At 43.2% G+C, this 72,089-nt stretch overlaps 2 protein-coding genes and 1 long non-coding RNA gene across 4 annotated transcripts in view; all 3 read right to left on the reverse strand.

Annotated features, from left to right (window-relative positions):
- Positions 1-17,977: 17,977 nt before the first annotated feature.
- On the reverse strand, positions 17,978-33,817 carry LOC144142070 (uncharacterized). The gene is made up of 3 exons (XR_013316811.1): positions 33,668-33,817; positions 29,972-30,036; positions 17,978-18,067 (listed from the first exon to the last, which is right to left on the reverse strand). It is a non-coding gene; the product is annotated as an uncharacterized LOC144142070 (long non-coding RNA).
- Positions 33,818-45,809: 11,992 nt separating this feature from the next.
- Positions 45,810-72,089, reverse strand: part of LOC144141277 (uncharacterized) — a 36,315-nt gene continuing 10,035 nt past the window's right edge. The window contains exons 2-6 of one of the 2 annotated variants that reach the window (XM_077672855.1): positions 69,348-69,496; positions 63,781-63,845; positions 61,239-61,328; positions 54,356-54,501; positions 45,810-46,951 (exon numbers count right to left, since the gene is read on the reverse strand). In XM_077672855.1, the coding sequence (XP_077528981.1) occupies positions 54,359-54,501; positions 61,239-61,328; positions 63,781-63,845; positions 69,348-69,496 (447 nt within the window). In that variant the 3' untranslated portion in view covers positions 45,810-46,951; positions 54,356-54,358. The remainder of the gene's footprint in view (positions 46,952-54,355; positions 54,502-61,238; positions 61,329-63,780; positions 63,846-69,347; positions 69,497-72,089) is intronic. The other variant, XM_077672856.1, reaches the window with a different exon arrangement.
- Positions 50,958-51,371, reverse strand: LOC144143377 (uncharacterized). Its single transcript, XM_077675142.1, has one exon. The coding sequence runs from the start codon at positions 51,369-51,371 to the stop codon at positions 50,958-50,960; it is 414 nt and encodes a 137-aa protein (XP_077531268.1).

Here is a 72,089-nt window from a genome sequence, read left to right on the forward strand (position 1 = left end):
AATTAACTCATTCCTACAGTGACCAGTTTCAGATTCCATGCCCTTACCATTGAAGATACTGGTAATCAGAAAAAACAATTCAACAAAACTAAAGGTACGCAATTACCCTGCGGTAATTATACGGGTAGCATACAGGCACAGTGAAGCCTAACACGACTCTTTCACGCCTTCGGTATGAGCCGAATTACATATGGGATTTTCTTCCTCCACTTAAAAGTGTACAAGAAAATGAAAATCAACGATTTAATATAAACGACGTTCAAACAAGCAGTTGAAGTTGCAGTCAGTACGGCAAACAATATTTTTCAAGTGCTGGGCATTGAAAACAACAGCAAATAATTGTTGGATTAACAAACACCGCACATTGCAAAAGACGAAGAGCCAGACCGAAACACATGTACTTCATTGGCTGGGAATGGCGTAGAATACACATAAGACTCCAAAACGTGACAAGTTACCGACTGGAAAGGCAACCTCTACGTTCTCCGAGTTTCAACACAGATGGATCCAGTGCGAAGATTCGAGCACAGACGGAAACAAGCGCGCGCACAAGAAAAACTATATGCACGACTATACTGCGTGGTCTCAGTTGACGCATGGGAATTTTGTGCACGTGCCATTATGAAGATACCGATACTCAATCGCCAGGCACAGTTGCTCACGGCCGCATCTCTGGCTGCGATGTGACCTCTACAAAGTGAGGAGGTGACTTCTGCTAAGGCCATATCTTACCCCAGCACAAACTAATCGCTACTGTCTCAAAATTGGCACTCAGAAATTTTACAAAACGCAGGTTGTGGCTTCGGCCCCTGCGAATACTTTCTAGTACTGAGTATATTCAATTTACGTTGATACTACAACACTTGGGTGTGACAGGGAACGAGAAGTTTGAACACACCGGCCCAGGTTTATTCGACCCCTCAGACGTAACCTCTACTTCCCCAAAAGTAGTCGGTTGGCCTAGAGATCGCATGGTGCCTTACAGATAAATCCTAGACCATTACAGATTCGCGAGATGAAAGTATACCGCACCTTTCAAAAAGAGACTTGATATCATGGAGGCAGTGACGGAAGAAAGGTTTCTAAACACGGTTGCACTCAGTCGCTGCTACACCAGCATATATTAAGATGAGTGTAAGATATGCAAAGGGTGAGCGGACCCCTACTTGAAGGGAGCGCAGACGACACAATCAATAAAGCGCAGAAAATGCATGAAGCAATTCGTTTACTCTAACAAATAGGGAGCAAAGGGAGACCGATTTGCTCAACCACGACTCCGGAGTGCTACTTGAGGTTCTTTGGATAGCAGAAGCCTCCTCCGAAATTCAAGGACTTCTTGCCAACGACAAAAGAGGTGGTGAGAAATATGAGTAGAAGACAACACCTTCTCATTTTTTCCTTTCTTTTTGGCCACACATAGAAACGATAGATAGATAACTGAAACTTTATTAGGAAGGGGCTGGCTGAGAGGCCTATTAGGATACTGGGGAGGGAACCGGAGGGGTCATATCGAGGGCGCAACAAAGGGTAATTCTACTCCATACAGGTGGTAACGACGCCAGAAGGGCGACACGTACAAAATGAAAACGTTATTATTATTCGGTGCCGGCAGCTGAACTTCCTCTTCCCAAATATGTACAAACGATCCAGGACCACGCAATATATTGAAGCCCAACTCAGAGTGAAAGCAAGGTGTCTGCACGTACGCACTTACAGGTAACAGGCCCGTCACGTGCCCAAAAATAACGAGCCATTACATGTAGCTAATGCGATTAGAAGCACCGACTTCATAGCAGAGCTCAACGACGCCACAACACGAACGAGGCACGTGGTTTGCGAACCTCGGATCAAGCACTGGCGTGACCACAGGACCACTGACATAAATTAGCTGTGGCCACTTACACGAGCATCATGCCGATATAACTGCATCAATAAAATCAGCACTGCCTAATACAATAGCGACAAGGCAACCAATGCGAGGCTAATGCCGTTTTCTGGGAGGGGTCTCAAGAACACCAAAAGAGAGTCTCAAACGAACCACCAAAGCATGATGGACTAACAAGAAGTGTCCATGGCCACGCTCGCTTCCCAGGGTTTATTTTGCAAGCCCAGAATGCACAGAGAGCATTCGTCTGAATTAAAACAGTCCTGAATCCAGCAGACAACATATGTACCCGCTAACGATGTTGGGAAACTGCAGAAAAAGTACAAAAGGGATAAAGAAAATAAATAAGGGTAAATATGAAAATCATTTGGAACTGGCGGGATGATTATCGCGTGTACGGCAGAGAAAAATCTTAAACATATAAGAAACACCAAGCTCACCATTCGCATTTACAAACCGCCCACGAGCCTTATCGATCTAAGCTAGAGCCGTGGCCTCAGCTATCATAGTGGCCGAGATAAAAACATCTGGAGTTGCTACCCAGCATAACATTTTCAGTCAGCTATGACTGCTGTAATTACAAAGGCCTGACAAAGATTTCAGAATTATCTATTCATTCATATACCCTAAAGGCCCCTACGGGCGTTACATAGGGGTCGCATTGAAAAAGAAAACACATTGTAACATGAAAAACAGACACCCATAAATGCGAATATAAATACATTCATGTCGAAATGCATAGTTGCAAAAAAGGGTACACAAAAAGGCGCACAAAAGTTATCCAATTTTTAAAATGCGAGGGTAAAAAACGACCCAGGCTCAAAATGACACAAATATCAAATATTGAACCAATCTAAGAGGTTCAAATGTCACCGACACTGAAAAATGATTTATACATTGAGAAATAACTGTAACTCTTTGATAAATGAGTCGTGGTTAATGAGGGTGACGATGGTACCTGGGAGCTGATTCCAGTGACGAATAGTATCTAAGGGTGGTGAGAAGAAAAATAGGTTGGTACGCGCAAATATTGGTTGAACTTTTCATGAATCAAACGGGAAAAAACGCGACCAACTGGTAATATGTGCGAGGCAGCGAAAAAAGACCGGTTGTAGTATAGCCTATAAAAACCGATGAAAGACTATGAAGCCGGCGTTGTTTTTTAGGTGGTAAGCTCAGGGATTGCTTTATTTCTGTTATAGTTGATGTTCGTACTCATACTCCTATCTCTGTACATAAGTTTTGGTTAGAAGGCAGTGTAAAAATGCCTATGCACTGTCAAGCAGCCAAGGAATGTTACAGATAAATCACGTGAGAACACTGCCAAAGGGATCCGCCAAATCATTCAACCTTTTGGCAAATCTTTCGTTCTTGAAGGTTAGTTAAGGGGATATTTCAAACAAGGCATTTTTATACGAATGAACGCTGGAGTATTATTTATTTTAAAATAATTATTCACCAAGTTTACACGATGTTTGGTTCTCCTCCGTATAAAAACTGCTGCTCTGCCTATGAAAACTGTATGATTAACGAAGACATCCTGTCGCAGTGTATAGCTCGGAAAAACATCTCTTTCTCAAGAGAGCAATGAAGATTTGATTCATTGATTGATCTCTTCACCTGGGGAATCAGCAGGTAAGTAAAACGTGAAGATTGCCAGATACGATCTAGACATCATTCAAGTAAAGTTGAAACGCGGATCAAAGGGCTTTGCTAATGTTCTTCCTGTTGCGATTCTTGTAAACTACACAGAAGGAGCAGTTTTGCTATCTTCACCTAATATATTACACTGGTGTATCATGACAGCCGTTGCAGAATCAACGTGTAGGATACAAAATGAGTAAGTAAGGAACTAAGTGCCAAATGTAAGAACACGAAATTGTCAAGTACGGCAGATCAGACTGAAAGAGCCTAGCTGTCGGAGCAGAATAACACAAGTAAAACTACCGATATTTGTGTATATAGCATGGCAATCATCGAGGAAACGGTGCAAATTTTGGAAGATTGAAAGCAACTGAGCAAGATCGCCATCAGCAAAGACAGGAGGTATGCACTCAGAGTCAAGCAGGATATCCCTACGAAAAACATTAACGGAATAGTAAAGGTAGCCGTACGATTAACACCAGGCTGCATGCCAGCGACTTTATACCAGGGGATGCTACTAAGAGTACGTGCTTAACTTGCAATGTCACCATCAATAAAGAGGGGATAGGAAAGGCTCTCAAAGTTATAGCAAGTGGAAAAGCTCCAGGTGACAATGGCATAAGTGCATCTTTTGAAGGGGGAGGAGACCGTGTACTGCGAAAGTTCCTGTAACATTTCCGGAATTCTTGAAGACTCAACAAATGCCCATAACCCAGAAAAACCCAAAAAGTACTGTGATTGTAAAAAATGGAGATGCCAAGGAACTTCAAAAAAACTGATCTAAGAGCCTACTCTCAGTTGTGTACACGTGGTTTGCCAACATTATAATTGGTCACATAGGCGACAACCTGAATTCCCAGTCACCCGGAGAGAAGCCTGGGTTTAGAAAAAGGTACTCAGGCATGGATCACATTCATGCTGCCAATCAACGGTTAAAAACCCCGCAGAATACACTAAACCCCTTTGCATGACATTTATCAACAATAAGAACGCGTTTGATCCTGTACTCTACACCTCCGTGCTAGAAGCCCTAAAAGACCAGAAAATAGAGACACCTCCACAAGACTTCTAGAACACATACGTAAGGATGCACGGGCAGAAAAACCCTAGACGGTAAGATACCGTCTCACCCAAAAATAGTCACCGCTTCTCTGGAAGTGGTGTTTAAAACGCTTGACTGTATAAACATAGGGGTAAGGATAAACGGGGAATAATTGCGCCATTTGAGGATGGCGGACTGCATACTCGTGCTGAGGGAGACTGCTGAATATATTCCAACAATACCTGAGTAACTACATTCGAAATTCATGTCCGTGGGTCTGAAAAAAAGAATATCAATAATTCTAAACTAATGAGGAATACCCATGCCAAAAATGCCCTCTTCAGCTTATGAAACCTAGAAGTAAAAGGATATAACTACTTCTAACAGAACGTTAGGCGGACCCGCACAACAAGAGACAATGCGGTGCTGTATACCTATGGGTTAGGGAGCAGTTCAGAAGCACATCGAAATCTTGAAATATGCGCAACGGCTGCCATTAAAAACATCTTTCACCAGTGTTTACTGCCGGTTAGGACATACAGAGCTGAAATTTCCACTTTACTAAACAACTACGACTAAAAATTACGTCGGATCATCAGGCAATTGCACGAATAATTTTAGTATTAACACTCAGGGACAGGAAATGGTTGCCTGAATAGGAAAACAAACTGGAGTAGAAGGTATCATAGTTCAAATAAAGAAAATGAAGGGGCTAGGGCTGGCCATGCAGTCAGACAAACCGCCACCTGTCGACAATTATGATAACAGTGCATACCAACACAAGGGTCTGGGAGAAAGTTCATTACCCGCGTAGGGATGGTGTAATGAAATTCGAGGGTAAACTATGGACTCGAGCAGCGGCAGATAGGTGTTGTTGGAGGTCACTGAGATAGGCGTTCGTCCCACAGTGGAGCTAAGTAAGCTGGTGATGGTGATGATAATGGTTGTGGTGTTGGTGCTGGTGTTGGTGATGTTAGTCGTACTTAACACGGGATTGTGCAGTCAAGTGTGTTTTTCATTTGAAGGTGCATGCCCCCAGTCTAACTATACTAATCTTCACCCCAACAGATGGCGCATTTTTCCACGCAGAATAACGTCAGTTGTTCAGGAATTTCAAGGAATGCAATTTACAAGTTGGGAAGAGCACTCGAGCACAATAGGAGCATTAAGACTATCAAAAAAAGAGGAGGATTCTCTATGGTTTCCATCTCTTGATTAAGTTGGGGGTCATTTGCAAAAAAATGGTTACACACAATTGCAAGGTAGCATTTAATTGTTCTTCGGTATATCCCTTTACATTTATAGCGAACATTTCTTTATCTAGACGTTTTAGTGATGCCTTAAAATGAAATTTTAGTACCACTCACCTACTACAGTGCCCACACAAAACTTATTGTAGACTTCTATTTAAATATCCATATTAAACATTTTTCAAATGCTTCGCACTGATGTGGACACGAAAAAGAAAGTCCCATACGTGCACAACAGGAATATCACCGGTATAATAGGCCGACTTTACAACGGCAGACAAAACTTGTACTGCAAAAATTATAAGCATAATATTCATTTCTTTCACGCGTATATGACACTTCAGAACATACCGGGAAAGTGTTGACACAGCTCGCAAGAATAGATAAATCCCTTCAGCGATGTAAGCGACGATGACTGTTCACCATTGTTTTGCCTCTTTTGATTCAAATACCGCTGAGTATTCTAGCTATTGTGTAGGTGTTGTTGTTCCAACGTTTCAACACATGTTGACATATATAGGCAGTACACAGAACGTGTACTTATGCATATGCCTTCATAAAACAGTAACGGAGACGCCACTGCGAATGCTATCAAATCATTTGTATACCATTTTTCTGTGTGACGCGTGTGAAGATTTCATTTTGTCTTTTAATAGGAAACGATTACAGTCAGTTGCTTAAGGTGTTGTAAAATTGATATCGCGAAATTGGTAAATTCAGTCTGATGGCCACAAAGATTTTTTGAAACGTGTTTGATCTTCCTATTCTTCGAAAAATGGCGTATTGGGTTGTTTTAGAGCAGACTTTCTACTTTATGGTACTTTTGTCTACTAGAGAAACACCTGAATGATAACTTCTGCTCTTTATTACACGAAGACGAGTAGTTATTTTGCATTCAGGAAACCACAATATTAAGTGCCTCAATTATACTTTCCTCAATAACTCGTCAGGTTTCTGAGAAAACAAAAACTGTGGACTGTGCATAACTTCGACGCCATCAATAGAAGGTGGCGTACATTTGAACAAGTCCAAGAAAGCCTCTTCCAAAGTTCCCAACATGGCTACGATCGTTTGTGAAGATACCCTCGGACTGGTTTGATCTTCTCAGCCGGCAAACGCAACCTATACCGCCTGTACGAATCAGAAGATGTTTCACCGGCTGCCATCCCAGAAACAATTGATTGCTTTTACTCTTTGGCTTGTGTTAGACCATTTCTGTCCTGGCATCTCGTGCATTTACGGCATTGCTTCGCCTATTGTTTTCCAGTTTTTCCTGCCGCCATCGGTGCACGCGGGACTACGTAGCCCTTTTTTTGGTATGTGTTGGGCTGATGATCATTTAAAGCGGGACAAATATGCATTTTATAACAATGCAGTACAGCAAGTCGCCTTGTTCGCTATGCCGCCTCTGTGTGGCGCGTCCTTACCCTAAGAAATACGGAAGAAGGACAAAAGCGCATCCAAGAAGTTTTGGAACCATGTAAAATCACTAAGCTCAAAAAACGATAACCATCAAAAATTCCTGATTGATGAGGAGGGGGAACATTTAGAAGGAGAGCACGCGTTGGCGCATATTCATCGAGTGATTAGTGAGAAGTTTAGGACAATAGTGTTAGAGAAACCTGCACCGATAACATCAGCGCCACAAAAGACTGCGGAAAGGGAAATAAGTTTGAGCAACCTTGATTGGAAAAAAGCAGAACAAAAGGTTTCCCCCCAGACAGCAGTGGGCCCGGACGGAATACCAATGCAACTGATAAACCTACTTGGACCTAAAAGTAAGGAATCGTTTATGAGGGCAATAGATAAGGTGATAGAAACCAAACAAATACCAGAGGACTGGTTAGAAAGTAGGATGAATTTAATATATAAAGGTAGAGGAGACAAAGCCAGTATTGATTCATACAGACCACTCACAGTAACATCAGTGGTGTATAGATTCGTAATGCAGGCGATAAAATCAGAAATTCAAGCATGGATGGAAGAAAATGAAATACTTGGGGAACTGCAGAATGGATTTAGACAAGACAGGCGACTGGATGACAATCTGTTCGTGATAACGCAATGCATTGAAATTGCGAAAGCACAGAATAGACCACTATGGATTACGTTCTTGGACATAAAAGGGGCATATGACAACGTAAACAGAGAGCGGCTGTGGAGAATGCTGAAACTCCAGAGATTAGATGACGAGTTAGTACAGTTCCTTATAGCAATCTATAAAGACAATAGAGTGCACCTTACTTGGGAAGGACAGAAATGCGCCCAGCAGGTCAACATCCATCGGGGACTGAAACAAGGATGCCCTTTGAGCCCAATACTGTTCATGCTTTACATGGCAGGGTTAGAAAAAAAACTGGAAGAAAGTCAAGTAGGGTTTAGCCTAACCCATATGCTGCAAGGCGAAGTGGTACAACAGCATATTCCGGGAATGTTATACGCAGACGACATTGTTCTTTTAGCTGATAACCAAACCGATATGCAGCGGCTAATAAATATTTGCGGCCAGGAAGCCACTGACCTCGGGTTAAATTTCAGTGCAGAAAAATCAGGAATAATGGTTTTCAATGACGCTACCACCGACGTAGTGTCTATCCAGCAAGGCGAATTACCTAGAGTGAAGGAATATAAATATTTGGGAGTGTGGATAAACGAAGGGGATAACTACTTAAGTACTCACGAGGAGCAACTTAAGGTTAAGGGAAAGCGAAACGCAGCTATAATGAAGCATAGAGCTCTGTGGGGGTATAAAAAATATGAAGTAGTAAGAGGAATGTGGAAAGGAGTAATGGTTCCAGGCCTCACGTTTGCGAATGCTGTACTCTGCTTAAAATCAGACGTTCTATCAGGCCTTGAAGTAAACCAGAGAACGGTAGGACGTTTGGCCTTAGGCGCGCATGGAAAAACAACTAACGAAGCAGTTCAGGGAGATATGGGCTGGGCGTCGTTTGAAGTTAGAGAAGCTCAAAGTAAAATATGCTTTGAGATGAGGTTGAGGGCAATGGATCAACGAAGGTGGGCAGCTGAGGTTTTTAGGTACCTATACTTGAAAAGCGTGGACACGCAGTGGTTAAGGAAGACTAGACGGCTAACGATGAAATACGGAAAGAACAGTGGGGAATACAAAACAGCCAAGGTAACCAAAAAAGAGGCAAGGCAGATTGAAACGAATAAATGGAGGGAAAAAATGGAAGCTAAAACGTCGTTAGAGATGTACAGTGCTGAGAAGATGAACATCAGAAAGGAAAATTTCTACGATAATTCCCAGGGTAGTGCTTTGCTTTTTGAGGCTAGAGCAGGGTGCCTGCGAACTAAGAGTTTTGTGGGGAAGTATTCACAAAATGATGGGGTATGTGTGGTCTGCGGAAAAGAAACAGAAACTATGCGGCACATAGTGTTAGAATGTGAGGGTATCCATCCAAATCTACATGAGAATATTGGGCTTTCAGAAGCCCTAGGATTTAAGGGTATCAGTGAGGAAGTTAACTTCAAGGCTGTCGAGGGGACGAAAAGAAGATTAGAATGCTGGTGGATGAAAAGCAGAGAGGGGAATATTGCCTAGGACAGTTACCACCTGTAACAGGGAAAAGAAAGTATTTCGGGCCTAATAAGCCTTAGGGCCTGCCATAAGCAGCGCTAGTATTAAACCAAGAGTGTAAAACATGGTTATGTTAGTTCTTTTTGGTAAGATGACATGTCATCACCCCGCTTCAAAGGGGAAACCAATAGGAATCATCATCATCATCAGCTCGTATAGTGTCAGTCGCGGCTTGAATCCTTGTCTCTCTCCCCGCAGTGATTGATACATCCAACCCGATGTTCATTCCTACCGTTTAACGAGTACTCTTTCTCACCCTGACAACCCAGTCTTTTTATTAAGAGCTCAAGAGTACAGCAGCCTATTTAAACCGATCATGAAGCAAGCGACGCTCAGCCAATATAAACCGATCACGAAGCAAGCGACGCTCAGTCAACTTGCCGACTATCAATCGCCCGCTGGCTTTAAAAAAACAATCTACATTGCCTCCTTTTTAATGGAATATATTAGCGCTCCTAATATTACAGGTGCCTAGAGTGTCAGTTACACCGCCACTAATCGCCATCGTTTCCGCAATGTCATGGCGGGGCTATGAAAATGGCCGTTCGAGTCTACGACATCTGCAAAACTTTTTTGCTCAGATCCCACATATTGTGGGCGCAGCACTGGTCAAAAATGACCAATCAGCTGTTACTGTTACCGTTCGTGAACAATGCGTCATGATAATTTTGAGGGCGTTGATTTTTTCCTTGATCTTGTCACTCTTAAGTACTCCTGTACGGGTTTTTTATCTGTAGCTTGTTTTTTCTTCTGCTGTAGGAGACCTCCTGTAACACGTTTGTTCTGCGCAGTATGCTCTTGTGACAATGAATGTTGTAATCTAAGTTTCCGTACTAGCAGCATGCCTTGCGGGCGACGGTGTATACTACTGCTCGCCTAATGTATATACCTGTCTTTTTTTGTTTGCTTTGCTTAGACCGTAATACAAATGGCGCTGGCAAGGCTGTGACCTTTACAGGGACATAATTTACTGATACAATCGACACCGCACCTCTCTGTTTAGACCCTTATGATGTCTGCTTGATAAGACTACAAGTTAACAACAGCAACTGTTCCTGATATATAAATGCAGATGCGATGTTCGGAGCTATACACAATATGTTCCAATGACATGTGTATTCTATAAAGCAGCACCACAGAATCACCCGCAACACCATCGCTATCGCCTGTCCTGCCCTCGTACTGCGTCACTGGTCAGATATAAATCCGCGCAATGCGCATGTCTCCTATAACACAGTTCTGCACGAGGCATATCACAAGGCACACGAACTGTGTAATAGCATGTCCGCTATCACACAGCTCTGTGCTCAAGTTCTGCACAGTTCTGCACAGTTGTGCACGTCGCCAAGATCTTCACAAGGCCAAATAAAATCGGCGCCGCTAGTTCCTCAGTGGGCATAAAACAAGAAATACGGGAAATTCTCACATCTACTTTTCTTCGTTGTACTGTTAGTTACATTTTTAGGTTACCACACCGTTACTTCAAGACCGATGAAGGTTGCACTGTAGTGCTTCCATTTCCTGAAGCACTGACACAGCATTTGTGTTCAGTGTTTCAGATGTTGTATGGTGACTTGTAATATAACCCGGGTATCACCAATGACGCACTAGGTGAGCATGTGGGAACGGTCGAATACAATATTGCTGGAATAATTTGGATCGAATCCCAACAAAATTGCCTACGTCTAAGAAAATTGAAGCAAGAAAACTGCAGTAGAAAAATGACCGAAGCAATCAGAGAAGTGAAGAAAAAGTAAGAAAAAGTACAGGCCAGACTTCGGTTCTTTAGAAGTGGTGCCAGGGCTTACGAAAACTTTACGAAACAGAAGTGCTTTTGGAAAATAGACATACGTACTTTGCTCACATGTTGATGATGCTGAACATTGTTGTCATTGGCATATACTTTTTATTAATATTATTATTCGGGATTCGGCTTACAAATACACCTCAGAATCAGTAAGAAATCTTGGAAGCGTTTTGGGATACACTGGATCTAACCTTATCAAGGTAAAGCACACAACCGGCACGCAATATTGGACAGTTCGAAGAAAGCGAAACGCGCCCTGTCATAGTAGCATACGCTTCTGAAAACAAAATAACTTGCCTCTTCAAACGGAAAACTCGCAAAAGGTAGCTACATCGGCATGCCTGAAGACTTCTGTCGAGCAACTCACGCAGCATTAAAAACTAACTGAACCCGCCAAATCTTCGAAGGTTCCGTTTATACTCTGACGCAATGTTTTTATTATGAATAACAAATTCGTGTGCAATAGAATCAACGGCGCTATTTTTGAAATCGGCTTACAAACGGGTAACATATCTATTTCGTATCCCCGAGCCCTTTGTTACGGACGCGTGAAGCGCTCTATAGATACATACGAAAGTGCGAGGGGTGGCTGCCCTGCCTTGATGGAATCCACATTACTGTTGTTTTTACCAATATTCGCTGTACACGCCATAACAAGTTGCGTAATATGCAGTAAATATTTACTGTCAACCTGTTATCGTTGCACTACTGAAACATGGCTAAGCTATTAAAAATACCGAATCTATGGGAACGAAAGAAACGAAAAATTGAAGGAAGTGTCGCTATTCTGGTTGATAAATGCTCTGAGTGTTTTTGTTCACCAGCGGTATCTCAGCTTGAGTCTTTGTGGGGTTGCGTAATGGTGATCTTCAGGAAGTATATATTTTGTGTCTGTTATGCTCCCCCGCCAGCACCTAAATAATTTTGCAACAGCCTGCAAGACTCCTAAAGCACTATCCTCTAGATTTGCAGGTGTGCGGATTTTAATACTGGTAATTTAAATTTCGCTTATGTGTTTAGGTCTCACTACTTGTGAGACCAAAAATTTATTATATTTTGCAAAGACTTTTCGCAGCTTGTAGCAACGCGGACACAAATCACACAGCACCCTATATTTGTATTTGATCTTGTATTTGCGTCATCAACAGAGATAACCTTCCCGGTTGTGCACCTAGCCACCTGAGTTATCAGGAAGTATTGTATTTTACAATAAACAGCGTCACTTATCCCCAAAACGCTTCAAAGCCATTAAAGAATACCACCGCGCCCAGAATTCCGCAATCAACAAAGAACATGGTTCATTTCTAGATAATGTTTGCCTAGTGAAGCTTCAACGATCGGTTTAAACCACGTAAAATATACGCAAAAACAAGGTTCGGGAAGAAATGCATCTATTTATTGCGGTTGCAATAAATAGATTGCAAATTTATTGCAATAATATACCGCATTGCTGAAAGCTCTGAACCTGCTAGAGCCGACTTGCTTGTCCCTGGCGAACTTCACCGCGTTCTTTTTAAACAGTTTCTAAGAACATGGACGTGTAACTGTCTGTGGAACGTTATCTACATAACACGGCGCTCTTGTTCAAGAAACCATAAGCGTGCAATACTCTGGTATAACCCAGAGAGCGCGTACCCAATAGTGTAATAGAGGGATGGAAACATACTTATAGCTCTTGTAAGGGTGCAACCTTCGAAAATTTGCAACGCCATAATAAAAGAACAGCGAGGATAAACGAAAATTAGAAAATACCACACTGTCTTTTTGTCCCTCTTCCTCTTGCTCCCTTTTCATTATATCGTTGGACTGTTTCGCTGTGAAATGACAAAATCTTCAATTTAGAAGTTGTTAGTGCGATTGAAGCTTGCTAACATATCAAGGTTCTCAAGTTCTCACAAAACAATACCAAAGAGTATCTAGATTTGGAAAAAATCTAGTGCTGTACGTTTTCTCCACAGTGTGATTTACAAGTAAAATTGCCAGATGTCTGCTTCGCCTGATGTAACCACCAGTACACGTATAAAGGCTGCTATCTGAAAATGAGTCAGGCTGCTTCAAAGAGTACAGAAAATGTATTCGCATTGATAAAGAGACATCTCTGTAAACATATATTTTCTGAATGAAATATAATTTTTGTCTGCAATTTCTACTTTGTGCGTTTGGTTGGTAGAAATATTTTTTAAGCACTCCGAAGAAGTTCCAAAAAATATGGTTAGAAATATCCCTAGATATTTCTTAATTATCAATAAATTGGGCGAGTCCGAAAACCCATATTTTCCACTAAAAAATGATAGCCATTAAGAAGAGAACAGAAGTATCACAAATAGGTAACCATATTTTAGATCTAGCAAAAAATGAAAAAAGGTGCAACATGACCACCATCAGAAGCACACAAAATCCTAACCAAACAGTTCTCACTCTTAAGCGAAACTACACAGAGAGCCACTTGTCTTTGTATCAGTGTTTAGGCATCACCTATAGCTAATTTATACACAGTTGAAGTATGTAACACCCGCCGCTGTGGCTCAGTGGCACAAGTGTTCTGCTGCTGAGCACAGTGACTGACGTGCAATTCACAGCCGCGCTGGCGCTGTTCACATGGCCGCAAAAAGCAAGAACGCCCGTGTGTTCAAGATTTCGGGGCACCAAACATCCCTAGTAATCAAAATGAAAGGTTCGGCTTCGGCGCGCCTAGTCGCCTCTGTAGCGTCGGCGCGTTAAACACCATGATCGATCAAATCCATAAGGTGTTGCAAAGCACACTTTGAAGCACGTCTATTACGGAGTACCTTTATAATACCTTCTGCCGGAAGCACAGCAAAGCTCAGAGACTTTTTAAAATCAGTTTTGCATGTTGCCGCATCACAAGCATGCTATTGCAACCGAATAATAAAAAATACCGTTCCTTCTTAAAGGAAGTCAAGAGAAGCCAGTGCGCTAAAAGTGTGTCAAACATTCGCTGAAATATCGTCCAATCGATATCCAGTCATACATTGAGAACAACTATCAATTGAACAACAAACCTATCAGACGATTTTTCGTGCACTAAGTAAACACATCAGCGCATCAAGGGGAATACCTGCACCAGTTGCCCGCCAGCTATATGACTCTCAGGAAACCTTAAGTTCCTCTCGGTGATTGAAACACCGCGCTTGTTATGCAGACACGCACCCGTCGACAAACGTTGACGAGTAATTCAACTTTTACGGGAAGAGATCGAAATGTTCGTTTACTTGAAAAGCGTTCATTTGCTGGAATCCGTTCGAGGCCACCGATTTAGCTAGGGCATTGCCTTGATGCTTTATACTAATTCGCGAACAGCTCGTTCCAGACCGATTATTCAACCAGATTCATACATTTGGCTGCCCGGAGCTTGCTACAAATTGTGATCTGATTGGAAGAAAGACGACGCAGAAGCAATTAACCCATCAGTAACGGAACAGGCTGCGAGGCTCATGACATCTTCTTCCTCAACCAAATTACCCGAATAAAGCGGTGTCCCTTTAACTGCTTCCGTATCCGGATAAGGGCTATTAGTCAACTATTACTACTGCAGATTACTTCCACGAGCTCTTTTGTGGATGTGTTGCAAATACCAGCTTTCCCAGAACCTATGGAATCTTATAATGTAGTGATTTTACAATAGAAAGAGGCTCTTCGAAATTGGAGTATAAAAATATGTTCCTACAAAACACAGCCCTTTGCACATCAAGGTATGTAACAACATTTGATGGAGACATATGACTCAGCTATATCGTTCAACGCAGAAAGCCACTTTTAAAAAAATATAAACGCTCTTTCAAAGAGAACACCTGTGTGGCGATGTATTGTGATGTCCTCAGCAACAGGTCTGTAAACCTGGGGTCTGCGACAAGCGCATTCTTCAAGGAATCGCTTTAGGTTGTTCCTATTTACACAAGCCGCATTTTTTAGATTGAAATGTGCCCGGGTCCTATAATTCATTCCTCTGATTGGTTTTGTGGGAATTTTTGTGATTATAATAAAAGGAACACTTCAGGGACAATACACATTCTGGTGTAAATTCGTTTTCTAAAACTTAGTTTTAAAGAGGAAATAATTAAATTATAGTTTGGAGTAGATGAGCTGGACTAGCAGTAAATTAATAATTAAGATAATTTCCGACCTTACTGAACATTTGTTTGGGCCATCGTTTTCCGTTGGGGAGGCCATCTTAAAAAAACCCTACGCGGTCTTCGGTGAACAGCTATATTGAAGCGTAAAACAGCTCCATTTATATTCATGTTTACAGGTACTGTGATCATAAAACCTTCATTATTCGTTCGTTCGCACAAACACTTGTTATGATAATGTTTTTCTCCCGGTCTACTTTATATACACGCTTTTAAGTAAAAAGTTGGCGTCGCCAATTGCGTTATGCTGCAGGGGAAAATAACCATTAAGTGACCTGGTCAAAACGCTCCATCCTGGTATTGCCTCCTTGGGCCCTCCCTTTTCAGGAAAGGATTCCACATTCCCTTTTGGCTTAGTATTATTGAAAAAACAAAATGATGGCAATTGTTGTACCTGGGGAGTGTCAGAGTAATTAAGGCCATCAAAAGTCTTTTAAAGTACTTACAGGCTCCTAGGGCAAAATTTGGGACGGCTGCTTAGTACTTTAGGCCTTATAATTTAAACTAGGCAGCATTCATTCATAACTGACTACAGCATTTTTGTTGAATAACTGCACAAATAAAGTATTTTTCAAACCTATATACAGAACTATTTCACGCCAGGTACCAATGACATGCCCAGAAGAAAGGCACGCTAAACTGAACCTCAAAAACCTCGTTTTTCCTTTCACCTGATTTTGTGTATAACCAACGCGCTCAGAAAAACCGATTCCTGATAACCTTCGTACCTATTAGAAACAAAACAATTTTAAAAATACTTGTAAGTTAAGACCAATATATATCAACATATATTGCAAAACATGCACACTACTAGGCAACAAAACTTGAAGCAAAGATGTTATTTAGTTTGTAAATACGAATCGAACCTTAGAGATGGACTTTTGCAATTATGTACTGCTAACCATTTCTTTTATTTTGATTTGTTTACGAGCTCAAAAAATTTAAATTTGGGAGATTTATGCTGTTAAATTATGGTCGACTATATTTTATTCACACCAACGAGATCTCCAGGCGACCGATGATGTAGTGGTTTCTGCAAATTTACATCCAGTTTAACCCTAATCCAGAAGTACTTCGGGGTTTTGTAAACCTTTGGTGTGGATCTAAACTTTCTCCTTGAACTTCCAGGTGGAGGTTTTTATTTATTGCTTTGAAAATCCGAGGTTTTGAGCAAGCCTTCCTCGAAAAAAAAACGGCCACAAAACTTTACCAAGTCTTTCTAATTAAACCACAGTAAAAGACACAATAAGAAAGCACAGTTACCAAGTTCAACTAAGTCGGCAGACAGAAACCACTTACAAGTAAATAAAAGAATTTTGGACTTATTAGTGAGCAACCATACGGGTATTAGTTTGTAACGAAGTTTATTCATCAGAATTTCTCGCGCACACTGCCTTGCATTGAAACGGCCTTGAATGAAGAATCGCCTTTTTTTTGCAGAAACAACCTGTAACTGGTGTACTGTTTGTTGGTTGTTTGTTGGTGTACTGTTTGTTGTTAGCTGTGTGACCTCCAAATTTTCTAGAGAAACCAGCTTCACTGCCCTAAAGGAGTCATTCCACCCGCCATCTTTCGCAACACGCCGCATCATCTCACGCCTATGCCTCCTGCACAGTTTTTTTGCCCACAGTCAAGGCAAACAAGTTAAAGCCAGCGAACAGAACTTCTTCCCGAATTAATCATTCAAAGGTAATTGCAGGAATAAACGGCCGTATATCCGCCATCAAAGACTCATATTTCCCCCATGCAATTAAACTGTGAAATCGCCTCCCCAGAAACATCGCTGGTATACCTGACCGAACATTATTTCGCGAATATGTTGGAACCCAATTTGATTCCCTTAAATAACCAAACACTGTAAAGTTACAGGGCCTGCGCAATGTATGTATTTATTTTCCACATTTTATTCACGTTTTTAGTGTAATCTCCAGGGACATTTCTTTATATTGTTTTGTTGTTATTACGCTTGTTTACTGCTGCATATTGTGTATTGCTTGCCAAGTAAAATTGTAAGCTGTCACTGAGTATTTGCCCCCCCCCCCCCATTTTCGTAATGCCCTCAGGCCATTAAGCAGGCAAACAACAAAAATGAACCCTTGTATGAGCGCATAAAAAATTTGGCAATTGTAAAATGGAGGGTCTATTTGACTAAGGATTTACTGAGGAGTATTCTGAATTTAATTCTTCAGATAAAAAACTCGCAAAACAATCAAAATATTGGGATTTGGGTTACAGAAAATGCGGAGAAGTCGTAATGAACTAAATGCATAGTTCCTCTGGCTTTTAAAAAAATGAAAATAAATTTGCCACTGGTGTTTTGTTTAAACCAACATTGACCTACCTACAAAAGTGTGGTTCTGGAGAGTACGAATATGATCATTTGTTGTGAAGAACTACATCTGTTTCATTTTAAATACCGTTGCTACAAAGAAACATATCTACGTTATTGTACCAGTGGTTGTAATGCTGTATTTAAAGTTTTTTTTGAGACACCCTCAAATCTAGTAGGGCGGTAGGCAGAAATGTTATTGGAGAAGAACCTAGTTGCTGTTGGCTTCGAGTAATAAGTGAAACGAAGAATTGCGCTGCTTTGTACTTGCCTTTCAGAGACCAGACAGCAAACACACCGCACGTTTTTGGTCTGTTTGTATATATCAACTTCTCAATGCTGAGATCTTCTGGTAGACCAGCTGAAAGTGTAAATGTGTATACCAGACTCTATGAGAATGGAAGCTAAGCGTGAAAACTATTGCTAGTACCCGTCAATTGAGCATAATTCAAACTTCTCCCAAACCTATCAAACGTTACCTTCGTTATAATAAAACCACTAAGAAAAAAGATACCGTCCTTGTTTCATAGCACATGGATGTGCGCTGCAACATCGTGCCTGACTTCACAGCTTCGTTTGGTTTAACTGATCTATTTATGTAAGAGTTAACAGGGTACGCACGCTTTTTAAAATATTTAGCCATTTGCCTGAGTTGTAGTTCAAGCTCATAAATATTTTACCCAGACATATACTGGCGTGGTTTACTGCTGTTTGAATACAATGTTTTACGGAGGCGTAAATTGGATTTTGTTTTTACTCTAAATAGTCCTGAATGGCAATTTAGGCTAACTAAATGAACACGCGTAATGGTTAGGCTACGTGATCTACGTCATCCCAGCCAGGTGTTACTTTTCTATGGGAAGCGAGAAGCTCAACTATCGTCGCAATGTTTCTTGGCGGTTTCGTACCCCTTCTTGTGTGTTTGCGGGATTTCCCTGGTGGACGCATGTACGTGATCGACTCTCTCATCTGCGTTAAAAGCAGAAATTCTACTATTCGATTGATTTTATTATACTGCCTGCAAAGTGAATTGCGGTCGAATCAGTTTTAATAGTTCATGCCGCACATTTGCTTAATTAGAGCTTCTTATTACGTGCCTAACGCTATCGCGTTCCTCTATATTTATCTTTATTACTCGATAACCACGCTTCTCGCTCAAAGAAAGTTGGCTTCAGCGACACGACGATCACACGAATGCGAAGGTGAATGCAGGGTTGGCAGACCGGCTTGTAACACAACGCCGACGCCGACACGAACACGCCGCCGATGGAATGTCGACGTGGTGTGACTGGCTCGCTGAGTGAGCCAGTCACCTATTGGCTGAACAGTCGTCAGGAATCAAGCGAGAAGCGAAAACTTCGCCCCCACAACATTTCTGCCTTAATGACTGGGGATCTGTTCTATTAATTCCGAGAGAGCAAGGACTACAGTAAGGTCCACGATGCCCATACATGTCAACACTAGCGCTAATGCGATCCGTGTTTTGGCCCATGACGGTTTGGTCCTTCGCTGTGGCGACAATTCGTTTACCGCTGTTGCAAAGTGAAATTTTGTGCGCGCCTCACAACACCAACAGAAACTGTAAGGTCAGTCAAAAACCCCACAGGGGTTACAGAAGGTATATTATGTAATGTGAATTCAGTGTTACCAACATTACCAACAGTTACCGACAGTAGTGCTACCAAAATAAAGTACAGCAGCCGCTATTCAAGCAGGGTGAAATCGCAGTCGCAGCAGGGCACACATTGGCGATCGCGTAATGCCTAAAACCGTCCTGTTCCTGGCCATCAGTTATGGTGGGGTTTCTTGAACCTAATGCACACCTGTTATTCGAAAAATGTTCAATTAACCAGCCCCAAATTTATGAAATCAATTGAGAAAACATAGATATGACATAAAGGGTAGGAGTCATTGAAATGTAAAGGGTATTTCGAAACACTCTCCTGTTTTTGCTGTCGCAGTGAACCGAAGCTTCACGTTCACTTGATCAAAGTTGTGGGATCAATATATCTCCAGGGAATTCCTTTTTCTTTTTTGTGTGCTCGGTCGTTTAGGTGCATTTGTTCTGCTAAATATATAGGAAAATAAAAGCAAACCTTCTCGGCTGAACTTTCCAACTGCCATATAAAAAGTTTAAGCATGCTTTATGTCATTGGAAATATTTGTGCAGTTTTAAGCTCGTGCTGTGTATACATAAAACGGCAGTTGTAATTTCAGAGGCAGTAATCTTGATGTGTGTATTTTTCACCAGTGGTATGTCTTTATATACAGTTATCGTAGGTTTCGTCCATCCACTACACAAGATCAAGGTAGGCTTGGAGGCAGGAGGGGTGAATACAGGGCCGCGGCCTGCAACCAAACCACCCATATATTCCAGTTGGCTGCATTGACAAGTAATAAAATGAGGGAACATTATTTATTGAGAAAAAAGGGGCGCCAGGTTATCACGAGAAAACGCTAAGGTGTAATAACGGTTTCTGCTATCGCACTGACAACAAAGGCGCAGGAACGCACGGCCAAAAAACTCTGACTACTCTTCCGAGACCACTTGTAATATTGGTTAGGGTGTACATGCCTAGCAGTTGCTAAACGCATGGTCGTGTAGAATTTTGTCTGAAGGTTAGGGGGAGTTGGAGTGCACGCATCACCTAACGAAATTCCCTCTGGTGTACCGTGCAACCCTTCGGCTGCTTTGTTGTTATGGTTTTAAATGTTTTCAACCAGTGATAATAACGAAATAAAATACGAGTGCTGCCCTCGAACACGCGTGCGTAGCTACACCACGTGGGCGACACGGCATCCATTTCACCTCCTTACGGGGCCACTTGGTTCACCTGGAGTGCATGCCGACAGAGCTCGACATTGGCATGAACGAGCGGCCAATGAAGCGATAATATTATCACGGGACACCATCGTCTTTTGTCAGTGTCATTTGGTGAAATGTGCGAGCTTCATCCCCATGCTGACCTCAGCATCGCATCGTATCGGCGTGGACGCATCCTTCAAGGATAACGAACCCACTCCGGTCAGACCCCAGCCCAGCCGAAACCCAAACCTGAAAATGTTTGCATTCGGGTCTCAGCCAACGCCAAGTCCGAGAATGAGGACCAGCCGAGATGAGCCATGCCGAGACACCCCAAAAATGTGTCGCCCCCCGTCCGTCTGACGTGGCTCTAGGTCATTCGATGCTTCGTCCCTACTGAAGACATCGTTCTTCGGCAGCCAGGCATCAGGAACCACGTCATCATCATTTGGGGTAGAAAGCTATTCCTCACACAATATATATTCTTCACATTGCCCACAAGCATCACAGGTGCCCCCTAGCCCGGTCTTCGGCCGAGACAGTGGCCCTCCATTGGGATATACATCACAAGACACACTGGTGGGTAATGTACTATGCTGTTATGGATCAAGACACAAGGGGACGACGACGACAAGGAAGAGGTGGGTGTGTCCTGGTGCACGTTATTTTATGGCCGCCATATGCATTCCGATGTTGGTTCCGAATGCATGTTCATCCTCAATCTAAGTTTGAAACGATTGTTTAGTCATTCGCTCACGTATTCTAGACTTCCACATATACCAGAAACATCGTCGCCACAATGCGGTGTCAGGATCGTTTTCTTTCCGCGTCATCTATCGGGGTGGTGTGCAAACGTCAAATCCCTGTTCCATTCCTTCCGTCCACATTTCCAACCGCTAGTTGGATGCAGGATTAAAAGCAGAATGACAAAAACACAACAAACAGAAAGTAGATAGTCAGAAGGCCCCATCTGAAAGCAATGCTGGGCCCCACAATACCAAGTAGCAGGCGTGCCCAAACGAATGTTCTTCCGGACGTCACAGATAAACGAGGCATCAGGTCTAGTCTCGCTCAGTCGAAGCGGGGACATGGACAAAACGTGGGGAATCGCCGTGCGGGTGATATATTAATGTTTCTATTTGCAATATCTCCCCCAATACTAGTGGCTTTACAAATTTTTACATAAAAATGGGAGCAATAATGTGTCAGCAAATTTTCTTTCAGGGTTCTTTTAGTAGCGGTTACGCATCTGTGTTTTATTTTTAAAGATGAGCCATGCATTTATGACTCATCATCAAGTATTGTTTTGCTACTAGACAAGGACATTTTTATCATTTTTGAAGGCTAGGTTTATTCATTATATATTGTCGATATTTCGACCAAACACTACTTTATGCCCCGTGGCAAGCTACTGTTTACAAACTGAGCTACAGGTACAATATATACAATTCTAAACTACCTCGCCTGCAGCTCCTTCATCTGTAAAAAGGATAGGAAGTATGCTTCGAGCATTGTTGAACTCACATTTGAGCTAACGAGAAAATTTGATTTTTTGGAAATGTAAAAAGAGACTTGCAGTTTCAAAACCAAATAGCCTATAAAGTGGCTACTTGGGATTATTGGTTGAACATATCTAGAAGGCGACAGGTCAGCTGGAACACGGACAAAAGGGAACAGATATAGACTCAGGGGATTGCTGGATGTGTGTCTATATCTTTTTTTTTCTGTCCATGTTCCAGCTGTGCTGTTGCCCCCCAAAACATACTGCATAAGCTGACCTAAAACTTCCCAAAGGAAGGCTAGTAGTTTTCTAAAAAGGCCATCCCTGCAGAATCAGCGGCCTTACTCGATCGGGAACGATCTGATAAGCATTTCTTGTGGCAGTTCTACGAGTTTCTGCGTGTATAACACGCCTTATATACCGTTTATGAAGACAAAGCCAGAAAGTTTCTTCAATTTTTACAGTGTTAACCAGAATGTTGATTTAAGTGGGAACCATGAGCGTACAGAGACTGCACCAAGACTCGTCAGATTTTGTGCACTGCTTCACGGCGTCAAATCATGGCGAACACGTTATAGAATGGGGGTATTACTAAGGCCATAATCCTGGTAGCCGAAATTTCGTAACTCGACAAACCCCATAAAAGCCAGTCATGTCACCCAAAATTTCAGTCATTCGCTTCTGTATTTAAAACCCGTTTCTAACGTGGCTGATTTCTTAGTTTTCTGCGCATTGTGCATTGCCTAAAGTTTACCCTGACATCTCTGGGGTTTGTTTCCAAAGAAAAAAACAAATTTCAACCATGGAGTTGTTTCTGCGCACGTCTTAAGACAGTTTGTATCACTGGCGAAATATCTATTTCCTACTGTACTCCAATAAAATACAAAGAGTGCAACTCTTTGATGCAAAACGTCTGAACGAGTCAGTATTTCTCCGATATGTTTCCTTCGCATTATTTTTAAGTTTGCTATTTAGCAGAACAAAAACTACATCTGCATTTGGACACCAAGGTGAATGGTAGCGGCTCGTTAAGCAGGAGGCGAGATGCCCTAGGTGTAGTCTTCCAAGGAAAGGCTCGGCACCAAGTCTGCTGCGGGTGCGTGCTAAGAGGAGTGGGGCAGATGAGGCCCGTAGACTAGAATCGGGCACGGAACTAAGTCGAACAGTCCTCGTAACAGAAATTGTGAGGGTCACCCCCTGGCGAATTTATCAGAGCAAGATGTCATCTAAGCGGGACAACCCTCGAATAGGAACTCTGCTGTGCGGGGATGTCAGTGCGCGCGCGGGGAGCCGAAGACGTACTTTTTACTCGCGAACACGGAAGGGTTAACTGCACACTCTGCCCAAAAATATTCCAATCCCACTTAGTAAGACGTTAGAGTTTGAAAAGCTAGCGGAGAGCAGCCAATGAGTCAGTGTAGACATCAAACTGCGTGGGAGCCTGGGTGAGAACTATTGTTCTGTGCAGCACAGGAACCTGCATGGCGAGATGTTCTTCTAGGGTCGATGGACACATTTTTCATGATTTAGGTGCACGCAATTGTGTAGGGAGCCATGCTCTTGCATAGTGATTGGTTGTGGGGAGAGCATCTGACGCATTGGCGTCGACAACCATCACCGTAGAGAGAGCGGCAGCACTTTGGTCGTGTACACCGCTAGAACAGCGGCATTTAGGTTGAGAGAAGGATTTTGGTGGCGTTCTAGATAACTGTAGGGTTGTGAATTGGTCATGTACACTGCTAGAACAGCGGCATTGAGGTTGAGAGAACGATGGGGGGTGTGCCTGGCACCGCTGGTGAAATATTTAATGAAATGTGTGCAAGCATGCTTCCTTTTGGAGAAATAGGTTAAGGGGGAAGGGAACTGGTAGGGGAAGCTTTTACACCATAGCCGAATTGTTGATTGCTTTTACTTGCACCTAGTCAGATTTTGTTAGAAACTTTAACCTAACCTTATGCACTATGCAGTGAAGGGCTCGGACAATCACGCAGGTCACCTGGAATGCCGTAGCGTCAGCTTGCAAAAATTTCGACGGAATACGTGTACCGATTGTATGCTTTGTTCCTTGCAGCGTGAATACAAGGTGCAATCGGAGGCTGGTATATAGAATAGAAAATCTCGTAGAATTGACACTTCGTACAGGCGTGCGTCAACATGAGAAAGGCTGTAGGAAAAGTGCTTAGTTCTGGTGGCCCTGTGTGTTATCCACGGTAACTATTGCTGTATTGCCATAAAACAAGGTAAGGGCAAGGTATTTTTAAAATAAATTGTTGTCATAAAGCACCTGCTGTCATCAAACGACTGTCTCCCACATCCAGCCAGATGTTTTCCAATTTGCAGCGAGAGGCTTACTGCGGCCGACGCTCACCAGATTTCGAATGCCTGGCCTACACGCCTAAACAGATGGATCACATAACTGTACTTTAGCTGCTGGTAGGTTTGTAATCATGTATGGGTCTGATTCCACTACAGCGGTGCGCAGTTACCGGCTCGTTACCGAAACCTGCTTGTGTGACGTAGGAGCATTTGCCCTGAACAAACTTCTTGTTTTTTTTACTTATATTCTACCGTCTTCTCCAGTTCACTTCTAAACCAACAGCCTCTCTGTCCTAACCCCAACTGATAACCGGTCTCATAAACATACTTTACTTTACCTAGTAAAAGACACCATTCTTTCACTCAAAAACACTGTTCCTGTTCATCTCTACCAGGTACCGTGACACTCAGGGGTTTGGGGTAACGAGCTGGCAGTCATGGTAGCGGCAAGTGCGACTGTGAGAGGAAACGTTGCCCACAGTAAACTGTCCAAACGTATAGACGGTATTCGTTGAAAAGTTTAGCGGTCAATTTCTTCGCTTGGCAACACTGGAAACGGCCACAGACATGGCCGATGCGCCACGGACACGGCGCAGCCTGGGCCACTGCGGCCGCAGGCCGAATAAAAAAAAGACACCGGTGTGCGTCATCTGCTTCGTCCCTATCCGATTCTAAACTGTGGCGCCAACAGAGATGTTATTAATCGCACTCACAGTGAACTCGACGCAATTCTTTGTGTTCGGCAAAGAGTTTGTAACGTGAAACACTGTCATGTGTTTCACAGTCGTGCTTAGCTGGACAAGTGCCGCCATCCCACGGACCCCGGCGTAACGAGTGACGGCGCACGGTGGCCTCTGCGATCGGCTTCCCGCGGCGCGGAGGCCACGGGCGCTCTCACACGGTTGCACGGAGGAGAAGAGGGGTGCCTGATCTGCGGGCCGTGCGCACAACGTCGCCTAGCAACAGACGCTTGGCCACTGATATGGCGGCGCACACTTGGTTGCCTGCATACATTCCACGCAATTGAATTCCGAGGATAACCACAACAAAAATAACAGAAGAGGCAAGCTGCAATGGCCGCGATAGTGGACGACGGAAAAAAACGACACATATTGTACAGTTGGATACCTCACATATTGGATATTTCTTCCTTATCCATCGACTAAATATATAACTCATTTGACCACTGGACATGGACGGCTCCGACGTTATTTTTATCGGTTACAACTGACGGCAACTTGTCGATGCTCCTGTCGAACTCACCCACCTTCCGTTTCAAACTACTTTCAAGATTTTGCAAAAACAATTGTTTACATTGGACAAATCCCCAGCGTCATAAGCAAGCTCTCTAACTAACTTTTTTACGGACAGTGTTGGAATACAGTGGGGCAAAATTTTATTCTGCCAGTGCGGCAGAATAAAATTCTAACCGAACTGGTTAAGTTTATCTCGAAGGCACTGCCTGAACCCCTATGTACATTTTCAGTCAGATGTGCCTCATTTTTTGCTTCAAGTAAGCGTGCCAAATGCTGCTTTTTAGAATTAGCGGTTGCTGTTATACACAATGCGCCTAGCTGCAATACCACATATGTGGTGTTTTGTAGTATCGAGTTTGTAACGTGCGGGGTTGCAGAATTGTGTGGGTTATCGCAATTGTGGTAGCTACGATAACCTAATTTTTTCTGCGGAACTGGAGTTCTGTCGTGCAAGGTCAACTTTGCACTGACTGTTTTCATTCTTTTTCTTCTGAAATGTGACATGCAGTGGCATGCTGTTTCTCTCCGCTTTTCATACGCTGCGGTATCTGTTTCGCAACACTATTTACGTGTGCCATTTTGTTGAATGGTGTCGAATATATAGTCTTTGTATGCCACTTTTCAGCACTCGGCGGGGAGACATGTCCCGTGTGCTGGGGATGTTTTCTTTCTGCAGTGTGCGCGGCTGCTTTATTGTGACTGTTTTATTCATACTTATGCGGTTTTAGTTTTGGAACTCGTGCTTCTCATGTTCGCCATTAACCTGCTGCCCGAGATGTAGGCAGGTTTGGAGGGATTGGTTTTGTGCTTGATGTCACCGTTATTTCTCACCTACAAATTGTTTTTTTATGAAAAAAAATTTTTGCGCAATATCCCCTTTCAATTTATTCTTTTTAAATGGTAACCTGCCATGGCTTGGCAGGAGCGGATTTCTTTGCCGTCTTTCTTGATTTTTTAGGAGGAATAAGAAATAAATAAAGGAATAAAATATACAAAGTCTGCCCCTTCAAGTACACGGTCCGGTGAACGTGCCAGATGGTGATGGCGTCCGCATATATGATGATGTAGATGTGAGGACTAGTGCCGAGTCACCAGCCAGGATGAACCGAGGCCATGAAACAAAAAGGGGCCATGGCAAACACTGAGGCACATGACGGCTGGGCTGGAAAGAACCGGTGGAAGATTCATTTCAAGGGGTGTATTAGGTAACATCTTCTATCTAGAAGGTGATGAACACACATAGCAGGTGGGCAGCCTATATAGACGAAGTACCTCGTGGATGGCGATGCGGATGGCGTAAGCTTTGTGGAGTTGCCTGCTTAGTACAAAACGAACACATTGGGACCAGCAGACCAAGAACATCATATCGGACTACTCATCCTCGACTATTCGCCTCCATTTCCATTCTTTTCGCTATAAGCATTAGTTGAATAGAGTACCAACTTTTCCAAGCCCTGACGTTAATCAAGGATGTGCACTCGACTACCCAGCGTACCAAGGTGAGGACGAAATTTTTTGCAATGGGCGCCAAAGATGCTACTCGTGAAGCAGTAATCGAAGGCGTTTGGTGAACATTCTCTCCGACTACTTCCAAATGGTGGTCGGGATTGCGATGGGCCGAAATTTTCGGATGAGGGTAGTCGGTATACGGGGTTTCGGAGTAGTAATGACATCCGCTGGAAGCCAGGCCAGAAGGTTTGTACAGGGTAGCGGTACCTGAATGTACACCTCTAGTAGTTTCAGTAAAGAGGATTTGCCGAGGATTTCCAAGGATTCAGAGGTGACTCGGACAAGGCAGATGCCCTGTGGGGTGTATGTCTATAAATCGCCGCCTTTTTTTCATCATGGTAAATGACTACAATATTAATACATTCTAGCTTCCCATACTGGCACACGGGCATCTGTTAGGTGCCCGTGTCAAGGTGCATTACGGCTTGGGCTTGTCGAAATACGGGTATTCACTGTTATCCAGACTATAGTGATTTATAAAAACTCTGGTTAGAGATCAAGGCAGCGGTGTGTCGTAGTTGAGAAGACATTTCATTAAAAAGAAAAACGCACCACATAGCATGGTTAGAGACTTCCTGATTTCATGGAGAATATCCGCGGCAGTGAGTTGGTTGAGGCGGAGCTGGGAAGTTCTAGAGCTGGGATTGCAGAAACTCGCCATATCTGCCTGAGAGCGCTGCGCCCGTTAGTGGAAGGAAATCGAAAAAATGGTAATGGCTGCTCTTGTGAACAGAAGCCACAGTTGTTGAACTTCAGCAGCCTATAGTAGGGATAATGAAGGGTCTTTTTTGAATGTTGGTATTCCCACTTGACGATATGGCATTTAGGACATAGGCGACGATAGGGTGAAAGTGAAATATTCAGGTGATGGGTTGATCATCGCTGCACCAAGAGTCGGGCTACCGCCAACAAAATACTGCTAATGAACTAATCACCCCGCTACATCGTTATAATTAGGAAGCATACAAATGGTATCGGAGTGGGGATCGACTGAGCTACAATACTTTGTTGAGTGTAGGGAAAATGATCCATTGGTCTTGAGGAGGTTATAACCTCACAGACTCATCGTGTCATAACTTCTGGCTCGGTGCGGGTATGAATAAAGTGGTATGTTGGGTCAGATACCGGAAATGCACCTCAAGCGAACACTGGGCGCATTACCACTTTTTGGAACCACGTACATGACACAATGATATCTGGACATTGACGCAGCTCAACTTTGAAGGGAATCGTTTCTTGCCAAAGTGAGCATCTGCTTTTATGGGTAATGGATGTCTAGGATGAAGCGTGAGGAAATACACCGCTATGGCTTTGAAACAAACTGGAAAGCAATATTTTACCCAAATTTGCCATAGCGTTCTTGATTAAAACCCGGAAAGGTGATTTATAAGACATTCTTGTTTAAAACTCAGACTTTTGCGGAATTTTGTGGTCGGTGTACATCGAAGCAACAACCACAATTGAGAAATTATTTTTGTGGCAAAAGGTTTTTAATAAACGACGAAGAATTAGCCATACTAAACTCAAGTAATCTGGGAAGTGAAAAGGCGGCTTAGATTAAATGAATGCAACAGGGCGATAAGCCTAAAGTAACCCGATCAGGGTACTTCTTTCTGCTGAGGTGTCTCAAGCAGGCTCCTTGCGACGCTACCAATGCGCCTTATATTGCTGACTCATTTAAATTACTGCTGACGAGCGCTCTCTCGTCAGCAGTTGCCACAAGTGCAACAACATTAACTTAACGCAAACTACTTAACGTCGTGCGCCCCTGGAAATGCTCGGCATTTGATCGTGCCCCTCGCGAGGGGGATGTTTCACTGCGTCTTCTCTCGGTCGCGGGACCCGTGGCGCCATCTGGCGGAGGCGCGGCACAACTCGTAGCACTTTGAAAAGATGCGGCGCCAGATTTTTAACATGGTTGTAGCTAGCAAATGCCAAATCATGCTATAAAGATTAAAATCCACATTCGAAGTTTTGTTGAATAATACGGCTACTCCTGTCTTTGTGCTGCATAAAAGCCCAATAGCTCTCTATCGGAATTTTTAGGGCGAAACCACACCATTTGCATCAATCTAAAGTTCGATTAGGTGGAGACGGCTATATGGTGAAGAAAATTACTGCAAGAGTTGTGATTAAACAGGAAGGACCACGTGTTAAGGCAAACAATACCCTACATTTAAAAATTCCTTCACCTTATTCGGTCGTACTGCAAAAAATATATCCTTACTACCTTTTTAACGCAGCCGCAAAAAACATTACAGGTATCTCTATATTGACAGTAGGAATATTAACGACTGCAATAAATCGGCTTTTTTTACTTGCAGACAGGCCCTAAACCTCAGAAATAGTGCGTTGCTTATCGGAAATAATAAATCTGTGTAACCAAATTTCTTGTAGTTTGCAGTTAACACAAGATTGACAGAACTGTCGTTATCCGTATATCTACGGTATGCGGAGACCTATTACGTGCGTATGCACTATTCTCTCAAACGATACCTCCAATGGCTTCATTTGAACTCTATTCTTTGACAAGAATAAAAAAACAGTGTGTTTTCAAAGAAACATTACAACTTCTGAAGTATTTATTTACTAAGGGGTGGTCCTCATCGTGGACCAAAGTATTCTGGCTTCATATATTACAGGGCAAAGTATGCAAATTCATCGTTCGCACTATGCCCAAGAAATATGCCCAAATGTTTTTCCAGTGTTTTCTGTTTGATAAATTCATTAGCTTAAAATATGCCTACAATATATTCTTGGATACAGTTTATCAATATAAAAACTCATCAAATATTTAAAACTGCCTAACGTTTGCAGTGATTTTATATAGATTTACGTCGGCAACGCTAAAACCCCGGTTTTATATGGTAAATAACTTACAGGTTTTTCTTACAATCATAGTCGTTGAATCCGAGTATCGGCCAAACATTTGACGCACGTAGAAGCTGCAGAGTAAGAGTACTTTTTTTAAATTGTTGGGCGAAAAACTAATAACGCGCAAGAAACATTGCACAGCCGAGCTTTTTTAATCACGGTACAGGCAAGAGAAAACCTGTTACTACCGTCATGCGCATGCTTCCGCATGAGTGGAAGACAGGATAACTTGCATTAATAAAGTTTTCTGGCAAAGTTTAAAATAATTCTGGTGCACCCACAGAGGCGCTTTCTGCACCATGCGTAAGTAATAAATATACCTAAGGGCTGTATAAGGTGCCTACCTCTTTTCTTTAGGCACCATAAATAAATAATTTTTTGGAAAGGCCTAGCGAATGAAGGTACAGTTTAGCGTGTCACCATGCCACAGAACAATCATCAAACAAACAACAATTAACCTCACGTACCACGCTGTAGGGTCTATTTAAACCACGAAGAAGGTCATTTTTCTGCTTGTTTGCAGAGAACGCAATACATTTCTTTCAGAAAGCTCTAATACAAAAACCCCCAAGGAGGAGATTATTAGGACTGGGCGCTAGCAAATATTCCAGCTGAAGGGTGTACTCAAACTTCGATCATATAAAAGTTCAAAAGAATTTTAGGTTCAGGAAAGTCATTGTTATAATAAACGTTGATTTGTTTGGATTTGATTGGAATTATGTAAATGCATGCGACATGTAAAAACGTGCATGATTGGTATTTGAATACCAGAAACAGCTTATTTATCTTATCTACCTTTCCTATCCTATCATGGTTGAAAAGCCAAATAGACACCTTCATAAATCGCTTACATTTTCCCCAGCCTATTTTGCTTCCATAGCACTTGGTTGTGTGTATTGTAACTTCGTGATTCAGCTTATACTGGATAAGAGAATTCTCCGAAATCAAGTTAGCAACACCAACCAAACCCGTTTCTACCACACAAAATGCACTAGCATGATGTCTGAAAAATATTTATTTTATTCTTAAAAATTAAGTTTTTTTTAAAACACGAGCAGCCTTCCACACTTTGCACACAATTCTGTGTTCTCAAAAAAACGTTTTATTGAGAAAAACACAATAAATGTGCTATTCGGTCATTTTGTTTGACGTATAAAAAGACGTTTTGACGGTTCTATTGCATAGGGCTTTATGCTTTTACATTTCTTGGCCACTGATTTTTACATAAAAATTAATTGTTCCACTCCTTTCTTCCAAATGCAGCTCCAGATTTCTTCCATCGAGCCGATTTTTTTAACACAGTAGGTATCGGATTACGACTAAACCTATTCTCTGCGAAAACGCGTTATGGCTAGCCAACTGATTAAACTCTATCGCATATTAAGTGATCTACAGGTGCTACGTTAAAACGTTAAAACAGTTCTGGCAAGAGTGCTTATTTATAAATAAAAAAGGGCACCTCTCATGCTACAAATACGTGGTTTTTAAAACTGAACAACCTTCTGGAAGCATTAAACGTTGAACCAATTATTTTAGATCACAACTATCTTTTTGGTATTATTCCTGCTGAAAAGAACTGTTGACGGCCGATCAGGCGAGTTGTGGACACTTTCGGTCAAAATGTCTATAACCAATTAAAGGTTTTCAAGGAATTAAAACATTTCTAAGCTGGGAAGCTGTTGTTATGCGTGGCCGATGTTTTTGAGAAAAGTTCTTTCAATAAATTAGTATGTCACTCTACTGAGCATACTCCACACAAGCATAGACGCTGAATAGCCAACGCGGACTAGGCCTGCGCGCCGGATAGCATTGTTGCTTAACATGAACTCTCAATGCGCAATGGTTTGTTCTTAAGTCTACTACATAATGTAAAGATAGCATACCTAACATTACAATCGTACAACTGACAAGCCCTATTGTTTTTTTTACGATTGTGTACTGGGTAATATGGACTAGAGTACAACGTGTGTATTATTGTGGGCCGTATAATAAGGTTCTGGTTTAGGTTAGGGCTCTTCAACAACAAAATTATAGGTATTTTCTAGGTATACGAGGTTGTTTGTTGTGGTCTGAGTGGAAGATATATCATAATTTTGTTGGTAGTTACTTTTGGTAATTGTGTTTTGGTAGTTGTGTTTTCAAGCCAATTAAATTGTTAGACGCGATTTTACAGTGAACACGTAAAAAAACACATAGTAGCAAATGGTCTACATAGTATATTTGCTACTTTAACAAAATTATTTTTTTTATTTAGAACATAAAGCAGCAAAAATAAGGTTTTGTAGGGTAATCGTTCGAGCCATTATTACTTGTGGCATGCAACACGTCTTTTCCCGAAACTAGCAAGCCTATTTCGGGGAGCGCAATCCTGTCCTTCTGCGCAGGCTCTATTCTAAGGCGCTCGCACTTTGTAAACGCTTCTTCACATATTGTACAGCAAGTAAATGAAAGATTGGTCTTAATATTACACGCTGTAATTTCTTGAGGGAATTCATAAACATGCCAATCTTTTTTAAGTTTACCAGTGTCTTTACTCAGGATAGTTCATTTCTATATTTGGCTACCCAGAGCCGAAAAACACAAAGGCAAGGACTCAACGGCCATCGTGTTCAGCTGTGCTTGTCTTCTTTCGGGTTTGTTTCGCGTTTCTTTGGTGTTTCGCATAGACTGCTTCATTAGCTCTTGAGTTACTTGAGAGATGTTGCTCGGTAACAGGCAATCAAATCCGATATTGTTTCGGCAAGTTTGATTTTGTGATAAAAAGGACAAAAGCGCACGCAGTCACTTTAAGCCTTTTCGTAGGATGCACCTAGTATTTGTATTTTACTACTCATCTACAAGACACCGCTTTCTGTGCTCATTTGGCAATTTGGGGCGAATTGCATTATATATCCTCCTAAAGAAACTTCGTGTTGACCGATACTGACAAATGTGTAGGCAATTTTTTACCAAGCACAAATGCCTATCTTCATCACCATCCTCGTTCGGGACATGTGGTCATCACTGACGCATTTTCTTTCAAAAATACAGATTCTCCAAAGAGCAACTCCACACTGGCTTTTCGAATAGCCAGCTCTGCAAAGTATGTATACGTGTTTTTCCTGAAGAAAATTTAGATATAATTTATTTAGAAAATTTAGAAAATAATTTAGAAAATTTATAACCTACGATCTTAATAAAAAGCCAACTTTCTTGATGGATGTGAGGATGTAATTTTTATATCCCCGAAGTGAGTTGCTTACTTCCACAAATTGGCCATATTTACGGCAAATATTTTATTATTCTTTATATTCAATTTAAAAGTGGCCCTTCTAATATTTTCTTTACACTAAAGTTTACGAATGCTAAAAAGTGAAAACGGTCGCAATGAAGACATTATGTTTCATTTAGAAAACTGGAATCCACCAATTCTACCTAAGAGAGACCGTTGTTACCTTAGTGCGATGTGTGAAAGTTATTGACTTAACAACTATGCATCCATATTTTGTGCGTTGCTAACCAAAATGTTAAACCGTCTCAAGGCGCTACAAATGTAGCTCATTTTGCAATTATTGTTTTTATTGTTTAAACCTGTTAAACTATTGGAGCCTTCATTACTTTCCAGTATAGCGTTTGAACGTAAGACTGCAAGAAAAACATAACCAACCATCACAATTATTCGTTTTAAAAGTTTTCATTCAAACAGTGCTTTCCCGTACTTACTCCTGTTCGTATCGCGTCCGGTTGGAATAAGTTCGAACAAAGGCAATGCCTGCCTCTGTAGCGTTGTGCACATTATCACGAATGCACATAACACGACCCAAAATCCTTGACGTGTAATAAAACCAGATCCTCGATTCTGGCGTCATAAACTGAAAAAATGCGGAAAGGTATTCCAATACACATAAACCAGTAAAATATCTATTGCATGATCACTTACGCCACTGGGTCGCTCGGTTGAACAACGGCGACTGTCATGGCGAACACTGCCCTTTTGCGCGTCTTCGTTGTTTTTTTATCAAACATGTCAATTGCTGGAGACGGTTTAGTAAATTTTAATTCTAAAAAAGTGGTGTAAATTGAAATGTTTTGAAGGGATATACACCAACCTTGGCATGTTCCAGACGCGTATTTTCCCTGGTGGTGTTACCACTTGGTATTTTCATACACATTTTTTAACACTTGTTGATCAATCCTTTCTTTGAGAAGGCGCTATAGAAATCCATTATATATTTTTTGTTGTTGTTAATGCCAACTAATTTGTGAATCTGATAGTATGTGCAGTTTTAAAGATGATAAACTGAGCCTTTTTATACGCAAAAGTAGACTGCAATGTTTCATTCCTATCCTATCGATAATAACTAAAGTACACAAGGTCTGCTTCCAAACTCGTACAAATGATTTTTGTGGCTTTGAACGCCAGCTGGCGTCCAGGTTTCGGCCGCAAAAGTGAGTGAGGGATGTAATATTCTCTGCGAGACTTGTCTTATTGCCTAGTGGTAAATGTTGAGCAGGTCACGTCCGGTGGCGGCATGAACTACACCCTCGCCAAAAAGAATGAAGTGTTTTTGGCACATGTCATACAATGAAGTTTTTTGCGAGTAAAACTGGCAAAATCGCGATGGAGGCGCTTGCAATTCTTTGAAAAGCCTGCAGTGACGAGGCGATGAAGCAAATTTAAACCTTTATGTTGCAGAAGAGGTTCCGTGAAGGTTGGAGTCATCAAAGGCAGCGGCCGCTCGGGACGACCATCGGCACCCCAAACGGAAGAGGCAAAATTTGGACAAGGCGTTCAGCTTCGACAACGACCCGTGATAAGGTGGTCGAGTGATCGCAAAGAGTATGAATATCCAAAACAATCGTTCATCGCAAATTAACCGAGGACCTTGAAATAAAGAATGTTTTGGCGACAATGGTGCCAAAAGCCCTGACGACTGCGTTGAGGTATGCGTGGTATGGAAAAAAAAACTATGCGGTACATTGTGTTCGATTGCGAGGGTATATACGCTAATCTACATGAGGGAAATATTCGGTTTCGAGAAGCCCTAGGATTCAAGGGCAGCACAGATGGAGATAACTTCAAAGCTATCGAGATGACGAAAAGAAGACTACAAGGCTGCTAGACGAAAAGCAGAGAGGGGAATATTGCCTAGGACATCTACCACCTGAAAAAAATGTATTTTGTGCGTTAAACGTTTTCGTGCCTCCCGAAGAGATGCGCTAGTATTAAGCGAAGGGTATAAAACATGGGCATATTTGTTTTCTTGGTAAGATGACACGTCATAACCCTGATGCTCAGGAGATGCAAATAGCGATCATCATCAATCATCAACATGAAGTAAGATCGTCTATTGAGGTGCCAAATATTTCATGAACGGGATGAGACAGACCCGTATTTTATGCCAAAGTGGTAACAGGGGACGAAACGTTGATTTCCGCGTGCGATTTTGAATCAAAGTGTCGGAGCAGCGAGTGAAACACCACGGAGTCTTCTCGGTGGAACAAAGCAAGAATGGCCGAATCCCGAATCAAGGCAAACCTTTTAGAGTTCTGTAATAGAAAATGTGTTGTTTTTTGAATGAAAATGTGTTCAGTTTTTGTCACAGGATGGAACAGTCACCGTAGAGGTTTACTGCTAACAGCTAAAACGATTCTGCAACAGATTTGGACGTGTTTTAAAAAAATGTAGACGAGTACATCTTGCACAATGACAACACACCAATCCTCCCCGCGCTCATTGCGCAATGTTGCAGGCCGAAATAGGTGTGGTAACGCTACTCCAGTCGCTGTAGAGCCCCTATCTGGCGCCACTCCAGTTTTGTTTGTTCTTAAAAATCAAGAGGATTCTAAATGAGCCCGGCAAGGGACGCTGAAGACGGTAAAGGTAGCAGCGAAGGCGATACTGAAGGACGCTGCCGTTGACGGCTTCCTAGGCAAATAATTGATTCGGTGGATGGCTTGCAAGGGTCGATCACTAGAGGGGGAGACTACTTTGAAGTGTTGGAAAAGATTGTAAACAAGAATAGAATCAGAGATTAAAAAAAAACTTAAAATGCTGTGACAGACCCTATTTAAAATACCTACATGACAAAAAAGAAAGATGGTAACTGTAGAAAACTGCTTCAAAACTTGCATAATGATATTACATGCAACACCTATGAACCCAGTGTGGAGGCAATCGCTAAGGTAAAGTTTAGTAGCCTTTGACGGTCTCGTATACATGCACTTGTTTTGTTGCTTCTACTACTAAGCCCGACGAATTCTCCAGTGCAAGCCAGCGACCGCAAGCATCAAACGCCAACAGGCTTTAGCTGTTGTTTACAAGCAGCAAATTTATTCTCTTGATTGCTGTGTACCTTTTTCGGTAACGATAACACTAGCATACCACTCCGTCAAGAGTGGCAAAACATTTCTTGCTCGTGGCGTCCTATGCCTAACATTTCAATAGAAACGTTCATTGCGGGTCTGCGTAGTTTTGCTGCTAATGTTATAACCTTCAGCATCAGTCTTTTGATAACTCATAAATACAATGTTAAAGAACTTTTGGCAATTTACGGAACCAAAAGTTACCTTGCAAAAACAATAGAAGTCTCCCCTACATGTTGTCGACGAAATTTGTGAAGTTTGCTTTATTGTATTTCAGTACTTTGCAGTTTAAAATCAATTGCACATTGTTTCATTTGCAGCACAGGCAAGAGGTTACACTGCGAGTTTAATCCTTGTGTAAACCTATGATCGTGGTTTTAATTGTGCCACCGTCGAAGCGTACGGGAAGCTCAAAGTAGAATGGGTACAATTTGCCTTGGAACCTACGGATTCTAAACTTGATGTTTACCCAAACGCTCACAGCACAATTGTTTTTCAATTGTCGAACTCACAAAATGCTCATTGTACGTGAATCTGCGGGCACAGTTCACCCTGCAAAACCTCAAGGCACATGGTACCTCAAGCCGGTGTGCATTAAAAACTTGCTGCATCCAGAATGTCTAGATAAGTGATACGTACTAAAAGCGAAGAATGTGGCGGCAGTTGTGAATAGGGCGACACTCAATAACGTAAGTAGATGCTGTGGCGTGCAAAATATTCTATCCAGCAATGAACTCAATGTCTAGAAATTAAGAATCGCCGAAATTTATGCCATTCTTATTACTGCTTTGAGCGAAATCTAAAGCCGATGAACGGGTTACGTTTTCACTCATTAGCACACACTCGAATGAGGTATTGAAAAATGTTGTAACTGCGAGAATGAATGCTACTTGTAGACCGCAATTCGAGTTTGGCGCTGCCACATAATTTTCATTCCTTATCCGAGACATTGTAATGTGTGCTATTTACATGGAGTTTAGAAATCTATGTCTGGTGGAAACACCTTGTTTATCACCCATGCAGCGCATATTGCAGCCTTCTTATGGTGCTACCTGTTGGATGAAAAAGAATATTTTTTCGAACCAAGAAGGTCGTATTTAATTTAGGAAGCACTACAATTTTTATTCGCTGAAACTGTTATTGGTATGATAAAGTACGTGCGTTTGACTATACAGGGTGTCTCAGCTTTCACACACCAAGATTTAAAAAAAGAGCGATGGCGTTACTCGAAGAAAACTTTGTGCGTAATGTTTTTAGTACTGTGGAGAAGGGGACAGTATTTTTTCGTTAATGATCTTAACTAAATTCTTGTAAATAATAAACCTAACTCGAGAATTTCTGCCCTAATCACTGAAGTGTCAATAAGGCACTTGTAGGTACCCACGAGGGGCATCTAACAGCGGTATTTTCAGCTACGAACTAATTTCGTACTCTTTTATTCTAACTGATAAAGAAAACCCGCGAAATATGAAAAATACCACGTGACGCCGCTTCCGCGCGCATTGTAAAGCAGCGTCCCCAAATAAGCTGATTGAAAGCAACTGCTTTGCGTGTCCCCCACCCGAAGAGACAGTGCATCACCTTGATAATTGCATGCATCGAAGGAGCAGCAACCGCGAGATTCGCGGGGCGCGTGTGCATACAAGGCACCGAGTCGGTCGTGATTTGTTCTTTCTTTATTTTTTCTATTACATTCTGGCTAACTCAGAAGGAGCCTGTTTGAGGGTATTGCTTTTCAATTCGTGTTAGTGCGCGTGGAGGCGCAGTCATGTGGTATTTTTCATATTTCGCGCGTTTTCTTTATCAGTCAGAATAAATGAGCACGCAATTTGTTCATCGCTGAAAATACCGCAGTCAGATGCCCGTCGTGGCTACTTACTAGTGCCTCATTGACGCTTTAGTGATTAGGACAGTGCTTCTCGAATCAGATAAATAATTGCAAACAATTTGTTAAGTCTCATTAGGAAAAAAATTCTGCCATCTTTTTCAACTTACTGCAAACATTATGCACTAGGTTTTCTTCGAGTTACGTGATTACTGTTTTTTTTATTGGTTCATCATAGCTGGGACACCCTGTATACCATGCTTGCATACTTCGTGAATGTTCATCTGTTTCTTGAAGATGAATTATTATTCACTGCCGAAAAAACTCATGCATAACGAAGACTTAGAAGAGAGACAGTGAATGACTAAAATGATCAAAGGATGAATAAAATTGTCATTTTAAAATAAAATAAAATGGACTAGATATACCAAATGCTCACACTTGGTTATTTTATTTGAATAGCGTCGGACTGCACAGTGTACCTACCTTTGTCTTAAAATGGTGCCAAACTATCAGCGATCGTTGTTTCGGATCTTAAGAAGTAGGTGTACGCCATATATACTTTCACATAGTAAGTCATTTGTTGAGACACGAAATTTTCTCTAAATTTTTATTTCGCAAGAAGAGACACAATTCGGGAGTCATTTTAAGAGATTAAAGAAGTTTCGTTTTGATTTGATCTGTTACATATTTTTGTTAACAGAAATGCAAACTAGTGCCTTCGGTTGCAGCAACAGCACATAAAAATCAGATGACATAGCAAAGTTCACCTTTAAATGTATTGAAAGCCGTCCCCAAAATATATTGTCCATAATTTGAGGACATAAAAAGTGTTTTTACGTTCGCTGCGAAATATATAAACTGCCTTCGAAGCACTATATGGGTTGCTTTGAAACAGGATTAGTCATTATAAAATGACGCAAAGTAGGTTTTCACAGAAATCTGACCGTGTCTGGTTCGAAAAACTGTGAATCACTACTGATAAGAAAATATAATACAGACGTCGAGCAGTTTAGCACGGAAGTCCATAATGAAGCATCATATTGTGATGTCTTCGGCTAAGGTATTTGGAAGGAGCATGCACGTCCTACTGGACCAGTAGCACTATTGTGGCTGGATGTAATAAATTTGGATACGGGAATTTTTTATGCAGTTGTTCCGCAATTTATTATTACTGCAAAGAGCTATGTAGAATCGGCATAGATAAGATGAGGAGGGCAATCCCAACTTTACCTTAACCCACTGCAGAGCTTCAATGGGTAAGCTGTTGTGCTACTAAGCCTAAGGTCGTGGGTTCGCTACGCTGCCACTACGATCGTTTTTCTAATAGAGGCGAAAAGCAAAACGCAGTTGTGTTCGAGATTTCGGCGCTATTTAATGATCCGCAGATGGTAAAAATTATTCCGGGGCAATCCACCTAGGCGCTTTACAACATGAGTATGTTTTGCGGCAATAAACCCCATATTCATCATCATCTTTATTTTGGTTAAGGTGAAACTACTCGTGTGACGAGACTTCGGCACACAATAAATTGTCCCAAGGGGTCAAAATAATTCCGGAGCCCTCCAGTACAGCCCGCCTGATACTGCAGTTGCAGCTTCAACGCGATAAAGGCACAAGCAATCAATTGTTCAATCAATCGATCTAATCAATGAATCAATGAAACAATTATTCCCCTCATATTTTCACAATTTTATATTTATAATTATTATCTTGATTTAACCATACCTCAATTATGTCTTTAGTGGGGTCTTTTACAAGGGTGGTTCACTACAAAATATTCCAATCAGAAAACATATTTAAAACGTTTACATTGAGAAATGATGAGTATGCAGAATACGGTTTTTAATGTTGCAAGCCCACAAAAAACTGAACGCCAACGCATAGGTCACCAATGTACACAAACATTGCAAAACAAGAGAAAAACCAACAATAAAAAAAGAAAATAAAGTACGGAAGTTTTTCAGCAAATGTTTTCATGTGCGCCAAATTTTGTGGACAGTGACGCTATTGTGGGGGCAATAAACGTGGGTAGTTTGCAAGCTGCTCGTATTCTATTACTAGATGCGAGAGAGAATTGCTACCATAATAAAGAAGAGTTAATCAATTTCTTAAGAAAGTAAACGGCTTACAAATAGAGACAGTTCCTTCCCCTGGAAATAAAAATGTAATCATAATTTAATGAAAACCAAAATAATGCACCTACACTTGACTCACATTTGACTGGGGTGTTCTAAAATAAATACTACAACCCGCTGCTGCCTTAATGCTTGATATTTAGAGTAAACGTAAGAAGCAAGCACCCACACATTGAACGGGATATGTTCGAGCCCATCTTAAAAGATCGAGCTGTCCGTAGCATACCACTAATATCGTGACAAGTAGGCTGCTTGCGATGATAAATGTCATAGCAAAACGCTTTTTTATGGCTCACCAGCAACGTTGTGTGCGTTCGTTTTAGACGCCAATAAACAGCGTTGTTGTTGCAACACAACGCGGCATTGTAGAAAAAACTAAAATATAGGGTGAAATGTCAACATAACACATTTCATTATACCAAGATTTAAGAACAATCATTTCATAACAGAAAGAAATTTTGGAAGTGTGTGTTGTTTTGAAGGAAGCTTTATGACGAATGATAACTACCAGGTGGTTGTTTTAAAATCATTGTTTTTGACATTTCATGCAACTTCTACTGACGTGTTCGAATGCACATGGCGAAAAATTGTACCAGAAAGATTATATAGGGAAACCGCCATTTAACAAAAGCGCGCTCCTAATAAAGAAGTTGTTGAGTTTCAGGGTTTAAATACAAATATTTACCAGTGAAACGCAATTATTTTCAAAAAATACCTATCCGTACACGACAAACACAAATATATGTCGTTAAGGTAATGCCACAGCATTGTGCTGTGGACAGCCTACCTAAGGAAGACCAGCGTCCGCACATTACAAAAAATCTGTAGACCCTTCCATCTCGTAAATTTGGCACGCCAGCGAAGTGCTTGTAGTGCACGACTGTGAACAAATATCCCACCTTACATAATTTGTTTTTCTGACCGTAGCTTGTTGCTGTCTCGACGCCATCTCTTGCGCTCTGTGTCTCGGGGTCGATCTTTCTTCCGTGCCACGGGATCACCGTGTTGTTGATTCTTGGACTAGGAGACGAGAGCCATTTTTCTAATTTTGCCGCCGGATCTTAGCCACGGCAACCGTAACATTTGCAATTGCTGCCGCCATCTCCTTTTCCGCCTCAAATTCGGCGACACTGAGGTTGCAATCCACCCGCAGGTCACGGTGCTGTTCATCCTACAATACCGCGATCCGCTATTTGGTTGTTCTTATTCCGATTGTTTCGTGCCGTCTGTGTCACACAAAACGCTGTCACGGTGCTTCTCGCAACGACATGTCTTGAAATCCACTTTCCTTTTTTGTTTGACACTCCTCGCACCCGGTTTCATTCGCACATGTCCACTCCGTATACAAAAAAGTATTCCTGCTTGCTGATACGCAGACTGCTTTCCTGCGCTGCAGAAGCACCTATTAAAACAACATAATATCCCATTTGCAGGCTAAGGTAGGGAGAAGTGGTTCTGGAATATGCATGCGTAGCCACTCATCACGCGGACAGCATATTTCGTAAAATCTCCCAATATCACCAAAAACTTCTATTTCCCGCGACATTGAAGTGTTTACCACTTCTTAGTAGACCCGTTTAAACTCTCATAAACTAAGCTGATCTTCATTAAATTGACGGGGCCCAGAATTGCTGTTTGTAAACGTACCTAAACACTAATAAGAAAAAAGATTTTAAAAAAGTGCACTTCAGATATAAACCTTTTACCATATTAGCGAATACGCCGCATTGAATGAAATATCAGCGATGACTGTTTTAATATATTTTCCATTTTTTTGGGCGGAAGGGTAAAATCTTGGGATTTTACGAAACGACTTGAAATAATTATTAGGTCTCACAAACGGCCTATATGAAGTACAATGCTATTGGCAGGAGTGGCGGTAGGAAAACAGCCGCGTAGATTAGGTAGCAGACTCATTTGGAAGAGAGTCTAGCTTAAATAAGTAAAGAAAATGCCCATTTGCGAGTCTTGTCATGCTCGTAGGAAACAACAGTTACACCATCCGTTTAAAGAAGGGACTGAAAATACACCGTATACGCTATAGTTCTCGACAAGACTCCACCGTGGGATGAACTGCGCAGATTTCAGCGGAAAAGGAGAGCTAATCCAGCACTCTACAGGCGTCGCTAGATATTTTCGGGACGGGACTTCGTCATGGAGGGGGCACAACTACGCTCATGATGCTGCTGCGGTTCATGATGACGACTTTAACCTTTTTAGTCAATGGTCAGCCCAGTTTTTGTATTTCAGTCTGAAGGAAAAATTGTGTGCTCGGGAAAGATATGAATGCTAGTTTGAGGGCAGCATTTTGAGACCTGAATAAGTTTTCAATGTATTATAAGGAAGGTGTTCAAAGAAGGACTATGTATTTCAAAATGAATTTCCTGCCTTCACCAAAACATTTACTAAACAATCGAAAATTAGGCACCAGGAAGGATTTGAGGAATGATATTTGAATCAAACTTTGTCAGTTAAAAAAGCAATAATTAGTTATCTCTGCCTCTTACATTCAACCCCGTACAGCAGTTACTAATCGGGATGCGCGGGCTTAACCACTTCTTAAGACCAATTCCAAATGGCAAACTTTCCGAATATATAACAATTATTGAAACACTTCGTTACATATTCGAACGAAAGCTTTGGCATGGAGGTATAAATTAACCAGGTCGATTGAAAGTCTTCGGACCGATTTCAATATATCCCAGAGATATATTGTATAAAAACTGCCGGTATAAGTTTTATCAACCTATACAACTGCACACAAATTTAGATAAGTTACAGAAGTTGTAACTTTTCTTAAACAGGCTTCTCGGTTGCAGTCGTTAAGAAATTCTCTCACGTGTTTGCTCTGTTTCCAGACGTACTTTTTACAGTCTACGACGAACTCAAAGTGTGCTGTCAAACTCAGATTATTCTTTCCGAACAAGTATTGAATATTTAATGATAGTTACCTCTGTGCAAATATATTTTTATTCAATGAGCAGTTCAGCTATAAAGGATCTCCGTTTAGTACAACACTAGCTCAAATACTCGGGCCCACATGTTAACATTTGACCTACATCATAATACTATGTTTAGACGTTAGCAGGGAGAAGTTTGAGAAAAAACATATTCTTCTTGCGCCTAATTATAGACAAGAAAATCTTTGAATCTATAAACTTAAAAAAATCTTATAATTTACGCAATTTAAGTATTGCAAGGTACGATTAACAGCCGTATTACGAGCCTTAAATTAACGACGGAAGTTCCTATGTTAGAAGTTCTGGTTGAAATTTGAATTGCGCTTCCCGGTGGCTCAGTGGCTACGGCGTTGCGCTTCTGAGACCTAGGACGCGGGGTTGATTCTTGGCATCGGCGGCAGTTTTTATTATGGAGGCAAAAAGCGACAACGCGCATGTGTTCTCTATTTTGGCGCAATTTAAAATCACCAGATGGTCTAGAATATTTCGCACGCTGCCGCTACGGCTGGTATTATCGCTTTTTTAGCTGTATGACCACTCCAGTGTGCATCCTTCTCCCACAAAACACATACTGGACCAAAATGACGCTGATATTTTTGTTTGGGTGCTCACGTATATTTCATCGCGTTGGTGTTAATAAAACAGAAAAAAGCAACCTCTACAGCTTGACACCCACGCCCATCAAAATGCTACGCAGAAGCGTGGACAAGTCACACACTGCAGGCGCAGTTGTTGATACGCGCATAATGAAGTGGTACGCATCAATAGCAAGCATATATACAGGGTGTGCCAGCTATCATGCCCCAAGATTTTAAAAGAGAGGGAAGGCGTTACTCGGAGAAAACCTAGTGCGTTAATAAATAGCATTCGTCCTAATCCACTTTTATTCCCATCATTACTTCTTAAGCTGCCTAAATATCACCGTTCTAATCTTTACCTTCAATCAATAAATTATCATAGCCTTGTAAATAACACGCCTATTTCTACCACAGAAAAGGTTTATTTACCACAGAAGCTAAAGAACCAGGAGCAGGGATCCATTCCAATCACCCGTATTTGGGTAATTGCCACCAAAAATAGAGCATGCAAGAGGAGATGAAGAGTGCTTTGTAAGGATTGATATGGCACTTGAACACCTCTACCTGGGGTTACTTTTGACTGCCACGTGGCGAAGCGAAAGCGCCGTCCTATGTCATGGAGACCGTGCAACAGGGCCGCGACGCCTACGGCTCTTGTCTGAATACCGGGGACCGCGCCATAGCTGCGGGCCATGCGTTCCTGCCCAAGCTTCACGCGTGCGAGCTGTGTGCAGTGCATCTTTGTCGCTTTCCTCTAGTAGAATCCGCTACAACTTCTTCCCAAGCCCTCGGTCCTCCGTCAACCTAACGCTAACTTGGCTGCACTGCGCAGTGTTGGCTTGCGCCAACTGGTCGGGTGCACTCGCACTTGCCGGTCGACCTGGCGTTCCTCCTACACTTCCGGATATATTTTCCTGCATCTCCCGTCTGGGGCCCGTGCTGGTGCGCACTGTGGCCTGCTGCTACTACAAATGACGGCACCGGCACTACGCCGCATTCTCTTCAAAGCGTGGGGAACCAGGACGCCACCCAGTATTCGCATGGAGGTCGATACTGCAACAACGCATAATCGTCTGGGGAACTGTGCCGATCGCCTTTTAGGCTCTGCCCGCTGTTGAGCGCTCTGCCATTTGGGAACGCCTAGCGTGAGCTTGTTTCTTTCAATCAGAACAGCTATTACGAGTAAAAACGTCTTGAGCACCCAGACCACCTTAGTATATTTTTATTTTGTGCAAAATATTTTGTTTGTTCGCTTGAGTTAACCCACTTGTCTCAGGATTTCGCACTTTTGAATAGACGTGTGGCGGTTTGTAGAAGCCCGCTTGTTGTTATTGTCTTTCAAAAATTTTAATATGTAACATCACTACCAGAGACCACGACAAGAATGTTTACTTACACCCTGAAAAGATAGACTTTTGCCCAAGAGATTAGCATAAATATGTGGTGTCACCGACACACTCGAGTTCAATGATGCTGGCACCGATCTATATTTGAAGGATGCAGGATTAGCACGCGGTTTTAAGCCAAGCGATTAAAGTTCATGGATCAGTCGAGCGCTCAAAGCCTAGGAATTTATTAGGGGGGCGTAAAAAGTAGGTTTGCGAACTAACACCGAAGTGCGCAGAATTATGCTGAGATCACTGTAAAGCTACAAATAGTATTGTGGGCTTCTCTGTTTGTACATCTATATATTTACACATATTGAGCCATGGTTCAGCATGGGTGATTACGAAAATTGATATAGTAAAATACCCGTTGTCGAAAGAGTTGTGTTCCTTCAGTCCGGTTGGCAATTTTCCGTATCCACAGCGGGCAGGCATCATTTGCGTACCACTGTACCAGTAATGTAAATCAGACCTGTTTTCTAGACACCTGCGCCTGTCTATTTGTAGTGTTATTGTTATTTTCGGTTTAAAATTGATCGCTGTGTCATGTGCTTTTGGGAAAAAATATATAAGGTGCGTAATGTTCGAACTGTTTCATTTTCAGGCCGACAAATTTTGCTTGTATTCTTGTTGCACAAAAACATTTATTGCCCATACGTAGCAGACATACATTGTAGCCTCTAGACAAAAGACTTTGCATCTGCAATGGAATGCTGTTATTTCATTAGGCAATGCAAGTACAGCAAGGCAAAGGGCATCCCAAATTTCACACTTGGGAGTATTTATAATTTTTCTGTCATTGTCCCACAATCCACATATTCTTCAATGCCCTCCTTGAAATCTGGTTGCGGTGTGCGGATATTCATTGTATTTATGTGTTCTTTCTCAACTTGTGACCGGCGCTCCTCTCCCCTTTTCTTGAATGTGGATCAGTTCTTAAGAGGTAGACCTGGAAGTCCTAAAGTGAGTGTATCTAAATTATTAAAAAAAGTTCACTTCAGCTTTGAAGCACCGTTCATACCTCGAGCACGCCGATAGCAGCTTTTGTTTTCTGAAAAGTAATACAGGTCTTGGTGTCCACAAAAGCGAGCTCAATTCCTGTTTGCTCTAAACTCATTCAAGGTGGGTTTGTGTGGGATAACCTGAGTACACTTGTTAACATCAAGGTTCTGAGGAACCTTTTCTGAACTCATCAGGCTTTTAGAACCAATTCTTTGTACAACGGAGCTTCGCCCAAACAGCAGGGTAAATTCTGGACATAAAGGCTACTCCGACGAATCACATACATTCCACTGTGCTTTTTTTTTCATTGACTTTAAAAAGTTTGTTGCTTAAGCACTAAAATTACCCAATGCAAATTTACGTGCCCTATCTCACTGCCCATCTTATCTGTGAATAAAATTTTGCTTACTTTGTTTTTCTTTCTTTATTTCGCGTATATACCGCTTGAGTGGCAGTGCCCGCTACAGAGAACTTTCATTCATACTCTAAAACTGCGTGTCTGTATAAAAACAGTATCATGTATGGTAAATTGAAATTCATGTCTCTTATGGGCAGAAGGGGCTTTTGTGTGTATGTTTTTTTAACTTTCCTTTAATTCTTTTTGCAACACTGTAATCTATGTTCGGACATTTTTTCTATTACATTTGTACTAATGTTTTTTTTTACTTTGTTCAAACACTTGAATTTTGATTCTTGAACACTGTATTCCAGATGGTGTAGAACTACGAAGACCATAAGGTTCTTGCCTGGCTCCTGAAATAAAAGTTGAATATAATGTTACTAATAATAATTTTATTATCAGAAAAATATTGTATCAGAAGAATAAAGCTACTATAGGTTGATCATTTTTTCGTCAAATGGAATTTTTTTTAAATTGCAGCAGAAGAATTCGCCAAGAAAATTTTGGGAATTGGATATAATATGAGGTTCAACACGCCAACGTTACACAAGCAAAGAGGGGTGCCCTAGTGGAGGACGCCGGATTACTTTGACCGGCTGGGGATATCTAGCGTGTGGCAAAATCGCAAAGACACGGGATTTCTTGCTTTTCGCCTCGATTATAAAAGTGGCTGCCGCTGCCGCAAATCGAAACTGCGTCTTCGGGAAGCAGCACAATGCATTAGCTCCTGAGCCAGCGCGGCGGATGGCTTCGGACGTTTTATGATGTTAAGTGAGTACTAACACGATATAATCGTGTTTTTAATGTGCTATGGGTGCCTACCCACCCCAAAATCATACAATGTCACATTACACCATAAACTGGAGAGTAAATAACAATTTTAGCCTCGATGAGCTTTGTTTGTTCCGGTTTGGAGAAGCAAAACACCGGGGTGTCCGCAATGACAGGATGGCGCTCTTGAAGTTACTGTAATTGTGGCACCACAGCCGGTGTGAACGCACGTCTACACCGGCTGTGGATGAATGTCCACCTTGGGGATTTTGTAGCGTAGGCTGTACTGGGTGAGGTTGAGCAGTTTCTCGTGGGCCCTGAAGGGCCGCGCTCCGCCGAGGTGCATGGATTGGATTGGATTGAATTGGACTTAATTAGATTGAATTAAATGAGGGTGTATGGAATTGGATTGGAAATCCACTCCAATTGGAGTTCGGGTGTGTACAAAAATGGGTCTGCACATTCTCCGGTCTGCGCATTCCAGAGGAGTGCTGTCATAGCCGCGGCAGACGCACTGGCGGTGTGGCGTGCCCAGATGTGCGCTTGTGTTGAGCGGTAGCCAAGTCTGAAGATGCGCCGGAGCTGCATCATAGCCGTTTTGCGTTGGGTGGTTGTGGTTTGCGACAGGAAAAGGATAGGAAATTCACTGGGGATATTTCTAGCTTGGCAGGGAGCTCACCTGCATACAACCCGGTGCAGGGGAAGGGAATTAGAGGGGGAGTGGTAGGATAAAGAGAGAGAGAATGGTAGAAAGAGAGCTGTCAGTCCTAGAAAGCTGTCAGTCCCAGCACATCAGTGAATCACTGCACTCGGGGCTACAGCCGCTGCGAAAGGCCGATCGTCTCAAGGAAATGAAGCAGATAAGCGAAGACTTCTTGTTGAGTTGCCGCAGGCCCCATCGGGAAAAGAAGGTCCTCCATGCCGGCGCTGGGAAGGCCTCGACGCTGGAGCGCTGGCTGGAGCTCTGGTGTTGGCCCCGCGTGGTGGGGGCAGAAGCAGAGTAGGTGCTCGAGCGTCTCCAGTTCGGAACAGTCCGCACACGTAGGGGATTTCTTGCGCCCGTGTCGGTGCAGACGCTCCGCCGCATTTCAGAAGTTGAGCCGCATATGGAGAAGGAGGCAGCGGGCGTCCCTGCTGATGCGTGCGGGCAACGGTCTGGACGCCAGGCCACTTACGACCCGAGGGTCGGGGTGCATCGTCTGCACCATGCGGGCCAGGGCAGTGCGGGCCTCGTCGAACGCGGTGACGGCTTGGGAGACTGGGGTGCCCTCCTGGTGGGCTTCCCCGGCACCGGCGTCGGCGTGTTCGTTGCCCCGGATGCCACTGTGGCCCGGCAGCCAGTAGAGCCGCAGGTCGCAGCCTCTGGAGGCCACAGTGCGCAGTTTGGTTGCAAGGGAGCGCTCCTTGAAACCAATTTGCGCACTGGAAGGGAGCGCTCCTTGGTGGGTTGATCGGCCGCGTGCAGCCGCAGCAAGGCAGTCCTCGAGTTCGCGAGGATGACCGCTCGGGGGCGGTTATGGGGACCCCTCTCGAGGAGGAGGTCGGCGGCCAGGTGCAGCGCTGCCAGCTCCGCCCGTGTGTAGGAAGTGAGGAAGGGCAGGCGGCAGCTCCGGCTGGCTCCCAGCTCAGGCACCACGCACGCAGCCGCACCCTCGCACGTGCTGTGCTTGACGGAGCCGTCCGTGAAGAGATACAGGTAGTTGCTCAGCTCGTCCTGCAGCAGGGCGACCGCCTCGTGGCGGATGGCCTGGGGAAGTGTGGTCCGCTTGTTGCAGACCCCGCGGTGAGTCGTGGTGATCTGCACGGCCTCCCCGGTGTCTGGTGGTGGCGGCTCCAGACGGGGTCGGGTCGGAACCTCGATGCCCTCCTCGAAGATAGTGAGCAGCGCTCCCATGTGCGAGTTGGGCCGGCTACGCAACCTCTGCACGAGCGGAGCCCCGTCGAGTACGGTCAGCAAGCGCTGGATGTCCCGCAGCCCCGTCTTCAAGGCCGGCATCTTGATGGGCCAGGTGCCCGCCTCGGTGTAAGTGCCGGCCACCGGCACCATGGAAGGGAGGGCCAGGCAGAGGCGAATGGCGCGGCGTTGGTCGATCTCAAGCTTCTGCCAGCGTGGTGGTCCGAGGTGGGCGAGTGGAAGCACGTATGGCACAGCTGCGGAGATCATGCCGTGGAACACGCGCTGCGCCACTTGGTGTGAGCAGCCATTGCCTCGTGACAGAAGCTGCCACACCCCTTGAAGCACCCTTGCGCTACGTGCCCTGAGAGCCTTGACAGCTGGCAGCTGTGTGAGCCGGCAGTCAATGAGCGCCCCCAGGTACTTCACGGTCCGACGCCAGGGAAGAGGCCGCCCGTTGAGTGTAATGGGTGGTGTTGCCCGTCGAGCCCTACATCCTCCCGGGTGCAGCATAACAGCCTGCGTTTTGGCCTTCGAGAGCTGCAGGCCACAGTTCTCGAGGAAGACTGCAACTGCGCCCAGAGCCCCCTGGATGCACGCCTTGACTATGTGGCAGTCTTTGGTGGGGCCATGGGTCCAGAGTGCCACGTGGTCAGCGTGCACCACCACCTCAACTGGGTGTCGCAAGTCTGGGGGGATGCAATTGGGGAGAGAAGCCAGCACAAAGTTTAAAAGGAATGGACTCATCACGCTTCCCTGGGGCACTTCGGAAGGGAAATCTCGAGGACTGGTGGTCGCCCGGCTGACCTGCACCCGCAGGGTCCGGTCACACAGGAACGCCCGGATGTAGCCTCCTAGGCGCCCCACAACGCCCATACTGTCCAGGGCCTCCAGAATGGCCCCATGGGCAACCGTGTCGAATGCCGACCGCATGTCCAGCAGGAGCAGGAAGTCCATCTTCTTGTAGCGGTGGGCCTGTTCCAGAATGGAGATGACGTCCCCAAGGGAGTCAGCCGTGCAGCGGTGCCGGCTGAAGCCGCTTTGCTGCTCCCGGAAGACGCGGCTGTGGTCCAGGTCACTTAGTCACGTCCAGGTTCCCCAGTATCTGGTCCGTAACCCCATCCATAACAGCAGCGCTCCGCTGCTTGAGGCATAGATTCAGGGCGGCTTGCAGCTCACGGAGCGTGATGTTCGTGGACCAGAGGGACACCACTTTCTGGTCGTGTGGGGCGGCTGGCGCCGCATCGGGTGAGGCCGCAGGAACTGGAGGCGGATTTTGAGCGGCTTTAGCAAACTGGTCGGCGAACAGCTCTGCCAAGGCCCCTTCTATGATGCTGAGGGATATGGCGACCACATGCAATGGACGCCGGCTGGTAGTGGTAGGCCCCAGCAGAGCCTTAAGTATACGCCAGGCTCTGCCCGGGTCCTTGCGAGAGTCCATGGATGAACACAGCCACTCCCAGCCCTCCCTGCGACGCTGCCGTGCCCGTCAGCGGCATTTGGCTTGCGCCCGCCGGTACTTCGTCCAATCCTCTTGGCGCTTGCTTCGCAAAGCCTTCCTCTGTAGCTGGTTGCGGCGACCCCAAAGCCGAACCAGCTCCATGTCCGGGAGTGGCGTGCAGAGAGGTACCTCTCCCCGAACCGTTGCCTTGTCGGCACTTCAGGCTTAGTTCGATGCATGACTGCTGCGTCACCTAACCCTGCATCACCAGGGTTAGGTCGATGCATGACTGCTGGACCGTGCCACGGTGCCGACAAGGGCGGACGAAAGTAGTGCTGCCGGTGTTGGCCACGTGCAGTCCACTTGTGATGGCGGCGTCTAACGGCTCTCGTACCCTTCGGGTGGCTCCGTGACTCCCCCAGGCAGGGTGATGTGCGTTGAAGTCGCCGCACAGTACAGCGTCCGAGCCCAGGTTTGCGCACAGCTGGCACAGCGCCGCGGCGTGCCATGGTTTCTGCGGCCGGATGTAGACGCTGGCCACGGTAGTGTCCGTTGTGCCCATGCGTAATGTCATGGCAGCACACTCCATTGGGCCGTCAGCAACTGGGGCCAGGTCAACAGGACAACTATTGAGGGTGGCGCGCACATCGACCACTTCCCGCGACATTCCCGTTGGGTGGGTGGCGTAACTAGAGCAGTTAATCTGCTGGACTGCACGGACTGGACCGGACTAGACTGCATTGGATTGGATTGAATCGCTGAACTTTAGCTCACGGTACGTATATCCTTGCATAGCCGAGATAAGCCACTGATAATTTCTTTCCCCTAAATTTGTTCGATGTCCGGTCAGTTGGACCTCTGTCAGAAAAATGCGGCCCGATACACTAGGGGTAGTAACGCACTCCAACATCAGCCAGCATCATCGCTACGTCATCGGAGCCCGGACCTCGACAGTTTGGGACGAGGCACATGGCGCGAATGTCAACACCTCCGCCTGATACGGACGCCGAAAGAGTGTCTGTACTAAGCTTTCTCGAGCATGGGATGATTAAACTTGATATTTTTACGGTAACGTGAAGTACGACGTGTAGCCAAGCGGTACAAGAGGTATCCACACAGTGTATTTGCAATCCCGAGAGCACCGCGCAGGCAAGGCACAAGATCCCTTCTACATCTACGTCTAGCTCGTTTTGCATGTCTGAGTTCGCTACCGTCATCTTCTTTCGGCTAGTACCTGGCACATGTCCCAATGTGGTACATAGGCTATGCACGAAATCTTCCTCTGCTTAGCCTCTTCAGCTAAGACAGTGTAGAATAACCCTCGCGGCGGAAAGCACCGTCTCCGCGCTAATTATAGCGGCGCGGGTCCAGGACCGTTGTACGGTTTCAGGCGGCCTACGTGAACAATGTCTGTTGTTGAACGGTGAGAAGTTGGCGATGGCATGACCGGTGTTATTTTGTACGTGACATCGGTTACTTGTCGGATAACATGGTAAGGACAAGAATCGGAAAGAGGAGTTTTTCAGAAAGTCCCACGCGGCGCGACGGTGACCACTTGAGGAAAAGTGATCCTGGTGGAAAGTAAAGGGTTCGGTGTCGGGAGTCGCAGCATGCCTTTTGGGAGACTTGTGATGAGAGGAAGTAAGAGCGCGCAACTTGGCGAGCCTGGTCAGCAAGAGCGATGCAGCTTCGGCATACTCAGTTGTGGGCTGAGAATGCGGCAAAATGGTGTCAAGCGGTAAAGATGGCTCGCGGCCGTAGAGCAAGTAGAATGGGGACGAGCGCGCAGTGTCGTGACCGGATGAATTGTATGCGAACCTGACGTAAGCTAACGCCACGTCCCATTCGCGAAGGCTGGTGGAGACGTACATAGACAAAATGTCTAAGCGTCCGGTTGAGCCTCTCCGCGAGGCGGTTGGTCTGCGGATGGTAAGCAGTTGTGAACTTGTGTTGTGTTTCGGACACACGAAGAAGGTCCTCAACAACTCGGGACAAGAAATAGCGGCCTCGATCAGTAAGAAGCTGGCGAGGTGCTCCATAATGAAGAATTACATCGCCTAAAAGGAAGTCGGCAACGTCGGATGTGCAGCTGGTGGGAAGAGCACGGGTAATGGCGTAGCGCGTCGCGTAATCGGTGGCGACTGCTATCCACTTGTTGCCCGAGGTAGACACCAGAAATGGACTGAGGAGATCGACCCCAACACGATAAAAGGGCTCAGTGGAGATGTGTAACGGTTGTAGGAGACCTGGTGGTGACGCGGTAGGCTTCTTGCGTGGTTGGCATAGGTCACACGTGGCTACATAACGTTGGACAGAACGGTAAGTCCGGGCCAACAAAATCTGTGACGCACACTGTCGTACGTGAGGGAGACACCCCGGTGACCAGCCGTAGGTAGGTCGTGAAATTGTTTCAGGATGTCTAAACGGAGGTTGGTCAGGGGCAACAAGGAGGAGCTCAGGGCCATCTGGATGGAAATTCTGGCGGTTAAGTATGTCGTCCTGGTGTCGAAACAGATGCGTGGTAAGTGCAGGGGGGCCGATAGTGAGACTGTCGATGATGGATTTCAAAGAGGGATCGCGACGGTGCTCATCACCGATTAGAAATAATCCCAAAATGGACAACAAGCAGGAATATATATCAGCAATATAAATATGTTATATGAGCGATTCTTCTTAAAACTTCATTAGCGGGAACTGAAAGCGCAAAATAGACAGACAAAGAAAGGAGACAATCTGGACAAGCGCTCGTCCTATTGTCTCCTTTCTGTGTCTGTGTAATTTGCGCTTTCAGTTCCCATTATGCATCACCAACACGCCCAAACCATGTCCCCTCTGGATTTCACTAGAGATATCTTCATGTACTAAGAAAGCTCTTCCCACGATAATTCAGCTTTGAAATTTTGTGGCAATACTCGTTTAACACAAACAATAATTTAGCTAAGTAAACCAGCAAATTGAGTTGAACTTTGTGTAAGAGCATTTATTCCGAATAGTACAACACTGCTCAGTGAAAATATTGTCGACGTGCGACATAGAAGTTTGTGTTAACAGGGGTGTGAAATCTAACTGAGAGCATGAAATAAAACAAATTCAAATGCATGACTAAACTGCGAAGGAAGTGAATCAATTTCGAGAATAATAAAGTAGTACTTCAAAACAAAACTTTTGCTTTGTGCTTCAAACAAAGTTTCACTGATTAAAAGCAGTAATCAGAAAAACTTGTTTTTATGACGTGTTTGGGGGCTAAAACGGTGTGAAAGTTGCGTTCTTTGAACTAAACCCCTTTTAAAATATTTAACACCCGCATATCACGAAGGGAAGCAATTTTTAAGCATTAACATTTACTTTTGTGTATGATCGGTGTGGAAACAATATATTTGCATGAATAGTTTCACAAATATTAGTTTAACCGGAATTTACGAAGTAAAAACTTACCTCCAGTGGGGCGAAAATGAAATTTTATCTTCCCGCTTGATACATAAGGAAAACTATTGGCGCGACAAGTTACGAGGTTCATTGAAGTGTTTAAAGCAAAAGTAAAATATGAGGAAGTATAAAAAAAACTAGGTAGCCGTAGTAGATTTTTCTCAAACATTAACCTATAATACAACTTGTCATTTTTTCAGCCCTCGTGAATGAGCACACACTTACTTCTTATATTCGGCATACATCTGTGAAGAGTTGTCTTTTCCATCCATAGCAAGGATATCGATAAAATGCCCATCGGCAGCCAAGAGGTATCCAGCCTCTGATGCCTTCGTGCTTTACCCTAAGGTCGCACCAGTGCTTTCCCAGTTCTGTGTGTGAGGCGTCAAAAAACCATAATGGAGTCACATGTTACTGGTTAGGTGTAAAAACGTAAGTATAAAACTTTTTTCCCTGAAGGTTTTAGGATTCACAGTATTGCCGGTTGCCACGCCTACTGTGCCTGAATGCCAACCGGAAATATCATCGGTCGACCGATTTTGCATAAACGGCTTGTCAACAATAGGCAAAGAAGACTGAGCCTAAATAACGACAACTACATTTGACACAAGGTAGCATCCCATTGACGAGCGGCCATCATGCTTGCAGGAACGGTGGTACTTTAGCGAGCACTGACCGCTTCTCCCTCGAGTATTGCGCAAATGGCCGGGCTGTCACGCCGCCTTTTTTTCGGTATTCCTACATGACGTCGTACGCATGACGCGCAATTTCGCATGTACCAGAACTATATTTAGGAGGTTTTTGTTCCCGATGTGCTAATTTTTACCCTTACAGCAATGATATTTTTATATCGAGCGAAAATTGTTTCTGTATGCGTTCTGTAAACGTTAGTGCTACACAAAGTTACAAACAATTGGGCTGATATATCAAGTACATCAAATTTAGAGGCACCGCACCTAAGCAGAGCGTTGTATGGGCTGAATTGGTGATTCATTTTAACAATACAGTGCCACAGAAACAAAAACTTAAGCTGGGGCACTTAGGACGAGCTGCGCTATATAGTTAGGATACCAACACAATTATATAGCTCGCAAGGCAAACATTTTTTTATTTGGAGGGGAACAACGCTTTTATAGGCTTCCCAAAAAAAATATATACCCAGAGCCCGGCGACAAAACTAAATATGATGCTGCAAGTAATATAGATTTATAGGCCCTTTGAAGAATGACACCTTAAGGTTCCTCGCCAATACCATCTTAATGCCTTGCATAAGAATGGCCTTTTTTTATAGCCTCAGTTCTGGGAATACTAAAAAATTATGACGTTTTTATTGCAAACATCCCCGAGGAAGACTTACTCAACAAACGTGCAGTGCCGGTTTCGGTTTACAAAGCTCTACCAGACATTTTGTGTAGTGTTTGCAATTGACGACACCAGTGCCGCAAGGGCTAGCAGTTTTATTCAGGTGGGATGCTCCAGCGGTGATAACGATTGGGGTTCTACTTGTCGACATGGAGGGAACTGGCTACTAAAGCTGTTCTGGATGGTCGACATAAACATTGTCGTGCCGGCCATGTCAGTTCAGAGAAATCTGTATAATTGCAGCGAAAGAGCACTATTGTAATTGCCGCTAGATAAGGTTTCGAAGTATTGATACTGTTTTTTTTTCTATTTTTCTGTGCAATTTTCATATTATTGGTCAGATTGCATCACGTTACAATTGTTTACACCGCGACAGTTCATCAGAGCCGCCTTTTTATATTTTTGCGTTTTAGTGGGTCAACTCTAGTACATTAGGCTTCTCTCCACTGCCTTGTGGCTGCGGGCGACTGATGTCATCCGAACGTCAATCAACGATACCGCGTGGAGCAGAATTGCTAATGCCGAAGGATGGGGAAGACGCCGTTGTGCTACATCTTCGGCAGTGTGGTCAACCAACGAACCGGTTAAAGTTAGCGGCGAAACCGTAGACGCGCAATCTCGCAACACTGATAAACACGAAAATGGCTGCCACAGCTGACACGCCTTCCTCCGTGGAGGTACTCTGATACCTTATCTAGTGACACAACTAGGGCTTCAACAGAGGACTTCCCTGGCTCCATTGTTGAGTGTGGATAACAGAATGGCTGGAATAGAGCGCCACTTAAAATAATAGCCCCTGTAAGAACCCGCAAATGTGTCAAAATATTAGTTTAAAATTGTGCAACCGATAGGTCTGTATTGTGTGCACCACCAGTAAAACCTTCTGGTAATGTAGGCGATTAAGAGACAATGATTACATAGAGTCCAGCGATTAAATCTGTACAAGAATCTAGGCTTCGAAGGCAGCATGTCCATTCCTCATACGAAAAAATTGGCCGCGTATCTGCTCCTTTCGTTGCAAATGTCGTCACAAGACGATAGTCTTTGTCGAAATTTGCCAGGGAAATGCCCCCCTTTTTTTCCCGCTCACCTTTTTTGCTATTCCTTTACCGTCGCGCTCATCCCAAGGTAAACACACCAAAGGTTTGCGCAAGGCGATTTGAATTTACCGCGTTCCACTGCTACAGGCCGGGTTCCTTGATGCCAGCGCTGCAGTACGGCGGAGACGCGCGTGAACGGAGGTGGCCGACTGCAAGGTTTATAGAACCGCGTGGTCGTGCTCCACGTGCGTTCCAAGCAGAACGCGGAACCTAGCTAGTAGAACCTTTCGTTGCTGTTGCCACGCGACTTTTCATATGCCGCCAGGAGGCGGCGGTTTTCTTCAGTAGATGTAGAATATTATTTTTTATAGAAAAACCAAGCATTCATGAACATTTTAATAACGGAACATTGTAAATTTTCTTTGTGTACTAATTTCCTGTCTCATATTTGCGTAATGTCTTGTTCTTGTTCAACAAAGTTGAGAAGTATGAACATATAAGCAAGGCTTAGATTTTTATTTATTTTATTTATTTATTTATTCATGAATACTGCAATCCCTACTAGAGATTTTCGCAGAGTGGATTACATGAGTTACATGAATGCTCAATATGCAAAAAAAACAAATTTTCAAAGCAAGCAGATAAAAAAACACACAGAAACAAAAGTACGCACAAAGCAACTCAAAATATACAAATAATTCCAACGTTTGTGGGGACAGAGACACTTTTTGTAGAGCATTATTTAGCACCTCTTGGTCTGCGGGACAGCATATTCCGTTATAAAGTACACAGCCATCAGCGTAGAGTTTTATTTTAACCGGGATGCCATCAACAATATCATTAATAAAAATGAGAAAAAAGACTGGTCCTAGAACGGAGCCCTGGGGAACGCCAGAGTCAGCAAGCTGTCTATTCGAGCAGCAATCAGCAAAGACAACAAATTGTTCACGTTTTGTTAGATGTGCAGAAATCCAGTTAACTACTTCAGAATCATTGATTATTTTACCTATCTTATATAGCAAGTTAGTGTGGGATACCTTGTCAAAGGCTTTCAAAAAGTTCATAAAATAACGTCGGTCTCTGTCCTATTATTGATTGATTTGGCAGAGTCTTTTATTGTTTCAACGAACTGAGTGCTGGTTGAGTAAGTATTTCTAAAACCATGCTGGCATTTTGTCAGATCGTTAAAGTTGTCCAGAAATTCGCAAATGTGATTGTAAATGACATGTTCCAGAATCTTGAATACGGTATATGTTAATGAAATTGGACGATAGTTTTTAACGAACTTCTTATTTCCAGTCTTATGAACTGGTTCAACTCTAGCAGTTCCCCAGTCTCGTGGTATTTCTCCTTCTTGTAATTACTTGGAAAAAAGGACCTGAAGATATTTTGACACCCACTCAGCGTACCTTTTCAAGAAGCTATTCGGTATATCATCAGGCCCTGATGATTTTTTTGACATCAAGCCTTAGGAGAAAATTAACTATACCACCTTCAGTAACAATGACATTAGACACCGGTGGTAGGGATGCATAAAACACAGGTGATATACCATTATCTTGGTTGAACACCGATTTAAAATGGTCGTTAAAGGCAAGGAAAATTTTTGAACTATCATGAGTAAGGCAGCCATCAACTTCAAATGTATCACATTCAGTGGAGTGCGGAGAAATTGAACGCCAAAATTTCCCGAGAGACGTGGTTATGAAGCTTGGTAAGGATTCACCCTGATAGCCCTCTTTATCAGCAGCTGCTTGGTCTTTAATTTGTAAAAAAAGATTCGATATTTCTTGCTTTATAAATAATGTTCTGTTGTTTGTTAACCTTTTCTTTAAGCGCTTTAATCGCCTTTTCGATTGCAATGTCTCCCTCGAAATTCATGGGTTCTTACCTTTACATTTTTTTGAAATCTTGGGTACAAAACACTCGATACATTCATTCACAATCTGTTTAAATCTGTCCCAAAGGTGGTGTACACCACAAGTGCTATTTCGGAAATCATCAAAATTAAAGGAAAGCAGGTCAATTATAAACACATCATCAGCAAGAGAGAAGTTCGGAAATGACAAAATTGTACTATTATTGTTTATATAGCTATTAGCTAGGGTAAGCAACATGGCCCTGTGGTCTGAAATTCCCGGAACTACTTCGCAGTAACTTTTGGCACTAATGGATTCACTCACTGGAAAGAGATCTAGTACTGATTTGCAATTTTCTTGAATTCTAGTGAAGTCTGTTACAATTTGAAATAAATCAAAAGTGAACGCAATGTTAAGCATTGCTTCTCCCAAGTGATCATTCTGATTATTTAGCGAGAAATTCGGCCAGTCTATATTCGGCAAGGTAAAATCTCCAGCGAAAATAACTTTGTCACCAGGTTTTATATTCGAATGTAGATACTGCATTAACGATTCCAACATGTCAATAGACGTATTAGGGGGTCTAAACATGATGGCTATTACATATTTAACCTGATCGTGTTACGCTTTGCAGAATCTGCACTCAACGTCAGTCAAGTCAGGCATTCTCACTATACGCAAACGTTTTTTTAAAAAGAATGCATACACCGCCTCCTTTATTGCCTCGGTCTTTTCGAATTACAGTATATCCGGAAGGGACGAATTCACTGTCGTATATTGATTCATGTAGCAAAGTCTCAGTGAAAACTGTGATGCCGGCATCGTGTACTAGTAATATACTTTCGATTTCCGTAGCTTTATTGATTACGCTCCTGCCGTTGATGTTTGTTATTTTTAATGACTGATTTTTAGTGTTATGTTGTCATGCAGTTTTCTTATTCAGCCTAAACCGTGTCGCCTTTTCCTCGTTCAAACCAAGAAGTACACCGCCTACGCTTAATTTGACGAGCCTTTTCCTCGTTCAAACCAAAAAGTACACCACCTACGCTTAACTTGACGAAGAGTAGTAAGACCTTAGCACCTTTTTATTTTTCTTGAGCTGCACTCCTCCATAACTGTTCGCGGATTTCCCGAGTTCTCTTCGAAAAGTCATCAGAGAGAGAAAAATCGGTGTCCTTTAGTTGAGGAGAAGCTTTCAGTAGCGCTATTTTTTCACGGTAGTCGATGAAGTTTAGGATAACGGGTCGAGGTTTCTCAGACGTTTTTATGCGGGTGGCATTTGGCTGTGAGTATATAAGACTATTGCGCAGTAAGCATTTCACTTTGGCCTGGTGGCTGAATCGAATTACAGACAGACAGACGGACAGACAGACAGACATACAGACAGAACAAAATTTCTGGGTTTAGGTAGCCACAGAAAGACTGTAGTCTTTAAAACTCAGGGCCGTAACGTGGCCACGTGAGTATATGTTCGCGGGTTTCCTCTGAATATTATCATAATCTTTTCATGTTTATGAGGTGTCACTGTTTCAGTTACAGTGACCGCGGGGTTTTGCCATTCGCCATTGCCAGCCATATACATTGGCTGTGAGTTTTGTAGTACCATAATTCTTCCCTATGTATGCAGCCGAGTCAACAGTGCCTTTATTATTGCGATCCTGGCACTCCACACAAGTTTCTATTCCTTAGGTCACAACCCAACCGATAAGTTCATCTCTATTCAGCCTGAAGCGTATTCCTGTGGTTGACCCCTGTGGTTATTCAAAGAAAGCAGTGATGGGGTATAAATAATGAGAAAAACAAGAAGTTGCAGTGTACGGAGTAAGAGATCGTTTCGCACTCCGAATTCCCCTTGTTGAAATACTGTTCACCAGAAAAGTTGCCGTAATTTCGTTTTTCACGTGAACAGGTTATTTTTTAAAGAGGTTACCTGATGAACATAACTTGAAATTTGGGAATTGACTGAACAGTTTGCAACTCTTCATTAGTGGGTCATTCGTCTTAGCGTCCCAGACCTATGTAGTTTAAAATTTGTAGTCAGATTGTCTGCAATACACGGCGGGAAAACTCAACCGGGTAAATAATGTTTTCGTAGTTCTATGTGACGAGAGTCGGGTTGGTATGTTGCCATAAAACGAAACATTTTACAATCATCCAGCTTTGCCCTCTGCTAGCCTAGAAACCAGTCTTCTTCACTAAAAGTTAGGTGTCTGCTCTGTTTGCCTCCCTTTAAAATTAAAAAGATATGTTCTGCGTATACCGTGGAATAAGTAATGGTTGTATAGAACGGCTTCATTAAACAGCAAAAAACAATCTTGATACATCGGCATCTCTACGGGATCACTACAGTATCACCCCTGTGCACTACCAGTGTGCTATCTCCGCACGTTTCCAGTGTCACACTGGAAGGGTTTTTTTTTATTTTCTTGCGATGTGTACTCATTTGCTCGATTGGCTAGGAATCGGCAATATTTTTCGGGGTATTGTGCTTGCTTCAGAAAATTCAGAAAACAGGGAATCGTAAATTAAGATGTTCTCGAAGAGTAACATAAAACTGGTCACCCAAAACCTATGGGACCCTACGTAAACAGGTGCATTTTAAAATGCATATTCCAAGATATGCTTATAAAACTTGTACTTGCTTACATCTTAACAATGATTATACTGAAAAGCTGAAAATTAGTTCTCGCACGTTGCTTAGGCGTAGGCACATTTTAAAGCCTCTTTGGGCGAACATAGGAGCAATTCTAAAGCGGTGTTCTTCGCAAACAAATGAAAGGAATGTTTGCTGGCCCTGTAGCTCTTGTTTTAAATATTAAAAATATTACGTTTTACAATTGTACTTGCCTTCAAGTGACTCGACATAAAATACAGCACAGTTGGTGCTGGGGTTTGTATAAATCATCCTTTCCACACTGATATCCTGAGGTATACCCGCTGTAAGTGTAACAGAGTGGCATGATAATCACCAGGTGATTGAATTTGACCCCAAAAAAAAGTCGAAGACATTTCTGGAATTTGAAAACTGAATTCGCTTTCCTCCGGAAATAGCCGTTTTCCGAAGTGTGAATTTTAGTGAAAAAATCACCAAAATCGAAACAGAACATTGCAAAGAGAATATGGTAACATTACTCCTGGTATCAAAAGCACATGACCCAAATGAAAATTCAAAACAATGTATTGACCAAAACGAAACCATTGAATTCCGCTGAGCTTTATTCGGACGCAAATGTTTGCAGCACGTTATTGTAGGTAATTTTACTTCGAAAATTGGGAGAGTTTACGTTCCTTACTGTTTGCGGTATACTGTTTGACATCGAGGCACCGTAGCTGCGATGTGGCATGATGGCTGCTGCCATTCTGTCAATATTAATTTTCGGTTTGACATAGAGCGGCACTTGTGTGCGCGCACCCTGGCCAGCTGCGAAGGCCGAGCAAAACTTTCAGGCGCAGTACACGCGGATAAAAACTGCATGGTAATCGTCAAATCACGGGTGACATTTAACTGACTTCACGGCAATTAGTTGATGCAGCCACCTTAAACGGCGCATGATAATTTTTTTTCAGCCTTTATAAAAAATTTACCGTCTTATCACCCGGATAAACGATAGATAAAGTTTTCATTTGAGCCAGTCTACACAGTGCAAAAAAAATCAAGAGCTTGACAAATTTACTCCAGTGTCTCTAAAAATTTCAAGCAGCAATTGCAAGCTGCGCCATTTTCTTGCATCTGCTCGCACGAGGTGGCACCTTTTTCGAATGCTTCGCCTGGATATGAAGCTATGCCTGCGTGAGGCGGAGCAATGTGATGTAGTATTCTTGTGGGCAGCCATACTCACTTGACGTGGCAACTACTCCTCCTCTAAATAATAAAACATTTTGCCACCAAATACAAATTGATTTAAGAGAGATGCTCACAATGAATTGGCGCAGCTTGCGGTACTCGTGCAAGGCGGGAGATACAGCCAAGCTGGCCGCCATTCTTCGTTCATCGGATACCCGTCGGTTGGAGCTCACATAGATTTCCGCAATTGCTGTTGAATGTTCTGCATGACTGGCAGGCCCGGCGTAATGGTCGAAATATTGTCGCATCATGGCGGCGATGGGAGCAGTCTCTGTTGATTTTACCCCAGCGGCAAAAGCGCTTCCGCTCACTTACTAGCCAGAGTTACTGGTAATTATTAGCAATGGCTCTGGCTAGACAGTGAGCGGAAGCGGTTTGGCCGGTTGGGTAAAAAAAATCAAGAAAGACTGGTGCCATCCAGTAAAGCAATCCTCACTGCTGTCGTTTCGCAACTGCAACGGATCAGTCTGTATTCAATTGACCCAAGTGGCCAAAGTGCTTCCGGTCACTGACTAGCCAACTACACTTTCAATACTTAACAGTGACTGTGGCTAGTTAGTGAGCGGAAGCGGGTGGTCCGGTTCAGTGAAATACGACTGCTCCCATCGCCACCAAGATGCGACACTAATTAGACCATTGCCGAGGCCCGGACCGTCTTGTCGGCAGGCTTTACACCTCATCGAAGTGAACCTTGTTAGTACGTGCTAGAGCCCACGGCAATCGGCTTCGTTAACGCAGCGTATTCATCGCCAACTGTGTGCCTGTGCTGCCCATTACAGGCGCGAACGCTTGTTAACTGGGAAGTACACCAAGCGTGAAATCACCTCACGACGGCAGAACAGAGTGTTCTCGAATGTCGAGCTGGGCGACACCGGGTGCTACTCGCAATGCGCAAGGTCACGTGCACTCGCTTTTTTTATTGTTAGACTTTTGCGATCCCCAAACGGGGGCGCAAGCCCACGTGCAAGCCTAGAAGACACCGGGAGCGTATCACGAGGCGAACGCTCACGTGAGCTTGCCTGGGCTGACCGCTCGGCAGAATTAAAAGGATAAGCAGCTCTGCCGTTACAAGGCGACGGTTGAGATCAATTAAAATAGCACCTTTGTGGGTTCTGGATACCTCTGAATCTCTACTCTATGTTAAATATATTCGAAGTTGTAGACACAAATGCAAATTTACACTTTTTCCCGTGTGAAGGAGTCAGTGTTTGTACTAAAAAAAGGCAAGAAAGCAAAGCACCGTACAGTTCTTGAGCTACGACCACAAATTAAGGGCACTTTGTGTATCGTTATGCAGGATGGGATGCCATAGAGTGCTAAAATGAGGTCCTCAATGTATTTGGCATATAAATATTACACACAAAAATATATAACGTTTATTTTTTGACAAGTGCTTGCTTACTTTACATGGACTGAAAGTTTTATGTAATTGAAAATCCCGATAGCATTTTGATAGTAAAACGTATTTTGTACTTTTAGTTAAATTAAATGCTGTTTTTCCACTGGTCAAAGCCATGGTTTAAAAAAGGTTCATAAGTTACTCACATGTTTTTCTCACAACCATTGTTGTGGGATTTACAGAACTGCCGTACATTTGCTGAACGTAGAAGCTGTAAACAAGGGTATTTATTGCAAGTATAATATACAGTACTTATTCGAAGTATAATATTGTAAAACGTTATACAAATGAGCTGTTTTCAATCAATAAAGCATATAGCGACCACTCAAATAGGTTTGTTCAGTGGCACCCCTCGACATTCATTAACTCGCGGATATAATATGTTTAATGTGTTATTACTTTTTAGTGTATTTTGTTCAAGTGGCATACCTTTGACTGTTGAGTGGCCAGCACAAAAATTGGAAAGGTTAAGTTGAACTTCCGCATGCGTATAACAGGTAAACCTATTACTGAATGAAAACGAATGTTCCAAATGAGCAAAAGCATTAAAACACTCAAAATATAGTATAGTATAACGTTTCGAGTTAGCTAACATTCTAACAAATTTTCAGTTTTTTATACCGAGTGCGCAAAGCGGAGGTTGCACCTCAGCGCCACGCGCCAATTGTTTTGGTTGCAACGTGTTGCAGAAAATGAGTCGGCATACATTGGTAGGTTTTCAGGAGTGCCGCCACACAAAAAAGAAGCCCTCAGCAGTATCTTGGCACACAGCACACAGTAAGAGCTACATAGTCAACTCAAATAAAAAGAAAATATTTTTTTCTCCTTTGCAGAGTTGAAACAAAAATAAAAGCATGATTATTGGCGATACTTCCTGTACAATCTGAACGAAAACTGTAATGGCTACCACATTTGTACTGCAATTGCGTTTGCGCTGGCTGGTTTACACGATATGTTTGGGCGTTGAGCTACACTGGTAAAAAGGCCTGAAAAACATGTGTCGCCACTTCAAGCCAGCATCAGGACAAAAGCTTCGTCTATATTTCGTTACGTCCTGTGTCGCAATTATTAATACCGTACTTCGAAAATATCTCCTACTATTTCTCCACTTCCTAAATAGTGTTTCTCTACTCATACTTATCACTTTATCCTAGTTCCCACCTTGATCCCTAAGCTATCCACCGTTTGATGCTTACCATCATCATCCTTATTTTAACTACCATAGTTGTCATCACCGTCATCAAACTATTAAGGATAATTGTTGGTATCAAACAGGCCCAGCCCAAGCCGGCAGATTCATGGTTGGTTGCAGTTAGGTGTGCAGAGTTTAGCCTGAATACTGCCCTATGCTGGTCAGATTTTTTAGTGTTGGTGAAGTGCTGTCTGTGTTGAAGCCCGCTTTTCTACAACGATTAAATTTTTGCTGTAGCCATTTTGGTTTCCCGAATCTTTCCAAAAGTTGTGACTGGAATATATTCGGATAGATTTGCATTATTATCAAAAAGGTACCGGCTATTAACCACAAAATTTGTGTCTAAGTAAACGTTCTTGCAGAATAAATGCTGCTAAATTATTTCTACAAAAAAAGTTTCAGTTTTTAGGTTGATAACTATTTTTTCAATCAGACACCTATTGTTGGTAACAGAATGAATGTTAGCACATTTGGTCCAGCATATTTTTTATTTAAACAAATACCACTGTGCTGGATATGTAATGTCAACAATTCTTTATCAAGAACCAGGGGAGTTGCCGATGAGACGGGAGGTATTCAATACCAAGCAGCTGTAGATTTTGAAGAAAAGATTCGAATGATCAAACATTCAATTACACTAGCTTGAGGACCCCATCGAATAGCAAAAACGAATCCATGACGATTTGTCATCTGCGCTTGTCGACATTCCCCAATAAATTCATATATTTTGACAACACTCCGATTTTATGCCACCAAGTTTGTCAGACTTGGAAGTGATACACATTTCAGCTGTCTATGAAACCAACGGCATTTTGAACTGTCCTGGGCACTTGGTAAAACGTTTCTAGAGTCTTGCCAGCTTCTGGAAACCTGAGGATGTCATTTTAACGCCTCAGAACTTCCACAAATACAATGCAGGATACAACCGTCAGCAAACAATGCATTTAGAGCAGCGGGGTAAAGTTGAAGCTAGTAGTGCGCTTTGCGCACGCTGAACTGGCATGTAAAGTTCCCCATCACGCCCACGAATAGGGTCCTGGTGATCAGGCAGAAACCGCCCCTGAAGCCATCGTCCGGACAAACAAGTACAAAGATTACTTGCGAATACTTCAGCCCTACAGGGATTTGTTTTCAGTTAAAAGAATATAAATGCGGTATACACGTTTCACCGTACACGGTGTTCAGTGAGGTGACTAGAAGCTTGGAAAAGAGCACTTGCAAGCTTTGAAAGGTATGACACTGCCTCTCTACGCTCAAAGATTTCTACAAATAGTTTACCACAGACACCTCCTATATACAGGTTTACTTTGTTTGTTAACTTTTCACAGTGAGATAAAAAACCCTTTCTTATATTAGGATGATCATATTACGTATATTTTTGAGTAAAGCAGAAAAAGTAAAGTATGGTACTTAGCACGGTGATTCTCTTAACCCATAGGACGTGGAAACACTGAATGACTCGGACAGCTTGCTGGAGCTATCAAGACCGCTTTTTCCTAGATGCAGTCGCCCCGTGCTGACATCACAGAAATAAGGCGCTTCACCATCAACCACCGTCAGAGTCATTTGTCCTTCCACAACGTAACAATATATCTCCTATTGTCTTGCTCTACAGCTACGCATTCGTTGGCTATTTCAGATATCATAGACCAGTGAAGCACTTCTTAAATTCACTACCTTGAAATAAGCTCTAGATAGTTGTAATGATACACACTGCCTGCGCCTGCATCAATTCGATGTCACTGCCATCAAGCAGCAGTCCACTACATTTTGAATGCGAACTGCCTATCCGGGAAATCGCAACCCTAACACCGGCCGAGTATGCTAAAGACAAAGCGCCTTTGTTTGGTGATGGAGAACGACCAAGCCACCAATAATGTTTCGACCCAGAACCTAGCGACATCATATGCACACCTGAAAAAACTCGTAGTCCCGGTACATTTATTTTAGCGCTGAACACGCTTGACTCTGTCACAAAAAAACAGCATTCCGAACACAAGTAAATTTATTGAGCTGGGAGACAAACTTATCTTTTTGGCATACTGAAACACTTTGGTGACCACATCCCAGAGGCGTCACCCAAATAGTCGTCCTCATTGCGACGAACCTGGTACCATATGAAGACGTCTCTGAGAGCCTCTATGTTCGCTTAGATGGTGTAAGTGGGAAGGCGTTGCGGATTCCTTAGTGGCACCTATTCGGACTTGTGAACTGCCCGATTCCAGGTGCGTTGGGTGAAAATATTTTCAGTACGCAAACGCCCACCGAGTTTATCTCCCTTTGCACACGGTTCGCATTCTCTTCATTCACTTAGCAGGGGTCCTAGGGTGTTGTGCTGAGCTTTGATGTAGAGAAATTGGCTTCAAATCCGATGTACGCTCTCTTTGCTTGAGAACTTCCAAATCGAAGGGGCACGTCCACAGGCACAGTTCCCTGAACGTATGATTTTTAATGCACGATTTGTCAGATACCCGCTGTTCACAATGCTTTGTTTGTCTGCTTAGTGAGCCTTAATCTTCTTGGTGTTCATGTACGCGATTTTCCTGCCGTCTTTGCTTTTGTGCTAACGGCACGTGAAAAATGGAGAAATCCGCTCTTCACAAATTCTGAGTTTTTCTATTACAGGGAAGCCCGGCTTTCAAACCAAAAGCGAAGTAGTCCTGTCGTATTCTTTCATACCTTTTATAAACAATATCTGCAGCTACCCTAACTGTCACTGGTACGAAAGTGTGCACACCACACCTGCCAGATACATGCCCAATATCGCTGAACCTAGACACTCGTACAAGCAACAGAAATGAATGTCATGGGCCTTGTCGGGTTGCGAACAAACAATACGTGTATTTCTCTTGCTTAGGGTATCTGAAGCGTTATGCCAAACAGCCGCTTTTCCGAGGAAGGCTTTCCCAGGCGCTTATACAATCTCCGTCAACCAACAACTACTGCAAGACAGAGCCCCCGGGGACTTACCCACCCGCACCAGCGGCATCTGCCGGTAACTTGGTGTGATGGGTGCTAGACCACCAAACAAAAATTCAGCGCCTCTTTTGAAAGCAAACATAAATATAAAAGGAGTGGTGAAGGCTGAAATAACCAGTCGAAACACGTTTTCACGCAATCTCGTTCGTTTTATGCATATATGTTAAACTTATAAAATTTTATTTCAATTTATTTACTGAGTAATAATACTTCCGTCTACTATGCCAATCTGCTGCACGTGAAAGACGACGATAATTTTGACACCTGAGTAATCCTGCAGAATGCGGAAGGAGCCAAGTGAATTTATCTCTTCCATACAGGGGACGAGGAGCTAGTACACGCCTCGAAATACAACTTTCTTTTCAATTTGTATATCGGTTTAATGCTAACTGACTGATGCTGCCTAAAGAGAGGATCCTGGGAAAGAATTTAGTACCCGTTTTTTTCCCAAGTTCACGGAATTCACAATGGCCAAAGTCGCTCTGACAGTATGAATTCGTTGCATCTGAAACCTTACACTTTAAATGAGTTCTTTTGCGGGAAATTGTTCAAAAAAATTACTGTTTCCATCCGAGCCCGAGTCACTGTTACACAAGCGAGAAATTGTTGTAACCCGTTTTGTTTATTCGATGTTCAGACTGTATCTTTTGTGCAGCAGGAGGTGTTTTTTTGTTGTAAATGACGCACCCGTTTTTCTTCTTGAAGGTGGGCGATGCATAATGATTTGTAGTGATAAAGACATTACCCGTCTTTTCATTCCTCTACGCTGGTGTAGTTTGACCAAGAACAATCTCGACCTGCATCGACTTTTGTAGAAAAGGTTCTGCCCATTCAACAATTCTTGCAGACAAACCTGCGTCAATGTTTTAAGTGATAAGAAATTTACGCGGGAATCATTTCACCACTGTTCATTTCTTTATTTTGTTTAGAGGCACAAGTTTTTTTTCAAGAAACTCCACGCTATGTGCCATGAAAAGAAGCACGACTAAGCGACGTAAGAAAGTTCTTGCCCAGATGCATCTTGGTTCCACACAGCATCAATAAGTATGCGCAGAAACAATGCATTGTTACGTTTGTTCACACCTATTTTCTTTTGAATGTTTACGCACATTGACAGCACTTCAGGTACATACCTAATCATTTAAACTACACAGTTGACCACCTCGGAAAAGAGCAAATGCATAGGTTTTAACAAAGTACGCCTACTACTTTGTGCCCAATTTGTAGGATAATTTTCGTTCGTAATTTACGCATACATAAAACAGGAGAAAGGGCAGGAATAGATTTTTCTCCACACCCATACAAAAAATGAGGGTGGTTGTAGAGAATTTCGAATCTCAAATTGGAATATAAATAAATCCCACTGGAACCCAATGGGAAAACAGGACCTACAGATGTTGTCTGCGTAAACAAGTAGCCACAATCCTTTGAAGGATTAAGGTCGGGTGCTTGTTATCGCATTTTTTAAGAAAGATTTTTCTCTCTCTTTTTAGGACAATTGGCTACCAATTATACTATATTATAAAATATTTTGACACTTACTCCTGCTCGAAGATCGTCCTGTTAACGAACGTACGATAAAAGGCAACGCCTTCTCTTGTAGCGTTATGCACATTGTCACGAGTGCACATTGACTGACCAGATGATATTGATGTAGCATAAAACCATATTCTAGCTCCTGGAGTCATGAACTGAAAAAGAACACATCAAAAATACGGTAGAAGCTCTGTATTTCAGATATTTAAAAAGTGATAAAGAGCGAATTATTCAATTGACAAATTATTGAGTGAAGCCCAGAAACACTACACCCACGCACTACACCAATGCGCACCATTACTTTCAAAGGAATGGGTAATGCGAATTTTTTTTTCGGCTAACAAGTGTTCAGGAACTGCGAAAATTTATGCAGAAAAAAAAGTGCTGGATGGAGAAGTGTAGTAGCACTATTTTTCAAGGTCGGCGAGGGCTTCCACATCTTCTCTTGTTGTGTTACAGGATAAAGTAAACCTTTTCTGGGAAACTGGTTAAGTTCTCGAACATCTTAAGCAAACTCACATCTTCCGTAATGCTAGACCCAAGGAGCCTGTTCTCAGCTCAACTCCCATGCCAAACATTCGCCCTATCGCGCTCCCTCGTGTTTTCTGCATGCCTATAAAACGGCTCATCAATAACCGTATCATATTCATTACCTGGACCATGTCCATTCATACTTCCAACTTAAGCAGACTGCTTGCGACGAAACCTCAGCACTCACTATAGCCTCTGGATTTTGCGTCGAGAGATCAATCGCTCCCAACAAAACACGTCTACTCCCGACCTGATCCCCGAAGTTTGCCTATGCAAGACGTTTGATCACTTCAACCAATCCACAGTACTAGAGGATCTGGCGCGTGCCTACCCGAGCCTCCAGACTGCAATCTGGATCCGGAATTTTCAAAACGCTCGGCGAATGCAAAGTAAAAGTTCTCACGAAGGCTGGCTCCTCGCACATACTGCCTTTACTGTGGGGTACCTCCGGTTCCATACTTTCCCCGATTTTTTTTAAAACCTGGCATGACAAGGGTAGCTAGAAAACTCGAACACGATTCTGCTGCAAGCTACACAATATATGCAGACGACATAACCATAGGAACTAAATCAGCCGACTGTTCATGCCCCGACGACATAAAAACAAAATTTCTAGCCACAGAAAATCCCCTTAAATGCTCCTTGGCCACTATTGGTCACACCTTACCCGTTCAAAACCAAACTGCTTACCGGTGTTTGGCCACAAACCCTCTCTGCGCTGTTTTTTCTGACACTTCCCGTCGGCATTCCCATAACTGATAGTTTCCAACCAATACGGTTACTCGGAATTCCAATCGTACACACGAAAAGCCCCTCAATATAAGTACAGCAACCTAAAGCTAAATATAAAGTAATTCAACAATTCTATCCATGGCCTCTCCAACAAATTTGGTGGAGCAAGCGAGAAGTCGACCCAAACATAAGCACACACTGTCGCTGTTATTACCATAGCTTACGGAATACAATCCTACCACCTTACAAAATGCACATGACGAAACTTCAAAACCTGCACGAAGCCACCCTTCGCACCATCAGTGCGCTACCAAAACATATTTGATAGAAAACCCGCAAAATGCCACTTTCCCTCCACCTTAGAAAATATATTCCAAAAGCAGGTAAATCAATCCCTCCATAAATGCTCACAAACTAATCAAAGTGTATCCTTCATCGCCTGGGAAAATCTCAAACCTCTACAACCCCACGACATCCGAACGCCTCTGGCACCCTGGAGCCGCCCTTTTGTCAAGAGCTCTAGGGCCACCGATTCGTACCGTGTAACGCCCTCCCACTCCACCCTGCCTGCATCAAGGCCCTCTAGAACCGTAAAATCCCACAAGAAATCAATATTTGCACAGCCACATGCATATCTCTTCCACTAGTTCGCACCGCGTGGGCACCACTTGATTTGCCGTTCATCTAAGGCAAACCAATGCTTAATTTGCGATGTGCTACCATCCCGGAAGCGGAACTCCCTGCCGTCATTCAAGCCATAGACTTCCTCACGTTCGAATTTCACTGCATCGTTCCTTCTACGAAACGCATGCTGACGGACTTATTTGAAGCCATACCGGTGCTACGGAGCAACGTCGACCAATACCATTACCAAAAAGATGCTTCTTCAGATCTCAATCGTAAAATCTAGCGGCATGCTTATTAACATCGACTGGTGTCCTGAACACGAGAAGTTATCAGCGGGGAACCAGGCAGCACACACGGCTGAACGGGAGCGTATAACCTCTAGGCATTTGCGTCTTGGCTCCTCCAACTTTTGAGTAATTACTACCAGCCATACAGATTCTACGGTACGAAAAAGAAGAAAGAACAGATTATTTCAAGGCCCACACACAACCGGGATTTCACCCCCACTGCCCGCGCTGCCAAGATAATCAGACACTTCTTTTTATAAACAAACGTTTTGTCGATTCTACCCTATCCCCTGAGACATTTCATAAATGGTGCACCCCACCTTTTTTGCCTCCATGTCCCTTCTCCACCTCCCTCACACCCGACAATCCAGACCTAATTTGGCACTTCCCGAAATTCGCGGACCAGAACTTTCACCCTTCACCAAATGCCTCCTTCTCACACATCGGCCATCATACACTGCAACGCTCGGCGCTGACTCGAATTATGCAATATTCTATGGTAAGCGGTTCTGCGCGAGCGGTTTATAGCCGTGAGTCTGCTCCTCCCACTTCACGCGACCTCTTACGCTTC

The sequence above is a fragment of the Haemaphysalis longicornis genome, unplaced genomic scaffold (assembly GCF_048455015.1).
Source record: "Haemaphysalis longicornis isolate Haplotype H1 unplaced genomic scaffold, Haemaphysalis longicornis Haplotype H1 scaffold_6, whole genome shotgun sequence".
In the NCBI taxonomy this organism is placed as follows: Eukaryota; Metazoa; Arthropoda; class Arachnida; order Ixodida; family Ixodidae; genus Haemaphysalis; species Haemaphysalis longicornis.

Coding starts and splice junctions, on each gene's coding strand:
- LOC144143377 (XM_077675142.1), bottom strand. CDS start 51,371: ATGTCGCGGGAAGTGGTCGATGTGCGCGCCACCCTCAATAGTTGTCCT.